The sequence below is a fragment of the Ovis aries genome, chromosome 19, assembly GCF_016772045.2.
Source record: "Ovis aries strain OAR_USU_Benz2616 breed Rambouillet chromosome 19, ARS-UI_Ramb_v3.0, whole genome shotgun sequence".
Taxonomy (NCBI): domain Eukaryota; kingdom Metazoa; phylum Chordata; class Mammalia; order Artiodactyla; family Bovidae; genus Ovis; species Ovis aries.
In genome coordinates, this window is record NC_056072.1 from 21,286,731 (window position 1) to 21,358,819 (window position 72,089).

Sequence of the window (72,089 nt, forward strand, 5' to 3'; positions counted from 1 at the left end):
AATAAATTAAATAAAATACTTTTATCCTTGTTTAATTCTTTTAAAATTCCATTTTAGATATGTTTTATGAGGTATTTGTATGAGTAGAGTAGCCTATATATAATTTATAAATAAATATATGTACATACATATATTGGGAGCATGCACTCAAAGTTTTCTGCTGATAAAGTAGGAGATGAAAAAAAGTTTGGAGAGTGCTGGTCTAAATAAATTCAAATGAGTTGGCCCTTCTATTTCCCTTATCAACCTTGGTTGAGGATGAGAAGATATAAACAGAACTGAGTTGTCTAGAAAAGTTGCCTTCATAATCCACACTGCTGATCAGAACAAATTCACTGATGGACAAATAATTTTTTTTCTTTAATTTCTCTTTTTTCAAAATAAAATTTTTACTTTTCAAGAGTAGTTTTAAGTCCACAGCAAAACTAAGAGAAAGGCACAGAGGTTCCCCAGATGCCCTCTGTCCCCACACTTGCATGATCTCCCGATTTATCAGCATCTCCCTGCTCCAGAGTGGCACACTTGTTCCAAAAGATGAACTGACACAGACACATAATCACCCAAATAGACTTTAGGTTCACTTTTCATGTCACACATTTTATGGGTTGGGACAAATGTACAATGATAGACGCCCATCATGATAGCTTCAGTATTCACTGCTCTAAAAACCTTCTGTGATATGATTTTCTCTTTTTACATCTTGGAAAAGTTTTTTCTTTTAATTTAAACTCAAACACATGCAACATTCCTCTATCTTAATCCTTTTTAAAAACAAAAAAAGCAAAAAATGTACTATCCTTGAAATTTCTTCATTGATTTTATTCAGAATAAGTACTATGCTCCAAATAAGATCAGTCAGTCAGTTCATTCGCTCAGTCGTGTCAGACTCTTTGCGACCCCGTGAACGCACCATGCCACACCTCCACGTCCATCACCAACTCCCGGAGTTTACCCAAACTCATGTCCACTGAGTTGGTGATACCACCCAACCATCTCATCCTCTGTCGTCCCCTTCTCCACCCACCCTCAATCTTTCCCAGCATCTTTTCAAATGAGTCAGCTCTTCACATCAGGTGGCCAAAGTATTGGAGTTTCAACTTCAACATCAGTCCTTCCAAAGAACACCCAGGACTGATCTCCTTTAGGATGGACTGGTTGGATCTCCTTGCAGTCCAAGGGACTCTCAAGAGTCTTCTCCAACACCACAGTTCAAAAGCATTGATTCTTCAGCACTCAGCTTTCTTTATAGTCCAACTCTCACATCCATACATGACTACTGGAAAAACCATAGCCTTGACTAGACAGACCTTTGTTGACAAAGTAATGTCTCTGCATTAATATGTTGTCTAGGTTGGTCATAACTTTCCTTCCAAGGAGCAAGGGTCTTTTAATTTCATGGCTGCAATCACCATCTGCAGTGATTTTGGAGCCCAAAAAATAAAGTCTGCCACTGTTTCCACTGTTTCCCATCTATTTCCCATGAAGTGATAGTACTGGATGCCATAATCTTAGTTTTCTGAATGTTGAGCTTTAAGCCAACTTTTTCACTCTCCTCTTTCACTTTCATCAAGAGGCTCTTTAGTTCTTTGCTTTCTGCCATAAGGGTGGTGTCATCTGCATATCTGAGGTTATTGATATTTCTCCCAGTAATCTTAATTCCAGCTTGTGCCTCATCCAGCCTGGCATTTCTCATGATGTACTCTGCATAGAAGTTAAATAAGCAGGGTGACAATATACGGCCTTGATGTACTCCTTTTCCTATTTGGAACCAGTCTGTTTTTCCATGTTGCTTCCTGACCTGCATATAGGTTTCTCAAGAGGCAGGTCAGGTGGTCTGTATTCCCATCTCTTTCAGAATTTTCCACAATTTATTGTGATCCACACAGCCGAAGGCTTTGGCATGACAATAAAGCAGAAATAAATGTTTCTCTGGAACTCTCTTGCTTTTTAATGATCTAGCAGATGTTGGCAATTTGATCTCTGGTTCCTCTGCCCTTTCTAAAACCAGCTTGAACATCTGGAAATTCACGGTTCATGTATTGCTGAAGCCTGGCTTGGAGAATTTTGAGCATTACTTTACTAGAGTGTGAGATGACTGTAGTCGTGTGGTAGTTTGAGCATTCTTTGGCATTGCCTTTCTTTGGGATTGGAATGAAAACTGACCTTTTCCAGTCCCATGGCCACTGCTGAGTTTTCCAAATTTGCTGGCATTTTGAGTGCAGCACTTTCACAGCATCATCTTTTAGGATCTGAAATAGCTCGACTGGAATTCCATCACCTCCACTAGCTTTATTCATAGGGGATGCTTTCTAAGGCCCACTTGACTTCACATTCCAGGATGCCTGGCTCTAAGTGAGTGATCACACCATCATGATTATCTGGGTCGTGAAGATCTTTTTTGTACAGTTCTCCTGTGTATTCTTGCTACCTCTTCTTAATATATTCTGCTTCTGTTAGGTCCATACCATTTCTGTCCTTTATTGAGCTCATCTTTGCATGAAATGTTCCCTTGGCATCTCTAATTTTCTTGAAGAGATCTCTAGTCTTTCCCATTGTAATGTTTTCTTCTGTTTCTTTGCATTGATCACTGATGAAGGCTTTCTTATCTCTCCTTGCTATTCTTTGGAACTCTGCATTCAGATGGGTATATCTTTCCTTTTATCCTTTTCCTTTTGCTTCTCTTCTATTCACAGCTATTTGTAAGCCCTCCTCAGACAGCCATTTTGCTTTTTTGCATTTCTTTTTCTTGGGGATGATCTTGATCCCTGTCTCCTATACAATGTCATGAACCTCTTTCCATAGTTCATCAGGCACTCTGTCTATCAGATCTAGTCCCTTGAATCTATTTTTCACTTTCACTGTATAGCCATAAGGGATTTGATTTAGGTAAAATCCTGAATGGTGTAGTGGTTTTCCCCACTTTCTTCAATTTAAGTGTGAATTCGGCAGTAAGTTCAGGATCTGAGCCACAGTCATCTCCCAGTCTTGTTTTTGCTGACTGTATAGAGCTTCTCCATCGTTGGCTGCAAAGCATATAATCAATCTGATTTTGGTGTTGACCATCTGGTGATGTCCATGTGTAGAGTCTTTTGTGTGGTTGGAAGAGGGTGTTTGCTATGACCAGTGCATTCTCTTGGCAAAACTCTCTTAGCCTTTGCCCTGCTTCATTCTGTACTCCAAGGCCAAATAAAGATGATTGGCATCAAACATTGATTTTAAAATATAGTCACTGTTTTTTTAGTCCTCTCTGCTTTTCTTTTCACCAATGTTCTGCAAAATTGGAAGTTGTTAATCATTGGAAATGGTATTGGCCTGGACTAGATCTGAGCCAAAATTAAATATAATGGAAATCATGCCGAAACTTAATGCTAAGATTAATGGAGAAGTTATTTTCAGCTGTCAATAAGAAACTAAATCAATTGTCTTCTGGACTCAACAAAAGCTAAAGCTTGTTGCTTTACACAGTAATTCAACATTTTCCAAATTCAAGTATCATCTTCATGATTTTTGTCAGCTATCGTCTGTTCCACTAATATTTTCATTCTCACTTTTTTGACTTTAATAAGTTTATTTGAAAAAGAAACTTGTGGAAAGTCCCTGGCGTTCCTAAGGTCCAGTGGTTAGTATACCACACTTTCACTGCTGAGGGCCCAGTTTCAATCCCTGGTTGGGGAACTAAGATCCCATGACCTGCAGGGTATGGACCATAAGAGAGAGAAAAAAAGAAAGAAACCTGTATGTTGACTCTAAATGGAAAACAAGTATAAGTTGTCATAAAATGAAAACCATAAAAAAAATTTTAAAGCAGTACAACTAAATTTTTAAAATATTTGTCCATGTACCTTTAACATGACCTGTGATAAATCAAAGATAAAATCATAAAGCTTTTAGTGGAAAATACAGTTAGGGATACCTTTAGGACTTGAGGATAGGCAAAGGTTTCTTAAGCCACAGAAAGTGAAATCACAAAAGAAAATTTGATAAAGTTGGATTCCCTTAGAATCTCAAACTTCTTATCAAAGACATAAGCAAGCTACAGATTAGGAGAAAATATTGGCAGAACATCTAACTGACAACAGATTTCCATCTAGGGTATGCAAAGGAACCCTACAATTCAGTAACAGAAAACAACTACATCAGTTTTTTTTTTTTAAGTAATACTTCATAAAAGAAGATATCAGTCAGTTCAGTTCAGTTGTTCACTTGTGTCCGACTCTTTGTGACCCCATGGACCACAGCACACCAGGCCTCCCTGTCCATCACCAACTCCCAGAGCTTACCCAAACTCATGTCTATTGAGTCAGTGATGCCATCCAACCATCTCATCCTCTGTTGTCCCCTTCTCCTTCTGCCTTCAGTCTTTCCCAGCATCAGGGTCTTTTCAGATGAGTCAGCTCTTCGCATCAGGTGGCCAAAGTATTGGAGTTTCAGCTTGACATCATTCCTTCCAATGAACACCCAGGACTGATCTCCTTCAGGATGGACTGGTTGGATCTCCTTGCAGTCCAAGGGACTCTCAAGAGTCTTCTCCAACACCACAGTTCAAAAGCATCAATTCTTCTGCATCCCTAATAAATACTTTGCTGCTCAAACTCCATCTCAATGTCTGCTCCAAGAGAACCTGACCAACAAGCAACAGATGTTTGTAGAATGAATGAATGATCAAAAAAAAAAAAGAATTTATAAATAGATTAGGCCTTCCTTGGTGGCTCAGCAATAAAGAATATGCCTGCAATGCAGGAGAGACGTGTATATTTATTTATTTATTATATATGTTTATTATTTATTTTATTATTATTTATTATAATGAATATTTATAAAGCTTTTTTGTGCCACTAGAAGTAAGAGCCCTTCATGCCTGCCATAAGCATGTATTCAGCATTTCCTGAGCACATTATCTAAATGCAAAATAACTATGCTCTAAGTCAAGTAAGGAAATTAAATATTCATATATTTATGATTGCATTTGTATGGCATTCAAGAACAGCAAAAACCTATGGATTAGAAATAAGAATAGTTGTCATTTTGGGCATAATTTTGACTGGGATAGGGCTCAGGGGAAAATTTTTTCATGCTGAAATTTTTTCTAAAATATCTTGATTTAGGCGATTGTTTTTGTTTAGTTGCTAAATGGTGTCCCATTCTACAACACCATGGACTGTAGCCCACCAGGCTCCTCTGTCCATGGGATTCTCCAGGCAAGAACACAGGAGTGGGGTGCCATTTCCTTCTCCAGGGGATCTTCCCGACCCAGGGGTTGAACCCATGTCTCCTACACTGGCAGGTGGATGCTTTGCCATGGAGCCATCAGGGAAGCCCAGTATCCTGGCCTGGAGAATTCCGTGGACTGTATGGGTCATAAAGAGTTGAACACGACTGAGTGACTTTCACTTCAGTTTACTTCTACTTGGTAGTAAGGTTCTGTTGAACCCTTGTTCTGCTACATGGCAGGAAATAAAACCTCAGCTCCTGGTTTTCTTAGTAATTTCAGGTTTAGGCTTAGTTCTGCTTCCCAGATGGGGAGGTGGGTTAGGTGGTACAGTGAGGAAGTGACCAGGCCGAGCGCATCCAGGGGATCTACCTTGTCTCACCAGCATTCCATCCTGAAGGGCCTGGTGATGTCATCCCTCATACTGGCATTCACTGCTCAACCCCCAGCTCCAGTATCCACCACACTGAAAGAGGCAGACATGTTTTAGCTTGGCAGGAGCTAAATGCTCTTCTCATTTAAAATAGACAATAGATTTTTTAAAAAATTTTAATTGGAGGCTACTTACTTTACAATATTGTGGTGGTTTTTGCCATACATTCACATGAATCAGCCATGGGTGTACATGTGTTCCCCATCCTGACCCTCCCTCCTACCTCCCTCCCCATCCCATCCCTCAGGGTCATCCCAGTGCACCAGCCCTGAGCACCCTGCCTCCTGCATCGAAACTGGACTGGTGATCTATAAAATAGACAATAGATATTTTAAAATAACTTTAGGGAAATGCTAGGTCCTGCAAAACTGCTAACCAAGTGTTCACCAATGTGGGACACTTGCCAGATCTAAGTCCTCAATTGCTATTTGACCATCTTCCTTCTGCCACTAATCTTCCTTTGGTTGCCCAAAGATTCTCTTCCTCCAAAACTAACTACCAAGAGAGTTGGAATACAATAAAATCAAAAGCTAGATTAGCACATCATAAAGGACTTCATTTCCCACATAACAGAATCAAAAGAAGGAGTGGGGCAAGGCAGAAGTGGGGAAATATGACAGAGGTTGACAATGACAATAGCAATAAAAGCTACGTTTATTATACACTAGCTGCTCTCTGGAGAATCCCCACGGACAGAGAAGCCTGGCAGCCTACAATCCATAGGATCGCAAAGAGCTGGACATGACTGAAGCGACTTAGCACAGCACTGTGCCAAGACTATTTTTAATCATGGGAAAGTTTTTTACTTTTGGTACTGTTTCATATAATTGTTTTTTCTTTAATGGGAAACAACAGCAAATGGGGAAGGAAATATTCTACTTCTCTTACTAGCAATCAACCCTGTGCTGCTCAGTTCAAAGCAGGACTTCCCCCTTGGTCATGAAGTTCTCATACATTAGCTCCACGAATCCTCGTAACAACTCAGGGAGGCAGCCCACCATCACCTCCATTTGAACCTCCGTTTGAAAGACGAGTGCATAGAGTTTTACGTGAGACATATACACGGCTCTTGTTGAAGCCACCATTGTTTGGGGTCTCCGCACTGCACTCAAATCTCCTACAGTCTGGGACAGTCATTGGCTGTCTTGTTTTTGCTGCCCAGGTCTCTCTCCTCCTCTACGGCCATCATTCTTATGATGCCACTGTTACTCAGTGTAGACACAAAAAGCCATACAATAGTCATGGGAAGGGTATGTACAGCTAGGAATTTAATTAATTGATTTTTTCTTTACAACACAGCAAAATTGAGGAGAAGGTACAAATTTCGCATATACCCACTGTCCCCATTCTTACAACCTCCCCCATGAACATCCCCCCAACCAGACTGTTACATTTGATGAACCTACATTAATTACGACATACCCAAAGTCCGTAGTTTATGTTAGGTTCACTGTGTGTGTTGTTCATTCTATAGGTTTGAACAAATGTATAGGGACACATGGGCTTCCCTAGTGGCTCAGTGGTAACAGATCTGCCTGCCAATGCAGGAGATGCAGTTTCGATCCCTGGGTGGGGAAGATTCCCTGGAGAAGGAAATGGTAACCCACTCCAGAATTCTTGCCTGGAAAATACCATGGACAGAGGAGACTGGTGGGATGCAGCCCATAGGGTCACAAAGAGTTGGACGTGACTTAGCAACTAAACAGCAACAACGTGGTAACACATACCCATTATTATAATATCATGCACAGTATAGTCACTGCCCTGAAAATCCTCTGTGTGCTTGCTTTTTCAACCATCTCTCTGCCCCTAACCCCTGCCCATCACCGATCTTTTTACTGTCTCCATAGATTTGCTCTTTCTAAAATGTCATATAGCTGGAATAACCAGCTGGTATTTTTAAACAGACTTTGAGCAACTACTTACAGAGGTGGCCAGGGTTCAAGGAAGTAACAGGGATGTCAAGGTACCCAGGGACTAGCAACTTGAGAAGCCATTACCACCTGCAGGCTTGAAGATGTTACCAGGACTTCCCTGGTGGTCCACTGGTTAAGAACCTGCCTGCCAGTGCAGGGGACATGGGTTCACTCCCGGGTCTGGAAGACCCCATATGCCACAGGGCAACTAAACCTGTTCACCACATCAACTGAAGCCCAGGCACACTCCAGAGCCTGTGCTCTGCAACAGGAGAAGCCATTGCAAAGAGAAGACCTCGCACGGCAACTAGAGTAGCACCTACTCACTGCAACTAGAGAAAGCCTGCATGTAGCAACAAAGACCCAACACAGTCACAAAAGAAAAATGATGTTACCAGATGGTTCAGAGTTAGCACCAGGCAGAGGGGCTGTTTGAGGGAGGTTGGAGTCACAAAGGGATACAGATGCAGCCCTAATCAGGCCAAGTCATGAAAAAGCAGGAGGAATAAATATCCAGACCTTTCTCCCTCTTCCACACTCAAATCTCCAGCTGGCGCCTCCTACTGGACAACTAGAAGTCAGGGGGCAAGAGGACTTGGGTGACAAACTTGGTTCATAGGGATCAGCTTTCCAGGGTTCAGAGCGGAGTCTAGAAATGTGGAGAAAAGATCTAGGGGCAAATGGAGAATTACCCACCCAATGAACATCCTGAATTCACTATCTGTTAAACCCAATGAACATCCTGAATTCACTATCTGTTAAGCTTTAAACAATCTGTTCACCACGAAAATTTTAATTCACTTTGTGAGTACAACTGGCAAAGAGGGAGCGCATTTCTATAAAGAAACCATGTCCATTTTTAGATATTTTCTAACATGTAGAGGCTTTATACTCAATTTTTATTTTTCAACTGGACAATTTTTACGTTGAAAGCACAAGCTGGTGAACCCGTTCTCTCCCTCAGTGAATCAAGAGCTAAGTGTGCCTTGGTTTGAAGACAAACTGCAGTCCTTCAGACTCTTCTGCCAGTTCTCATATCTTCTTCTAAATGAACCAAATGAAATTAGCAAAAAACAAGGATTGAGGAACTATACAACAAACGCCTTTTTTTTTTTTTTGCTTGCTTGCTTTTTTTCCTCTTTTTGACCAGAAGTGGCAACTGAGGAGTAAAAAGGGGGAAATTTTCTGTCACAGGACATATCTGTTATATTGTTGGACCACAGACTCTTAACCACGAAAAAAACCTTAAACATCATCTAGTCTTGTGTCTCCTCCCTTTTACTTGGGAGGCCCCTTGTTCACACACCTATGTGAAAAACCATTCTGTGAAAGAATTTTAATAATAGTTCATAGGGCCTATTACCATGCTTTGCACTTTGCCAGAATTATCTCATTTCATCCTGTCTAAAACCTTAAAAGTGAGGTTTGTTTTTTTCCCCTTATCTTCCAATTGGAAAAGGGAAATACCAAGGGTCAGAGAGATGGCCGAGGTCATGTTGCCAGCGGTTGCAGCAAGTGATATTCAAAGTCAGGGCTCCTGACTCCACGGCCTGTGTCTCTACTTTCAGGCAGAAGCAGAGTGTTTTAGTTAAAGCAGAGTGTGGATTTCATTGGCTCATTCTCCCCTTAACCCTGCCTTTACCCTTGGCTACCTGGAGCATTGTTTAAAAAACACCCATCCAAGCGTAACACTTGATAACTTAATCTGTTAGACTATCATTGACATCACTCTATGGAAAAACAGTCCTATGCTTCTCAAATACGACCTCACTCATTTTCTCTCCTCTGCAAAGTACTTAGATGTAATTCCCCTGTCATCAATATGCACATGCAATTTCATCTTTGGCTTCTTTTAACCTAAATATATTTTCTATAAAAATTCTCACATATAAATTCAGACATTGGACTAACCAAGTTTAACAGCTGTTTACCATTTTTATAGAATATTTCTTAACAGAACTTCCTATTCTATATTCCATGGAAGCCTGGTTCCTGGTGATATTAATAGGTATCTGCAATAAAAAGACCAGTTTTCATATTTATATTACATGTAAAATAAGACAGTGATGGACATGACAAGGCTTAGCAACCTGATTTAACCATAGAATCCTTTTGTATTCTACTGATCCCTTATGTATTGTCCCCTTTGGAGCAGATCCACTGCTCTACAGACCCAGCAGATAGAACCCCACTCTAAACCAGGTAAGCTTGGTCCTTTATCAGTGAGTGTGGGGCCCTTTCTTCAAAGATGAGGAAGCGAACATTCGAGTCACATGGTTGGCTGGCAACACCAGTTAGGATCATAGCTCAGGTCCCCTGATAACTTTTATAGAAATCCTTGTGATAAAATTGGCTGTTATATATGGGTACATATTCTGATATTTCCCAGATGATGAAGAGCATGTCAGCACAATGCCCATCCTTATGGTCACCTGGTAACCTGATGGCCCCAAGCTTCTTTAAAAGCAACTGAATGAGCTGCAGCGGATGGAGCAAATTTGCCTTCAAATCCTAAGGTGCTCTGCTAGGAAGCACCTGTAGGAGGCGCACCAGTGGCTCAGAACAGCATCCCTCTGCCAAGCAGGCATGCAAGCACCACCCAGTCAGCAGCCTGATTCTACCATAGTCTTCTGGTGTTCTAGGCCCTGAAGAAAACCGATGGCTTTGGGGGTTTCACAGTCAGAGGGTTACAAGTCAGGGTGACACAGAGCTTTGGCCAATGCTTGCTAAGTGCAAAGGGAATGTGTGGTGGGTGAAGGAATATGGTGGTTATAAATATCAGCTAAGATCACAGACCGGCCACAGAAACCAGGACTGTAATTAATAGTTGTGAGCCTTCTTCCTTTTTTGACATGAATATATGGGCTTATATACCAACCAGTTTTCCCCCTCTTTCGTTGCTTTAGCCTTTAACATGTGATGAATTAATAGTGAAAGTTAGTCACTCAATTGTGTCCAACTCTTTGGGACTCCATGGACTGGAGTCCCCCAGGCTCCTCTGTCTGCGGAATTCTCCAGGCAAGGAGAATACTGGAATGGGTGGCCTTCCCTTCTCCAGGGACTCTTCCTGACCCAGGGATTGAACCTGGGTCTCCTGCATTGCAGGCAGATTCTTTACCATCTGACTATAGGAGTTAATCTCATATTTCATTATTTAAATTACAGGATATCCAAGGGACATTGACTCACCTAGAAAAGAAACCACCCAAAAATGGACTGTGGAGGATTTGGCATCTTTCTAGATGCATGAGACAAATTGTATTATGTTTCTCATTGTTTAAGCTGCCGCCTATCGAAGAAACACTAGGTATGAGATGGGAAAGAGAGGAAAAAGAGTTTAATTCAGCAAGCATTCATATGAGCTTAGAAATAATACTGCCTTTGTCCATGCAACATGATTCAGCATCCATGAAAAGTAAGTGTGCCAATAAATTTCAAGGAAATTGATGCCTGCGCCCTGGAGGATTAATAACCAAGTGTCACCTGGTGGGGATGGGGGGTGGGGGACTCATATTTTTTCAGGCTTCTTAGAACTTACAAGCAGCAGAGACTTGTTGTTGATACCAGGAGATGGTGGGGGAGGTTCTGAGCAGAATGATTTCTGGTGCCAGGTGACTCATTTTTAAGCAACTTCCACATTTTGGCAGATGGTGATAATGCCAGCGCTTAACGATAGAGCTGAGCAAATCAGGACGGCATGTTTCCACACTTCTCAGATGCTTATTTCTAAACAGTATGTTAAAACCACGTCTCTGGGTACCTCTCTCTGCAGTGAGTCATGGAGCCTAAATGAGGCTGCTGCCTCTGGAGTCCATGCTGGCAATGGAGTCCTACAGTGGACCACACTGAACAGACTACAGAAAAGATCCAGACACTCATTTTTCAGATGCTGAAAACCTCAGGCCATAGAGAACATTTACTACAGACACTTTCTGTCTTGGCCATTTCTCACATGAATACTGCCCTATTGAAAGGACCTTTACCCTCATCAAATTCTCATGTATTTCAGACAAATAACATCATGTAACCATAGAACCTATGGGATAGAAGGAATTTATGGTCATTGAGATCAGGGCAGAAATAACTTTTTGCTGACTATTTTGTGCTCCCTGTCCCATGCTGCAGAGCTGATGCTGGAACATGTCTGCCCAGAGAGTCAACATATTTCCTAAGGCCTCTTCATTTGTGCAAAGATATGTGACTAGTGTTGGCCAATAGAAAGTGAGCAGAAGTAACATGTGTCATTTCCGGCCAAAGCAGTTAAGAACAGGCTATGTTATTTCTTCTCCTCTCCACTTCGTCCTGGATACAGAGGTGGTTAAGCCTTTAAGGGATGGCAAAGCCAGGAGATAAGACATGCCTGGGTCACTTAGAGACTGTCATACTGAGTGAAGTAAGGCTCAGACAGAGAAGAAGTATCACATATGTGGAATCTAAAAAGAAATGATACAAATGAACTTACTCACAAAACAGAAAGAGACTCGCAGACTTATAAAATGAACTTATGGTTTTTGGGGGGAAGGGATAGTTAGAGAGTTTGGGATGGTCATGTATACACTGCTGTATTTAAGATGGATAACCAAGAAGGACCTATTATGCAGCATATGGAACTCTGCTCAGTGCTATGCGGCAGTCTGGATGGGAGGAGGGGGTCTGGAGGAAAATGGATACATATACGTGTATGGCTGAGTCCTTTCACTGTTCACCTGAAACTACCACAACTTTGTTAATCGGCTATACCCCAATACAAAATAAAAAGTTAAAAAGAAAAAAAAAAAAAAAAACAGAGAGAGAGAGACAGGCTTGGGTCCCTGAATCAACACATAGATGAAAGCCACTAGAAACAATCTTCATCGGATTGTTACATAAGTAGCAAATACATTTTTACTGTGTTAAGCCACTGAAATTGGTGGTTTAATAACTACTGTAGTTAGCACTTCCCTAATCAACACAGAGACCATCTTCCTCTCTCCATTTAGTTTTAATTCTCTTTAAAACTCCTCTCAGGGATATTAGTAGGAATAACCAGGAGCAGTTGGTATGATGGCTGAGAATATGGACACTGGTGTCAGGCAGAGTAGGCCTTGAATTTAATTTTGTTAATATTTTTGTTGTTGTTCTCAGGTATGCAACAATGTTTATTCATTTTTCTACATACTTCATGGTTTCATTTATTTTAAAATCTAGAACAAGCAAAAATAGACTATGATCAAACCCAGAAATATATAGCTGCAAACCTACTTTTTTTAAAATTCCATTTTCAATACTAAACTAGCTACGTGTTCTTGGCCGAGCCAATTAATTTATCTGAGCCTTTGTTTCTTCATCTGTAAAATGGACATAACAGTAGTACTTAGGTCATAATGTTGTTGAGAGAAGTCAAGGACCTCATTCACATAGTTCAATTCAGTTCAGTTCAGTTGCTCAGCTGTGTCTGAATCTTTGCAACCCTATGGACTGCAACACGCCAGGCCTCCCTATCCATCACCAACTCCTGGATTTTGCTAAAACTTATGTCCACTGAGTCAGTGATGCCATTCAACAATCTCATCCTCTGTCATCCCCTTCTCCTTCAGCCTTCAATCTTTTCCAGCATCAGGGTCTTTTCAAATGAGTCAGTAATTCACATCAGGTAGCCAAAGTATTGGAATTTCAGCTTCAGTGTCACTCCTTCCAATGAATATTCAGGACTGATGTCCTTTAGGATGGACTGGTCGGATCTCCTTGCTGTCCAAGGGACTCTCAAGAGTCTTCTCCAACACCACAGTTCAAAAGCATCAATTCTTCGGTGCTCAGCTTTCTTTATAGTCCAACTCTCACATCCATACATGACTACTAGGAAAACCAAAGCTTTGACTAGACGGACCTTTGTTGGCAAAGTAACGTCTCTGCCTTTTAATATGCTGTCTAGGTTGGTCATAACTTTTCTTCCAAGGAGCAAGCATCTTTTAACTTCATGGCTGCATTCACTATCTGCAGTGATTTTGGAGCCCCCCAAAATAAAGTCTCTCGCTGTTTCCTCATCTATTTGCTATGAAGTAATGGGACCAGATGCCATGATCTTAGTTTTCTGAATGTTGAGTTTTAAGGCAAGCTTTTCACTCTCCTCTTTCACTTTCATCAAGAGGCTCTTTAGTTCTTTACTTTCTGCCATAATTGTGGTGTCACGTGCTGGTCTGAAGTTATTGATATTTCTCCTGGCAATCTTGATTTCAGCTTGTGCTTCATCCAGTCCAGCATCTCTCATGATGTACTCTGCATATAAGTTAAATAAGCAGGGTGACAGTATACAGCCTTGATGTACTCCTTTCCTGATGTGGAACCAGTCAGTTGTTCCATGTCCAGTTCTAACTGTTGCTTCTTGACCTGCATACAGATTTGACCTGCATACAAAAGGCACTAAGTATTTAAGAAATGAAGGATTTTGTTCTTACTGGCATTATACTGGTGATCATATAACACACTCTGGTGATAATACTAAATAGATTGATAGGCAGGTTTTTGTTGTATTGTCACTTTCCAGAGGGTCAGAGGAACGGAGGCATAGACGCAGCTTCCCTGTTTAGATGTCAGGACTTAGAAAACTGAGTAGGGTGGTTGGAATAGCAGCATAGGTCCTAGGAGACTGGGATACCAGGAACCCAGAAGGAATTAGCATCAAAATCTCTGGGCACAAACACATCTTACCAACACTCAGGGGCCCTCAGCAGAGATGAGATAGGAGCTATCATTTCCACAATGCACGGATGAGGTCACGTGAGACATTAGAGGATGGAGCGCTCCCAGGGTAGGTCCATCTCTGACGGAGCCTCAGGAAATGGAGCCCTCCCCCATGGTCTCTAAGACAATCCCAGAGATGCTCTCAGGTAACTCAGAGAAGCGAAGGCTTGGGAGGAATGCAGCTGGGAACTTGGGAGGGAGATGGAGCAGAGCAAGGGATGACAGGGCAGTTGAGAAGCCTGTGCTCCCCAGGAGAGTCAGCAGTTTCTTCCGTTGGTTCCTACACCTGCTCCACTGACTGCACTCGGGGCCAGGGGACCCTCTCCCATTGTCTTTCTAGCAGAAGCACAGCGTCCACACAGACTTCCTGCTGACCCCTCTGTCACTCTCTGCCCCAGGGCAGTCCTCCTTTGGCCTCAGGAGTCTGAAAGGAGACTCGCCCTTTCCTTCCTTTGCCCAGACTCTAAGGGCTGGAAAACAAATGCAGACGTTTGGCCCCAAACCACGCCAGAGAGAGATGAGAACAGCCTGATCCGTGCCAGTGCAGGATGCCTCCAGCCAAGCTACTGAAGAGCCTTCACGACACTGGATCCACCAGCTACTTCTGACGCCCTCTCTGAGAGAATCGGGGACAGAAAAGGAAAAGCAGAAACAGAGGCTCCTGTCTAGCACCCTGGTGTCTGTCCGAGTGACACCACTTTTTTGCCTGGCTGTCCTTTGGTCGTGCATTTGTATTGCTGCTGCAGTTTTCAAGTATTCTGGATCTGAACAGCTGAGGGAAGGGTTTCCACCATGGGAGGGAAAATCAAGAAAATTTCAAATATAAGGCATTTTCCAGATTCTTCTCTTTATGCCAAAATAAAGTATCAATATTCACCACGGCAAGCAAAAAAGGAGGGAGGGGGGAAGGGAGTTGGAAGGAGGGAAGGAAAGAGAAGGAGCTTTTCAGAGTAAAGAGTAAATCATCTTGTGCTTACCCCAAACTCTGGTTTTCAGCACTTTCCAGACTCATGACCTGGAAGAAAATGACTTCATGCATTAGTGCATAATTGACCTGTCCCCCAACTCAAACACACACCTGAAGGAACCCATTCCAGCTTTGGATGATGAGATTGAACGTTTTCTTTTATACTGAGACAAAATCCAGCTGCCTCTATTTCTCATCTTTGGCTCTCTTTCCTGTCTTGGGTCCATGTGGAGCACGTCTCATCTTTCACGTGTGAAAGTCCACAGTGAAAGTCTGTCCATGAGAGAGCAGAGGAGAGGGTAAACCTCATAAGGATTATTTCTCCATGGGCAGCTTTCTCCTTTGCAGCAATAACAGGCAATGTCTGTCATGGCTGGTGTTCTGTTTTGCGGGATGCTAAAGAACTCTAAATCCCGAATCTTCCTTCCAAACTCTAGTCTTGACCTAACACTTTACTGTTACCTCTTCTGCCTCAGGGTCCCCTAATGTGGAGCAGAGGCTACAGGCAACATGACTCAGGATAGGTAAGTCTGGTGATCAGAGCATGAGGTGTGATCCAGTTTGTCTTGGGAAGCAGAAAGAGAGCCCCCAAATGCTGAAGATGTTATATCCAGTCCACACAGGCCACAGCTACCCTTTTTCCATCATCATCAAGGCCTCATGGGTCAAACAGGAACAGGAAACCAGCCATACCTCCCTCCACCAATCCTGTCACAACACGTGACACTCAACCCAGCCTTCCCTAACCTCTTCACCTCTACTGAATTCTTCTTAGAGAAAACTTACTTTTCTCATTTTCTAGGCCTTCCACCCCAATCTTCCCAAGATGACAGATGTTGCTTGCCCACATGAAATCCTTTTACCTTTTCCTTGGTAAAAGCTTCTGAGTTTCCTCTCATGAGCTACCCTCCTTGTTCCAGATGGTTCACTGAACACTGACCACATTCGACTCCTCATCACAGAGATGAATGGAAGATTAAGACCTGAACCAGCAGAGTCATGGGGATTGGCCCAGGGATGAAAATGGAAAGAGGGTCTACACTGCGGATTTTGCTAGAACTACTGGAATGGATATGCTATGGTTGCTAAGCTAATAGGACCTAAACCTGTAGCAGCAGACAATCATTATTACCTGCTTTTAGAGGAAAGCCTGCCCAACATGAAGCCAATAATAGGGGGTAAGGGACCAAGAGGTGGAGACAGGCTTTGGCTTATGGCTGTTTGAGTTGAGTCTGTCTCTTGCATACAAAATTACTCAGAGTTCTTTTTTTTTTTTTTTTTGACACTGCTATCTTTTTCTCTTTCTTTTTTTAATTTTTAAATTATGAAAGCATGATAACACATTTACAGGAGAATTGGAAAATGCCGAACAAGGTTACATATAGTTCTACTATATATTATAGCTATTTTTTAAGTAGATAAATTAAGATTTTTAGTTGGAGTTTCAAAATCAAGCTCTCAAAAATTAATAGAATGACTATACAGAGAAGTAGAAGGCTATAGGAGACCTGAAAAGCAGTATGAACCAATTCAAGTGTATCCATAATAATGATGTATACAATTTTCACACAACAGTAGGATAAAAATTCTATTCAAATTCCCATAGATTATAAACTAGAAGACACTGAAACATACCCAGGGACATAAAACAAGATGCAAAAGTTTCATGGTCTAAAGGTATTGAAGTCATACAAAGTCCTGTTCTCTTATCACTATACGTTATGTTAGAAATTATGTTAGAAATCAATATCAAAATATATTTGAAAATAACCTATGTATTTTCAAGTGCTATGTGACATCTGCCAAGAGAGATCTTTGACTTAGCCACTGAAAGCCTCAATAAAGTTAAAAGACTGAAAAAACACTGAGGGTGATAACAGAAAAGAAAGCATTTAAATGAGAAATTAGTATCCAATGAGAAATTAGTATTAAAGATACTTTTAAAAATCCCATGTATCTGGAAATTGAATGTCCGCTTTTAAATGATGGGTGTTTCTAAGAAGCCATAACAATTAGAAAATATTAGATTAGAATAGAAGATTAGAAAATATTTGTAGCAGAATAAAAATGGAAAGAGAATTTACCAGAATTTGTTGCAAGCAGCTGAATCTGCTCAACGCACTTGAATACAATCTGAAGTCTTGAATAAGGTATGAAAATAAATACTGGACACTAGCATAAAATTTTGTGAAATTTGAAAATCTGTACTTTAGTTAATAATATTGTATCACATATTAATTTCCCCCTTTTTTTTAAAGCAACATAGTGTTTCTTTATATTCTCAGAATTGGATTAGAAGTTTCAAACCTCATTCAATTTTTAAAACTCATTAAGATAATAAATTTTCTAGACTTTTAGCAGTAATACTAGATGCCAAAATACATGGAACTATATCAAAGTTTTGAAAAATTACTCAGAATTCTGGGTAATAGTTGACCCCCATAATTCTCAAACTTTTTGGTCTCATGACATCTTTGCACTTCAAAGAGCTTTTGTTCGTGTGAATTATTTTTATAGATATTTACATATTAGAAATTAAAATTAAAAAATGTTGTAGTGTCACTTAACAAAACTAACAACAAATTCATTAGGTGTTAATACAAATAACATTTTTATGAAAAATAACTTTATTTTTCCAAAACAATATATTTAGTGAGAAGTATTCCTCTGTGTTATGTTTTTTCAATGCTCTTGCAATGTCTGGCTTAATAGAACATAGCTGAATTCTCATGTATGTTTCTTCATCATGACATTGCCATATGTTGCTTTGGTTCAAGTATATGAAGAAAACCTGGCCTCACAGAGATATGTATTGTTTAAAAAGACAGGGAGATTTTAGTAGACTTTTTAGAGAGTTGCGGGTTTTCTTTTTTGGCACTTTTCCCAAAACTTGACAAGTGGTAGTTTCTTAAAGATTTGTTACAATGTGGAATGTGAAACTATAAAAGGAACTTTACATATTCTATGCAATATATATTCATGAGAGAATGAGCGTGATAAAAGGGAAAGTAATATCTTAGATTTAAGAGGAAAATAGTTTTGACCTTGTAGACCTCCTGAAAGGTGGTCTTTATAAAGGGGAGGAAGGGGTCCCTGGACCACTCTTTGAGAACTATTGATCCACCCCAAACCTCATCAACTCTGTGTGTGTTTTTCTTTTCTTTTTTCTTACTGGAGTATAGTTGCTTTACAATGTTGTATCGGTTTCTGCTTTTACAGAAGTGAAACAGCTATATGTATACATCTATCTCCTCTTTTTTGAACTTCCTTCCCATTTAGGTCACACAGAGCACTGCGTAGAGTTCCCTGGGCTATATAGCTGAGTCTCATTATTCCTGTGCTATTTAATAGATTCTCATATCTATTTTGGAGAAGGCAATGGCAACCCACTCCAGTGTTCTTGCCTGGAGAAACCCAGGGCCAGAGGAGCCTGTTGGGCTGCCATCTGTGGGGTCGCACAGAGTCGGACACGACTGATGTGACTTAGCGGCAGCAGCAGCATATCTATTTCATACATAGTAGTGTATATAACTCAGTTTCAATTGCCCAATCAATCCCACCTTATTTTCCTGATTTAAACTTTTCTTTAAGATGGATTATGCCTCATGGATTGCAGGATCTCAGTTCCCTGTTCAATTCAGTTCAGTTGCTCAGTTGTGTCCGACCCTTTGCGACTCCATGGACTGCAACACACCAGGCTTCCCTGTCCATCACCAACTCTCAGAGTTTACTCAGACTCATGTCCACTGAGTCGATGATGCCATCCAACCATCTTATCGTCCCCTTCTTTTCCCGCCTTCAATCTTTCCCAGCATCAGGGTCTTTTCAAATGAGTCAGTTCTTCACATCAGGTGGCCAAAGTATTGGAGTTTCAGCTTCAGCATCAGTCCTTGCAAAGAATATTCAGGACTGATGTCCTTTAGGATGGACTGGTTGGATCTCCTTGCAGTCCAAGGGACTCTCAAGAGTCTTCTCCAACACCACAGTTCAAAAGCATTGATTCTTCAGCGTTCAGCTTTCTTTATAATTCAATTCTCACATCTATACATGACTGCTGGAAAAACCATACCTTTGACTAGATGGACCTTTGTTGGCAAAGTAATGTCTCTGCATTTGAATATGTTGTCTAGGTTGGTCATAACTTTTCTTCCAAGGAGCAATCGTCTTTTAATTTCATGGCTGCTGTCATCATCTGCAGTGATTTTGGAGCCCCCAAAAATAAAGTCTGACACTGTTTCCACTGTTTCCCCATCTATTTTCCATGAAGTGATGGGACCAGATGCCGTGATCTTAGTTTTCTGAATGTTGAGTTTTAAGCCAGCTTTTTCACTCTCCTCTTTCACTTTCATCAAGAGACCCTTTAGTTCTTCTTTGCTTTCTGCCATAAGGGTGGTGTTATCTGCATATCTGAGGTTATTGATATTTCTCCCGGCAATGTTGATTCCAGCTTGTGTTTCTTCCAGCCCAGCGTTTCTCATGATGTACTCTGCGGTACAAATTAAATAAGCAGGGTGACAATATACAGCCTAGACATATTCCTTTCCCAGTTTTTAACCAATCTGTTGTTCCATGGCCGTTCTAACTGTTGCTTCTTGACCTGCATACAGATTTCTCAAGAGGCACATAAGGTGGTCTGATGTTCCCATCTCTCGAAGAATTTTCCACAGTTTGTTGTGGTCCCCATAGTCAAAGGTTTTAGCATAGTCAATGAAACAGAAGTAGATATTTTTCTGGAACTCTCTTGCTTTTTCAATGATCCAGTGGATGTTGGCAATTTGATCCCTGGTTCCTCTGTCTTTTCTAAATCCAGCTTGAACATCTGGAAGTTTACGGTTCACGTACTGTTGAAGCCTGGCTTGGAGAATTTTGAACATTACTTTACTAGCGTGTGAGATGAGGGCAACTGTGCGGTAGTTTGAGCATTCTTTGGCATTGCCTTTCTTTGGGATTGGAATAAAAACTGACCTTTTCCAGTCCTGTGGCCACTGCTGAGGTTTCCAAACTTGCTGGCATACTGAGTGGAGCACTTTGAACAACATCCTCTTCTAGGATTTGAAATAGCTCAACTGGAGCTCCATCACCTCTACTAACTTTGTTCTTAGGGATGCTTCCTAAGGCCCAATTGACTTCACATTCTAGGATGTCTGTCTCTAGGTGAGTGATCACACCATCGTGATTATCTGGGTCATGAAGATCTTTTTTGTATAGTTCTTTTGTATATTCTGTGTATTCTTGCCACTTCTTCTTAATATCTTCTGCTTCTGTTAGGTCCATACCATTTTTGGCCTTTATTGTGCCCACCTTTGCATGAAAATTTCCCTTGGTATCTCTAATTTTCTTGAAGAGATCTCTAGTCTTTCCCATTCTGTTGTTTTCCTCTATTTCTTCGCATTGATCACTGACAAAGGCCTTCATATCTCTCCTTGCTATTCTTTGGAACTCTATATTCAAATAAGTATATCTTTCCTTTTCTCCTTTGCCTTTTGCTTCCCTTCTTTTCACAGCTATTTGTAAGGACTCCTCAGACAGCCCTTTGGCCTTTTTGCATTTCTTTTCCTTGGGAATGACCTTGATCCCTGCCTCCTGTACAGTGTCATGAACCTCTGTCCATAGTTCTTCAGGCACTCTGTCTATCAGATCTAGTCCCTTGAATCTATTTGTCACTTCCACTGTATAATCTTAAGGGATTTGATTTAGTTCATACCTGAGTGGCCTAGTGGTTTTCCCTACTTTCTTCAATTTAAGTCTGAATTTGGCAATAAGGAGTTCATGAGCTGAGCCACAGTCAGCTCCCAGTACTGTTTTTCTCCATCATTGGCTGCAAAGAATATAGTCAATCTGATTTCAGTATTGACCATCTGGTGATGTCCATGGTCAGTTCCCTGACGAGGGATTAAACCCAGGCCTTAACAGTGAGAGCACCAAGTCCTACCCACTGGAGCACCAGGGAAGTATCTAAACTAACTTGTGATCTGCAGAAGAGGGAACTGATTTGGCTCATTCAGTCACCCTTCAAGAAGAAAACTCACATGTACCCCATTGTTCATTGCAGCACTGTTTACAATAGCCAGGACATGGAAGTAACCTAGATGTACATCAACAGACAAATGGATAAGAAAGCTATGGTACATATACACGATGGAGTATTGCTCAGCCATTAAAAAGAATACATTTGAATCAGTTCTAATGAGGTGGGTGAAACTGGAGCCTATTATACAGAGTGAAGTAAGCCAGAAAGAAAAACACCAATACAGTATACTAACACATAGATATGGAATTTAGAAAGATGGTAATGATAACCCTGTATGTGAGACAGCAAAAGAGACACAGATGTACAGAACAGTCTTTTGGACTCTGTGAGAGAGGGAAAGAGTGGGATGATTTGGGATAATGGCATTGAAACATTTATAATATCATATATGAAACAGATCACCAGTCCTGGTTCGATGCATGATACAGGATGCTTGGGGCTGGTGCTCTGGGATGACCCAGATGGATGGTATGGGGAGGGAGGTGGGAAAGGGGTTCAGGATGGGAAACACGTGTACACCCGTGGCAGATTCATGTTGATGTATGGCAAAACCAATACAGTATTGTAAAATAATTAGCCTCCAATTAAAATAAATAAATTTATATTAAAAAAATAAATTTAAAAAAGAAGAAGAAAATTCACATTAGTTATTCAGCTAATAGTGCTGGGTCTCCTTGTGTTCTGGGCACCATGGTGGAGCTGGGAGTACAGTAGTGAGCAGCGGACTCTACCCTCAAGTTGCTGGCAGCCAAGTGCGGCTTACAGACATTCATTAATCCTAATATTAGTTTACAAACTGAGGTCCTTATGTGAAGGAAACAACAAAAAGTTCGGAAGTGGTAAGGGACTGGTTCCTTAAAGAAGCAACTTTTAGGCAATAACGGGATAAGGAGTCATTCTATGAAAGCATGTAGAGGAGGGAACGCCTCATGCTCTAGGCAGAGGCCATGGCATGTGAGATGTCTTAGCCAAGGAGAAGAGGCAGGAAGTCAGCCTCCCCAGAAAGCGAAGGTAGAGACCATGGTGTGGAACAGTCTGGAGAGGTAGATGGGAGTCATCTGTTAGACCCGATGCTTGCAAAGCGCCATCTCATTGGCTGCTGGCCCACCTACAAAAGACTGCCTTTGGGTCTGACACCTAGTCCAAGCAGCTGGATCCAGGTGCAAAGTCATGAGGTGGCCTACACATAAAGGACTCCTGGGAAGGGACTGGGAGTACTGCAAGCACTTCTGGAGGAGCTATGATCTCCTCTAAATACAAATTCTGGGGACTTCCCTGGTGGGCCAGTGGTTAAGAATCCTCGCTACTACTTCAGGGGGCATAGTGTCAATCCCTGGTAGAGAAACTAAGATCCCATATGCCAAAAGGCCAAAAATATAAATAAATAAATATAATATTTTTTCCCTTTTCTTTGCAGGAAAGCTATGACAAACATAGACAGTGTGTTAAAAAGTAAAGACGTCATTTTGTCGGCAAAGGTCCGTATAGTCTTTCCAATAGTCATGTACAGTTGTGAGAGCTGGACCATAAAGAAGAAAGCCTTGAATATCTGCACTTGGTGGTCATCTATGCTTGATTTTCAATAGGAACACTGTCACAGATGAGACTCCCAAGAGGCAGATTCTGGGATGAAGACCGGTAGCCGCATGACTATTAGGTCTTGGAGACAAGACTTGTGAAAGGGAAGGGACAGAAGCAGGGTTGGACAGAGGGAAAAGCTGACCCATGAAGTGGGCTTAGAGGTCTCAGTTAATCTCATGGGCAGCTCTGAAGCTGTGCTGGCCCTCCAGAATTGTCTTGATTTGCATCAAGAGGGTCAGCTTTAAACCCTCACACTTCCTAGTCACTGGATGTGCATTGCCTCCCCGTGACCTTGAAAGGAAGGGAGACCAGGCAAGGCAGTTTTCTTCAATTAATATGATCCCCAAAGCGGGATGACAACAGATGGCTGTCTTTCAGCATCATTCCCATCTCCTGGAGCATGAGGAGGATCTGAGTAGTGCATCCCAGCACACTCAACCCTCAACAAGAATCACAGTGGTGTTTGTAAGAACAGCAGTGGCTGGACTGAGTTCCAGTGCTGGCTTTTTATAAACAAAGCACACATAAAAACTTGCAGTTGATGAGCTGGGTGCACACTTCCTGTCAACACATGTAAAAACTTGTAGTTGATGAACTGGGCGCATACTTCCTGTCCCCTCAACCTTATTTCATAGCTGTTCTCCCTCACCCACCTAACTCCTTAACGCAGGTCTGATTAATGAATGATCTCATCTGTGTGCTCGACTAGAAGATCTGTTTCGTGAGCATAGAAACTGTATTGTTCATCTTTGTATATTCAGAGCCTAAACACAATAGGCCTAAAAATATTTGCTGGAAACAGTGAATGCTTAAGGACCAGGGAGAGAGCATACCCTGGTTTGCCAAGGCTGTTGTAACTACCTACCACAAACAGGGTGGCTTAAACTAGGGAAATATATTTTCTCACAGTTCTAAAGGCTACAAGTCTGTCAGCAGGGTTGGTTTCTCCTAAAACATCTCTTCTCGGTTTGCAGATGGCTGTCTTCTCCCTCTGTCTTCACGTGGTCTTTCCTCGGTGCACGTGTGTGTCCAAATTTCTTCATCTTAAAAGGACACCAGTCTTACTGGATGAAGGCCCACCCTAATGACCTCATTTTACCTTCATCACCTCTTTAAAAAGCCTGTCTCCAAATAGAGTCACATTCTGAATTGCTGGGGGTTAGGACTTCAGCAATTTTGACAAATTTGGAGGGAAATGATGCAACCCATAACAAACATAACAGCCCATAACAATGCGGAAACACAGAAAGGCTACACTGTGAGTTTCTTCTCAGAAGCATCACTGTATCACCCTAAAGAAGAGGTAACCTAAAACCAACCAGCATGCTTTTAGTCTCTACCACATACCAGGCATTATGCTGATGCTTCACATGCAACATCTTATTTCTCTTTGTCTGTTGAGGCAAGTGGCATTATGCCCATTTTACTGACAAGAAGACAGAGGCTCTGAGACCTTAATGAGTTACTCAAGGTCACCCAGTGACCAAGGGGAGAAGCTAGTAGTTGAATCCAGATCTCCTGACTCTAAGTCCACACAGGTAACCATTTCTAGAAAGTGTCACTTGTTTATCTTCACAGCTTCCTCACTCCATGACTTAAAATGCGAACATCCTGCCTCGACAGAGCCATAATTAGTTTAATTACATGGTATTCAGTGAAGTTCTCTCTAAGTCACCTGTAGCCCTCTCCAAGGAGAAGGGAACCATCTGGGGAAATAACAGAAACCCAGATGTTGCTCACATCCAGGGTAAAGAAGCCTGAACAAACACTTATTTTTGCTCTCAGCACTGTTACGTCCAATGCCATAGTCCCCTCCCTGAAACTTAAAACCAGAATCAGAACTTACTTCATTCTCTGTTTCATTAGCTTGGCATAAGTCCAGCTTAAGGTTAACCAGTTGAAGACTCTGAGAAAACTGCAACCAATTACCCTGAAAAATATGCTAAGCCTGAGCAGATTTATTCAACGTTGCTTAGTGGGTGGCTTCACAGGATGGAGGCCAAGATTTATCATCTGCTTGGCTTTGCCTCTGATTATTCATTGACTGGGATGACTCTTTTACCATAAGCTGATATAGTCTCCCATCTCAGAGAGAGGGTGAAAAAAATACAAAACACCACATTGACTGATTCATTCCAAACAGATTTTTTTAAGAGAGACAGACCTGTGGTGCTAATGAATATTCCCTGTTTTTCCTTTTGAATTCACAGCAGGAGATTAATGAAAAATTTAGCAATGGGTGTGCAGGTGGAATGTTCCACAGATTCCAGTGGGTGTATATCCAAACACACATTATAACTGCCTGTTATAAGCCATGCATCTTACTAGAAGTTCTCTCAAATAATTTCCTTTAACTTGCATAAGATCCCATGGATATGTGTTATCATCCCCCTTGCACAGGTGAAGAAATTAAGCCTTTAAAATTGTTATTCAAGAGACTTCTCTGGTGATCAGCTGGTTAACACTCTGTGTCCAATGCAGGGGTCATCAGTTTGATCCCTGGTCAGGGGACTAAGATCCCACATCCCTTGTGGTATAGCCAAAAAAATCCAAACAAAGAACTCTCCTTTTCAATGCAGCAGTCACTAACTACAGGTGGATATTCAAACTTATAAGAACTATAGTATGATATCCCTTATATGTGGAATCTTAAAAAAAATGATACAAATGAACTTACTTACAAAACAGAAAGAGACTCACAGACATAAAATGAGCTTGTGGTTTCTGGGGGTAAGGGATAGTTGGGGAGTCTGGGAAGGTCATGTACACACTGGTGTATTTAAAATGGATAACCAACAAGGACCTATTGTATAGCATATGGAACTCTGCTCGGTGTTATGTGCCAGCCTGGATGGGAAGGGGGTTTGGAGGAGAATGGATACATGTATATGGATGGCTGAGTCCATTCTCTGTTCACCTGAAACTACCACAGCATTGTTAATTGGCTATGCCCCAATACAAAATTGGTAAAGAATCTGCCTATGATGCAGAAGAACAGGGTTTGATCCCTGGGTTGGGAGGATCCTCTGGAGAAGGGAATGGCAGTCCAGTCCAGTATTCTTGCCTGGAGAATCCCATGAGCACAGAAGTCTGGCAGACTACAGTCCATGGGATCGCAAAGAGTTGGACATGACTGAACAACTAACACACAATACAAAATTAAAAGTTTCTAAAGTTTGAAAAAAATAAAGTCATTAGAATTTTAAAAGTCAGATTCTCAGTTCCACCAGCCACCTTTCAAGGGCTCAATTGTCAGGGGTGGCTAGTGGCACCACACTGAACAGAAGAGACAGAACATTTCCAGCAACACAGGAAGTTTTTTTGGACGTGCTACTCTAGACTCTAGGGGCAAGAGCCTTGCCATCTACTTAAGCAAAGGTGAGATTCCAAACCAGCTCTCTCTGCTCCAAACCCACTATGCCACCACACCCGTGGCATCTGTGGTCTCCTGCTTAGCTATGGAGGGCAGCAACCTTGACCTGATTTCTTCTGTACTCTCCTGCCAGCTTACACTAGAAACAACTTATTCTGGCCTGAAGGGTGTGTTGGAAAATGCCCAGAAATGACCAGCAGGTGGTGTACATGTCCCATGTGTCATAAGAGTGTGCCATCCTCAGAGGCATTTGCGTTAGCCAAATGCTTGTTCTGTGGCAAGACATGGGCTATAGATGAAATTGGAATTGTTCTCTCTCTTCCCCTTGATTTAATTTCTTTTTCTTATTACTCAGAAACTTTGTGATAAAGATGTTTAGAAAGTGGAAAATACAGCCACCTTCCAATGTCAGCTCCCTTGGCTTTAAATAATATCTAAATGTGGATACCCACCATCCCTGAATCTCTTAATGTGTTTATCCAACTGCCTACTTGGCACCTCAAGTGGGTGTCAAAAATGCATTTTGAAATGAAATTTGACCAAAAAGGAACTCTCACTTCCCTGACCCCTCTGTGTCCCAAACTTGCTCTTCTCTCATCTTCCCTATTTCTAGAAATAGTACCGCCATGCCCAAAGTTGCTCAAAGCTGTCCAAATCTTAGCCAGTGTGCAAAAGAGCACACACACACACACACACACACACACACATACACACACACTACATCATCTCATAAGCAAACCCTGGTGGCTCCACCTTAGGAGATCTTGAATCCATTTACTTCTCTCTGTGTTCACAACATCTTCCTCCACCAAGCTGTCATCCTCTCTTGCCCAAATAACTACACGGCTCCTAACTGGTCCCCATGCTTTGACCATTGTCCTTCTCCAAAGACATCATTCATTCAACAAAGAAGATATCCTTTAAAACCACATCGGAGCATGTCACCCCCTTTAGAATAAAATCCAAGCTCTTATCAGGAAGTTTAAGACCTTTCAAGGTCAGGCTCCTGCCTCCCAGGGCTTTTTTGGTTGGTCACTAGTCTCTCACACTTCCTGTGGCTCCTCAAGCACACCAAAGCTCTCTTTGACCTCAGGCCATTGCATGATTGCTCATCTCCTTTTAGGGGAGATGAGGGTCTCCAAGAAGCCTTTCCTGATTACTCTATCTAAAGTGGTCTCTTCTCGTGTCTAGACCATCACACTATTTTATCCTTCAGAATGCTGACCCTGATTGTAAATCAGGTGATGGTGTTTCCTTATTTGTTCATGCTAGAATATAAATTTTTGTTCTCCTCTGTAACTTGAACTCAAAGCTAGCAACTTCAAAGTTTCAATGTGTTTCAAAAGAGGCAAGATGGCGTTCATAAGAACTCATATACCAGAAGGCGTGAAAGAAAGTATTAGTCGCTCAGTTATGTCCAACTCTTTGCAACACCAAGGACTGTAGCCGGCCAGGCTCCTCTGTCCATGGAATTCTCCAGGCAAGAATACTGGAATGGGTTACCATTCCCTTCTCCAGGGGATCTTCCTGACCCAGGGATAGAAACAGCGTCTCCTGCATTGCAGGCGGATTCTTTACCATCTGAGCCAGTAGCTGAAGTCATATTTTCCATTAAAATCGTCCTCCTGTCTTCCTTCCTTCAGAACATCTCTGGCATTCCTGCACTGGAATTTCCTTCAGAGCCAGGCTAGCGAAAACATTTGACTGCAGCAGGGTTCTGTAACATCCGCAGGGCAGGCTTGAGCTCTGCGATCCTCGCTCAGCTATTGATCAGGCCACCGTGGGCCCCTCCCCCAAGCGAGCAACCGTTAGCAAAAGCAACTGCCAACCAGCGACCGTTAGCGGCCCCACTCAGTCATTGGTCAGCGCCACAGCGGGCCCCTCCCCCTTCCGTGTATAAAAGGAGCCCCGAATTAGGGCTGAGAGGGGATATTTTTTGGGGACCCTAGTCTGCCATCTTCTGGGTCTGCTAGCTTTCCAATTACAATCGTTATTCCTTGTTCAAATATCGTCTCCCAATTTCCTGACCTGTCGTGAGGTGACTGGAACAAGCTTGGGCTCAATAACAATTCTAAGTGGACTGTGATACAAAAAGCAGAGTGCATTTTAGAACCGTATTGTGATATCATCTCATTTTTCAAGCTGAAGAAACACATGAAACTTTCCGTTTCCCTGAGCCTACCTCCCTCACACACATCTTCTATGGAAACGTGGTTGTCCCTTGGTATCCATGGGGTATTGATTCCAGGACCTGGACACCGAGGTCCATGGATTCTCATGTCCCTTCTATAAAAGGAGACAGTTGGCTCCATATCCACGGACTCCTCACACACCGTTAGACTTGCTCTCTGGTTGGCTGAACGCCCGAATGTGCCTGGAGGATGTGGAGTTGTTGTTGCTTAGTTGCTCAGTCCTGACTCTTTGAGACCCCATGCCTACCAGGCTCCTCTGTCCATGGGATTTCACAGGCAAGAATACTGGAGTGGGTTGTCGTTTCCTTCTCCAGGGAATCTTCCCAGCTCAGGAATCAAACTTGCTTCTCCTGCATTGGCAGATGGATCTTTACCACTGAGGGACTAGGGAACCCGTATGTATTTTGAGTACGGAAGGAGACTCACTAAATTGTTATCAGTGTTTACTGTAAGGAGATAAGAACTTTCAAAATCTGCCATTACTCCTCTGAAAGTAGGATTCCCAAGGGAATGGATAGAGTGCAGAAGGACTAATTTTTAATTGAAATGCATCATCCTGGGCTGATCCACTAGTCACAGCCCCCAGTCCCCTCTTATTGGAGTGGGTGGTGGCATAGCATCTTTTAAATGTGTTCACTGACATCCAGAGGAGCAAGTTCCATTTTCTGGTCCAGTACACACTGGTATATTATTTAAATACAGTATGATAACGTGGATTGATCTAGTTCATATCACATGTTTGCCAAATTCGGTTCATCTTAATACTGACCATCTACTATTGTTGTGTACTAAGTGCTGGAGTGAAGAGGCAAAGATAGGTCAAACACAATCTCTGCCCCCAAATCTTACAGCCCGTGACCAAGAATATCATCCCCTAGCTTGATCACCCAGCTTGGCTATGACAATTTGGCCTGAAAAACCGTTGGCTCTTTTCAAATATCAAAATCGTCCTAAATAAGCAAAGCCCTAGAAACTTCTCAAGGTGGGGTGGGGGGCAGGGCATGGGCAGAGTGCAAATAAAATCCTGCCTTGTTTCTGAAGATACTTCCAAGAGAAGAATAGGAAAGTCTTCAGAGAAAAAATATCCAATAAAGTAAATCCTTGATTACTGAGGAAGCATGGACGGGACAATTATTTATTTTCTTTATAAATTCTTGTGCCAAAATTAGGAAATAGATCTCATTTTCTTAAAACTATAGTTCAAAATTCCATCATAACCCCTTTTTCTTAAAACAATGTTTTTGTAACATTATCCTTAGTTTCCTGAATTGCAACTCACAGCTGGTATAATCTACCTACAAACAATTTCTAAAAATCAACGTACTGTTTTGTCACATAAGGGAGATACAAAAAATATAGTTTACAGTATAATAAGTATTTTGTAACATGAAAATGCTCAGATGATTCAAGAATAGGTGAGTAATCAATGTTTGGACCTATTTTTAAGGATTACATCTGGATTTCAGAGGAATTAGACCACATTTGACTGAATGTTGTTGACCCTTTTGCTTTATATTGCTATTTCCAAATAAGGGCTAGAGAGGCATACACAGACTCTCCATGAATGAAATAGCTATAAATGAAAACTGATGTAACTATGTGGCCCTAGTGACTCAGATTCCGAACGTGATACTGCCGTTCACGTCATTTTCAAAATGGCTCTTGGTAAAGTGCTAGAGCCTTTCTTCCATTTATACAGAAGTAGCATTCCTAGGTGGAGAAAGAAATGGCAACCCACTCCAATGTTCTTGCCTAGAGAATCCCGTGGACAGAGGAGCCTGATGGTCTGCTGTCCATAGGGTCGCACAGAGTCGGACACAACTGAAGTGACTTAGCAGCAGCATTAGCAGCATTCCTAGGAAGCATGCTGCTAAGTCACTTCAGTCGTGTCCGACTCTATGCAGCCCCATAGACGGCAGCCACCAGGATCCCCCGTCCCTGGGATTCTCCAAGCAAGAACACTGGAGTGGGTTGCCATTTCCTTCTCCAATGCGTGAAAGTAAAAAGTGAAAGTGAAGTCTCTCAGTCGTGTCCAACTCTTTGCGACCCCATGGACTGCAGCCTTCCAGGCTCCTCCATCCATGGGATTGTCCAGGCAAGAGTACTAGAGTGGGGTGCCATTGCCTTCTCCTCCTAGGAAGCATGGTGCCTATTAAAACCCATGCTGGTGTTTGTGTTTGTATGAAAAAAAAAAAGAAAAAGTTAAGATCTGTGCTCAAATAATAAAAAAAATAAGTTCTTAAACTATATCATTGTTGGGACGTTTCAAATCTTGAGGGGACACAAGACAGCTCTTTGCCCTACAGTTCTGTCTCATACTGGTCCTCAAAGCCAGGAGGATGTGAGACTTCCTCATCTCCATCCCCACAGCACTGCAATCCTTGTGAAAACTAAAAGCACTGTCACCAGGAAACACCCTCTGAGGATGATGCCATCCGCTTTGAGAAACACTTCCTTGAAGTCACAACTCTTAGGAGAACTTCAGGCCTTCAGGTGATTCTTTGGGTTCCTACAGTGCCTACTGTGTCCCCTGTCACCCAGTTGGGAGTCAGTGTCAGCAGCAGGCCAGTGGAGGGAACTGGGCCAGCAGATGGCAGGGACCGAGAGAAGCCCTGCCTGTGAGAACAGGAAGGTGAGCTGCAGCCACAGGAAAGCATGGAGTGTGGAGGACCCACAAGACATCCATAAGACAGGGCCCCAGCTGTAGAAGAATCACAGTCTGAGGACACTTCCAAAACTTCAGAGAGAAAGAGGAATGGAAGGCGCTGGTTAGAAACCTGGGCCTTGGGATCAGACAGATTCAAATCCCAGCCTTGCTACCACTGCCAAGTGTCACTTTGGGCCAGTTGCTTAGCTCCTCTTTGACTCAGTCTTCTCATCTCTAAAATGGGCACCAATGGCAGTCCCTACGGCACGGGGCTCTTCTGGGGGTGAGATAGGATCAGAGCGACGAGGCTGAGCAAAGTGCCTGATGGCCTGCAAGCTGCTCCAGAGCAGGACTCTGTCTAGGTCTGCTCCCCTTTGTATCCAGAGAACTTGACCCAGAGAAACCACAGTTCAGCCCCGGTCCAGTGAACCAGCTCTGAACCAGCCGTGTGAAAGGTAACCATTCCCACTGTTCTGAAGGGACCAGTACTGGGGGCTGGGGTAGGAAGTGGGGACTTGGTTCTTTACTGGGAATCAGATCACAGGCAATGCAAGAGGAAGGCAGATCACCTGGGTAACACTACACCAGGGCTCCCAAAATCTCTGAGTGAGGACCGCTGTGGTCTCAGTGCTCAGGGGGCCACTGAGCTCCCAGGAAAATGGCGGGCAAACCTACCACAGGCAAAGGAGGGCAGCAGGGCCAGACAGCCACAGGGAGGAGGCCTGAGCCAGAGCCAGAGGAGCGCACTGGCCTGCAGACCCGCAACCCCATGACTGTTCCCCTCTGGGAACTGTACATGTCAGAGCTAAAAGGGGCCATGCAAAGTGAGAGGAAAGCAGGCCAGCCTTGTCTCCTCTCTGCTCCACCCCCACCACCCCGCCCCGCACCAGCTCCAGGCCACGTCACCCTTCCTTCTGTGTGCTGGACTCCAGCCATGCTGGTCATTTCCTCGTTTCTTGAAAATGCTAAGCTCCTCTACCCACATCCCCGCCAGACACTCTTTGCTTGACTGACTTCTGCTCACCCTCCATTTCTCAGTTCAAACATCACTTCCTGGGAGAGGCTTTCCCTGAACTCCCCGACAAGGTGCAATGGCCCTCTTCCTCACTCTTATCCTTACTGCCTCTAGCCTTTTCCTTCCTAGTATCTATTGCAATGACAATTTTGGTGGTAAAAAAAAATCTGCTCAATGTCTATCTCTCCAACTAGATTGGACACTCCTGAGAGCAAACACTCCATCAAGTCCATGACCCCAGATCCTGTGGTATGTAACCTGGCCCCGGTACATGGTTAGTGCTCAGTAGATATTAGGGGAAAGGAGAGAGGACCTTGAAACTCAGAGCAGGGTCACTGGGTTTCTCCTGAAAAATAATCAGATCCACAGACACACTCAACTACTGACATTCCCCAATTGAATATTCATTTGCAGCAATTTCTCACTCTATTTCTAAGCTTACCCCACAGCAAAAATGAATAGCATCCTCTCCCCCCAAACACAAGTGACTGTGGTAGCAAGTACTTGGATCTGTGTCCCCTCCTCCCTGCTGTCCGGCAAGATGCCATGAGTGATGTTAGGTGAACCATCCCTTTGATCTTGCTAGTGAGAAAATACGTTCAGGACTACATCCCAGGCAGAAATGAAAGTTGGAGGTATATTCCATATCCTGTGATAAATCATAATGGAAAAGAATATGAAAACAAATGTATTAATATATAATGTGTAACTGAGTCATTTTGTTGTACAACAGTAATTAACATTTCCTTCAATAAAAAAGAAAAAAAGCTGGAAAAACAGACTTTTTTCTTGTGCACTCCACCATCCTGCCACCTGCTGAAATCTGACGAGCAAGACACCTGAGCAGCTTTTCTGACCCGTGGTCAAGAAATCGTAGTTTGTTTCTAGAGGTCACTTCATTCTTCGCTCTTTGTTTTTCTTTCTGTATCATCACTCATGGGAAGCTCGGATCCTTTTAGGGGCTTACGGAGTTCAGGCAGAGAACAGCTGGCCCTAGAAGGCCAGCTCATTCTGAAGGAAGAAAAATGGCAATTTCCCAGCATTTCACTTCTAATAGTTCATTAGTGAAATGAAGTCGCTCAGTTGTGTCCAACTCTTTGCGACCCCATGGACTATAGCCCACCAGGGTCTTCCATCCATGGAATTTTCTAGGCAAGAGTACTGAAGTGAGTTGCCATTTCCTTCTCCAGGGGATCTTCCCAACCCAGGGATCAAACCCTGGTCTCCAGCATCGCAGGCAGAGGCTTTACTGTCTCCTCCCAAATCTCTGAATCCTCATTCTGAACCAACAAGTATGTTGTTAATTGCTTTACATAAATGATTCTATTTAATCCTCCCAGCCCCTCCAGGGAATGCTAATATCCTCTTCATTTTACAGATGAGGAAAACTGATGCCTAGAAATTTGAAGTGACCTTCAGACTCACCCAACCTGCAAGAGGTGGCTGTGGCATCAAACCTCCGTGTCTTTGCCCTCACAGCCTGAACTCTTAAGTGCTGCACTTTGTTGCAAGAATAATTGCAGCTTACAAGGTACTTTGATTGTTCAGTCAATTAATGAAGTAATAACACTAGTGAGAATAATCATAGCTAAGTGTTCAATGCAGGTTCCCTGCTATTGTTGTTGCTGTCATTATAATATGACTCATGATTTAGAAATAATGTTTTGAAGGGAGGTATAGGCCATCCCTCTGAAGATTCTTTCCTTTGTGTCCTCTGCCCGGGGTCTGGCCACAGAGGAGCTGTGTGTGTAGGACCTAAGCATTCATCAGCTGAGGTGGCCGTTGCCCAATTGCTCAGTTCCCCTTGGGTCAAGGGTGCAGCATCATATGGGCCCCAGACAAGCACCCAAATGGGATTGGAGATGCACCCGTGAAGGTGACAAACCCCGGCTTCTATTACCAGTTCCTAGAACTAGGCTGTTTCCCCACAAACAGTTCTGTTATGATTCATGCAAAGTGAGAGCTGAGCGACAAATTCAAGTCTTTCTTTCTTTAAATATGCCAAACTGAAGGGGCCTTGGGAAAATGGACGGGGCATTTTTACCAGCAGAAGACCCTTTAGAAAACTTGCAGCTATTTCCAAGAGGGGGAAATTTATACACACATATATCTCAAAAGCAGCTTGTGATGTCAAGCAGAATCCTCTTTCTCATGATTTTAAAAATATGGCAATGCTCTGTTATGAGAAGAGGTGGAAGGTCACTCAGAAGTGGGCGAAGCTGGAATCAGCAGCTCATATACCAAGGGAGGTGGTTCATGGATGGAAGGACCCCTGGGTGTGGGGCCGTTTGACCCTGGATTCAAATTCTGGCTCCACCATTCAACTAACTGTGCAACCTGGGGCAAGTTTTGTGTAACTTCTCCAAACCAATATGAGAGTCATATCCATATCTACCTGGTCAACTTTTCAAGGGGATTTTAAAATAAAATCCAGCTCTTCAGTGAGCAGAAGTAGGGTACAGTTGTTCAGAGCATCAAGGTTGCAACCCAGACCTGAGACAGAAGTCCAGCTTGGCCACTTCTTTGTGACTTTGAAACAGCCACTAAGCTTCCTTGAGCTTCTGTTTACTCATCCCTGGGGAAGCCACCCACCTCAGAGGGTTTGGAGTAGGAATTATGTGTGTTGATACAAGATGTGTGCTTACCTCAGCGCCTGGGGCTTAGGAGAGTGTCCGTCAAGGGTGGTGGTGGTGGTTTATTCACTCAGTTGTATCTGACTCTTTGTGAGCCCGTGGACTGTAGCCTGCCAGGATCCTTTGTCCTTGGGATTTAGAAAGCAAGAATACTGGGGTAGGTTGCCATTTCCTTCTCCAGGGGATCTTCCCGACCCAGGGATCAAACCCGGGTCTCCCACACTGCAGGAAGATCCTTTACTGACTGAGCTGCCAGGGAAGCCCCCGTGAAGGGTAGTGCTGTCTATCAGCCATAGGCAGGACTAGAGCCTGGACTTCTTTATGATCTGGCCAGAAGTGTGAAGTCAAGTGTCCAGGCTGAAGTTGGGCAGCAAGCAATTCAGCGTGGGCTGTGGGGTCCCTGGCCTGTTCTTTCTGTGCTAAGAGCTGCCTGCCCTGCTTTTCCACTCATCCAGCTGGATTCTTAAGTTTGGGCCCTTGGAACATTCACCACTTAGTCACAGCTAAGGCTGAGGGCAGAGCTGAATTTTAAATTGATGTCATTTTTTTTTTTTTTTAATGGCCAGGAAGCTAATACAAATTTTGCTGAGGAGAGAGACATAAAACATTTTGCCTCAATCCTGGAATAATGGAGAGTTGCTTCAAAGATAACTTGGCCACATTCCTCTTCTAAATTTAGCCCTGGATAAAGTTGCAGATTAACACACCTGCTCTTTTTTCCTTGCCATGAAGTAAGCACTGTCCCTGGTTTAAAAAGGGATCTTGGGTTGACATCTTTAGTAAGAGTTCACCAGTAGCCAGTTTGATCATGGATATCCTCTTTGTACCGGGGCTCATCTTTGATTAACTGAAAGCAGGGATTCACTTCATCCTCCTCTGCTTTCCTCAAAGGACTTAAAAAAAAAAAAAATTAATTTGACCTTCTGCTCTGTAATCGTACTTGGTGGATAAATGGCCAGGCCAAGGGGAATAAGTAGGACTTTGGAGTCAGATAAACCCATGTGTCTCTAATGCTGCATTTCTTATCTGTGAGATGGGGTGAGAAAATCTGCGATATAAATTTAGTGGGAAGATTCAGTGAGATCAGACACAGAAGGGTTTGCCCTCTCACCTCTCGCTTCCTGGAGCCTGTGGCAGCAGACACTGTTAGTTTTCTATCCAGGGGTAATTCCATACCCCTTTTGTCTTAGAAACAGGATCCCAGCTGAATCTATTCCTGTTTGAGTGGCCGTGTCCTTTATTTTGGGGAGTAGGAGTACTGGCTTCCCCAGGCAGCCCTAGGAAATAAATCTTGTTTCATTTAAGCCAGCCCTGGCGGTCTCAGGCCTCCTGCCAAAGTGGGTGGTTTAAACAAGAACATATGATACACCTTTGGCCAAAGAGATAGGGAAAATCTGCCGGGGAGTCTCTGGAGAGGTTTGAGCTGTTTTGAAAAAAAGGAGACGAGACAGATGCATTCCCTTTTCTGCCTCTGGGTGCTGTCATCTGTGTGCTATAGCTGAGAGAAGGCAGCCATCTTTGGACCATGAAGAGAGCAAGCCTGTGACGTTAGGGCAGCAGACTGAGAATGACAGGGCAGAGACCAGAGGAGTCTGGGTGCTGGGTGATGGCACTGGCCAGCGGATGAACCAAGCCAGGGACTCTCTGGTATGAGGGCCCTTTGCCATATGAGATAACAAGTCTCTCGCTTCGGAACTGTAATCAAGCAGGACCCTGTGGGGCCTTCCTCAGGACAGGTTTCCTCTGTATCCTCTGCTTTAGCTCCTGTCTGAAGTTCCCAGATAGTGTTATTTGATGCAAATTTCTGGAGTTGTTTTGCAGATGTGAACCACCCCTCCCTCTCCCCACCAATGGAAAAACTAATCTCTGACCTGAGCACATAGCCCCAGGTCTCTTGGAGTTTCAGTTCAGTTCAGTTCAGTTCATTTCAGTCGCTCAGTCGTGTCTGACTCTTTGCGACCCCATGAATCGCAGCACACCAGGCCTCCCTGTCCATCACCATCTCCCGGAGTTCACTCAGACTCATGTCCATCGAGTTAGTGATGCCATCCAGCCATCTCATCCTCTGTCGTCCCCGTCTCCTCCTGCCCCCAATCCCTCCCAGCATCAGAGTCTTTTCCAGTGACTCAACTCTTCTCATGAGGTGGCCAAAGTACTGGAGTTTCAGCTTTAGCATCATTCCTTCCAAAGAAATCTCAGGGATGATCTTCAAAATGGACTGGTTGGATCTCCTTGCAGTCCAAGGGACTCTCAAGCATCTTCTCCAACACGACAGTTGAAAAGCATCAATTCTTCGGTGCTCAGCTTTCTTCACAGTCCAACTCTCACATCCATACATGACCACAGGAAAGACTATAGCCTTGACTAGACGGACCTTTGCTGGCAAAGTAATGTCTCTGCTTTTGAATATGCTATCTAGGTTGGTCATAACTTTCCTTCCAAGGAGTAAGCGTCTTTTGATTTCATGGCCACAATCATCATCTGCAGTGATTTAGGAGCCAAAAAAATAAAGTCTGACACTGTTTCCACTGTTTCCCCATCTATTTCCTATGAAGTGATGGGACCAGATGCTATGATCTTCGTTTTCTGAATGTTGAGCTATAAAGCCAACTTTTTCACTCTCCTCTTTCACTTTCATCAAGAGGCTTTTCAGTTCCTCTTCACTTTCTGCCATAAGGGAGGTGTCATCTGCGTATCTGAGGTTATTGATATTTCTCCCAGCAATCTTGATTCCAGCTTGTGCTTCTTCCAGCCCAGCGTTTCTCATGATGTACTCTGCAAATAAGTTAAATAAGCCAAAGAATGCTCAAACTACCACACAATTGTACTCATCTCACATGCTAGTAAAGTAATGCTCAAAATTCTCCAAGCCAGGCTCCAGCAATACATGAACCCTGAACTTCCAGATGTTCAAGCTGGTTTTAGAAAAGGCAGAGGATCGAATCAGAGATCAAATTGCCAGTATCCGCTGGATCATTGAAAAAGCAAGAGAGTTCCAGAAAAAAACATCTATTTCTGCTTTATTGGCTATGCCAAAGCCTTTGACTGTGTGGATCACAATAAACTGTGGAAAATTCTGAAAGAGATGGGAATACAGACCACCTGACCTGCCTCTTGAGAAACCTATATGCAGGTCAGGAAGCAACAGTTAGAACTGGACATGAAACAGACTGGTTCCAAATAGGAAAAGGAGTACGTCAAGTGTGTATATTTAACTCCTAGAGTTTAGGGACTGATAATATTAACCTCTGTGATACCACCCTGCTGCCTCACCATCAGCCAGTCTGAGAACTGTACAACTGATTCTGCACTCTGCAGACCACTCCCACCCTCCAAAACGGCCCTTTAAAAATGCTTTGCCAAAACCCTTCAGGAAGCTCAGGGTTTTTCAAGGCATAAGCCTACTCGTCCCTAGTCGCCTCACAATAAACCTTTCTCTGCTTCAAAATCCAAATAAATAAATCTCCCCCTAGTTTTAGCTACTTCTGGCAGGTGTCTTGTTACACACAGTCAAAAGTATGCCCATGTGGACCCCCTGATAACTCAAGGTGGTTATCAAGGCTGTTTGCAATTGTTTGTATTCTCTCTCTCTCTGGGCACATGATAAAGTCACATTTCTCTACCTCCTTTGACATAGGGAGTAAATATTTTGCTTGCTTCATCCAATGATATGTGAGCGGAAGTACTGTGTGTCATTTCCAAGTAAAGGTTTGTATGTGCCAGGATGATTCTCCACATCCTCTTTCTCTGCCTGAGCCATCAAGGAAATAGAGCCTCCATCAGCTTGAAATCCCCAGTGACTATGATAAACAGTGTACATGTGACATGAGTAAGAAATAAACTTGGTTGTGTTAAACCAGTGAGATTGGGTTGGGTGTTGGTTACTGCAGCACAACCTAGCCTTTCCTAATTTAAGCGCATCCAATTGATGCATTTAGATAATAGGACAGGAACTCTGGCTGGGGGAGGTATAAGGGATTTCCTAATGGATGTGATATTCCCAGGTGGTGCTAGTAGTAAAGAATCCACCTGCCAATGCAGGAGGCATAAGAGATGCGAGTTCCTTCCCTGGGTAGGAAGATCCCCCGGAGGCGGGGATGGCAAACCACTCCAGTATTCTTGCCTGGGGAAACCCATGGACAGAGGAGCTGGCAGGCTATGGCCTACAGGGTCACAGTCAGACATTACTGAAGTGATTCAGCATGCATGTGATGTGAAAAATCTGCTTCCTTTTTAGATAACTCACTCTAAGGCCAGACTACTGTAAAGAATTCTTATCCCCTGCCCACATTGCCTTTAAGATTCACGCTCCATTCATCAGTAGAACTAGACAGAGAAGCCACACTAGAGATTCAGTGAAAGAAAAGACCAGACTTTCAATGGAAGGAAGGGACTAAAGAGACTGAATGAACCCAGGGAGCCTGGAAGAGGCAGAGGGGTAAAGAGAAGCTCAGGTGACAGGAACGGAAGTCACACTGCCCTCCTGGAGTGTTGAGACTCAGGTCTTGCACCTGCTCAAGTAGCTGGAAGTGGATTGGCTAGAGGAGAGAGGTTGTTCCTGGGTTCCTCTGTCCTGATTTAGAACTAGGCCCTCAAATCTGGAGTAAAACAAGTCTTCTAGTTATGAGGTATGTAGTTTGGGTAAGAGGAGATCCACGTACTTATGAGTGGTGTGTTAATTTCCTAGGGCTGGTGGCTGAAAGACAAAAAACCCAGCATTTTCATTTCTCTGAGTCCTGGAGGTTGGAAGTCCAAGATCAACCTGTCCAGCAGGGTTGGCTTCTTCTGAGGCCTCTCTGCTTGGCTTGCAGGCAGCCACTTTCTCTCTTCAGGGCTTTGGTCTGCCCTCTGTGTGTGAGTCTGGGTGCTAATCCCCTCTTCTTCTAAGGACATCAGTCATTTTGCATTGGGCCCCACCCAAATGACCTCATTTTACCTTACTCACCTCTTTCAAGGTCACTGTCCAAATGCTGACACATTCTAAGGTACTGGGGTTTGGGACTTCACCTTATGAATTTGGGAAGTGGGGGCAGGGAAGGTGGGACACAATTTAGCCCATAAGAGATGGTAACATCCTTCCTGTTCACAATGGGGGTGGCAGTGCCAAGAGTACACAGGTAAAGTGCCTGGCTTTCAGTTGTTCCAGTGAAAGGTAATTATTCATTCTGTCGGGTTGTTTGACCTTTTGCAGGTTCATAAATTCTCCAAGGTTAAGCACTATGTTCTTGTGCTTCTTTGTACCCTGCACAGCCCAAAGCTGCATCATATACACAGCAGTCAGAGATTATCATGGTGGTTAAGAGCATGGGATTCAAAGCCAAATACACTCGAGCTCAAATTCTGGCTCTGCCATTTAGTGGCTGGGTAGCCTTGGGCAAGTCACTGAAATATTCTTTGACTGTGTCCTCCTCAGTTTATTAGGTTTGTTGCACCTACCTGTGGGCTTCCCTGGTGGCTCAGAGGTTAAAGCGTCTGCCTCCAATGTGGGAGACCCGGGTTCGATCCCTGGGTCGGGAAGATCCCCTGGAGAAGGAAATGGCAACTCACTCCAGTATTCTTGCCTGGAGAATCCCATGGACTGAGGAGCCTGGTGGGCTGCAGTCCACGGTGTCACAAAGAGTCGGACATGACTGAGTGACTTTACTTACGCACCTACTTGTATTCATCTCCCAGGGCTGCTGCAACAGATTACCACAAGTGAGGGGTTTAAAACAACACAAATGATATTACCTTATAGTGGTAAAGGTCAGATGTCCAAAATCAGTCTCGCTGGGCTAAAATCTGGGTGTCTGCAGGGCTGTGCTCCCTCTGGGGGTTTGTGGAGAGAATCCATTTCTTGTCTAGAGGCTACCTGCATTCCTTGGTTTATGACCCTGTTATGTCTTTCAGTCCAGCGATTGTGTCACTCCAATCTTTGCTTCTGTTATCACATCTTCTCCTCTGATTCTGACTCTTCCATCTCACTCATTGACGTATAAAGGCCTTTGTGATTACTGTGGGATAACTCAAGATAAATTCTGAAGATCAGCTGATTAGCAATCTTAATTCCACTTGCAACCTGAATACGTCTTCACTGTGTAACCTAACATATACAGAGGTTCCAGGGAGTAGGAAGTGGACAGCATTGGGAGGCCATTATTTTGCCTACCTCTAAGAATTATTGTGAAAGCCAAATGAAGTAATCTACGGAAAGGGTTTGGTACAGTGGGTAATCAATAAACAATATTCAGGACTTCTCTGGAGGTCCAGTGGTTAAGACTCTGTGCTTCCACTGCGGGGTACACGGGTTCGATCCCTGGTCAGGAAACTGAGATACCATAATGACGTACAATGCAGTCAAAACAAGCAAATAAAATCTTGGCCCACTTAACATATACCTGTATAACTCAGAAGGAAAAAAAACAAAAATAGAAAAATAAAATACTTTAAAAGATAAACAATGTTCTTTGTTTCCTAAAAACTCATTCTATAAAACTCTTCACTGAAGATCAATATTTTGGAAACTACGGGCCTGTGCAAATGAAAGTTACTTTGAAATTCTGGCAGAATTTGTTTAGGTGTAGAGGTGTCCAGGATCATAGCATCTTTGAGCAGAAAGAGATGCTATAAGTCATCAAAGCCAGTTCTCTAATTTTACCAAAAAGTTAACTGGGGCCTGAAAATTATAACTGGCAGAACGAGAAGTCACAGCTAGACTTACTGTATGATGCACAAATTTAATGTCTTATCACTAGGCAATATTTCAATAGTCATCTTCTGCTTCTTTTCTCTTCATAATCCAGGAAGACTGAAACCTGGATGGCAGTTTAGATCTGTCAGCAAAATTGTAATTTCTTGCATTTATGTAGCATTATTCTCCCAGTGAAGTCAAAGAATTTTATATAGAACCTTCCTCTATGAAGGGCTTCCCTGGTGGATCAGACAGTAAAGAATCTGTCCACAATGCAGGAGACCCAGGTTCAATCCCCGGGTTGGGAAGGTCCCCTGGAGAAGGAAATGGCTATCCACTTCAGTATTCTTTCCTGGAGAATCCCATTGACAGAGGATCCTGGTGGGCTACAGTCCATGGGGTTGCAAAGAGTCAGACCTGACTGAATGACTAATACTTTCCTCTATGAATAAGGGACCTGGCTGTTCATGAATAATGACTATTTGTTGTTTTTGGTCTGATTAGACGTTTTTGCTTTGGGTTCCATTCTTCATTCTATTCCATGATAAACGCACTCAGTTCATTGCCTTCAACCTCCTCCCAAGGGTGCCCCCATGACCAGACCTAACCAGTCAGAAGCTTGCTTGGGATTCTTGCCAGAGCCATTGGGAAAAGATCTCTTTCTTTCAGATTGCAAGCTTGGGGCCATTGGCAGTCATCGCATTTACCATGTATAAAGAGAGCATGATGAAATCATCTGGGCCCCTCAAAAACCCAAAAGACTCTTATTTATGAGTTAAAACAAATCTTATTTTTCTTAAACCAGTTTCACTTGAATATCTGCACCTTGGTTCTAAACGAGTCCTCACCAATACAACTGGTAACAATATAAAACCTTATCATTTTCTTTGAATCATTAATAGAAATGGCTTATAAATTTGAGAGTTTCAGTTCTTAGTCAGTGATTTATGAAACAATACCAAAAGAATTGAGGGAAAACCATTTATTTTTAAAACTTGAAGTGTTATAATCCTTGGTAAATCCAAGAACTATATTTTTTTCTCTAATTTTCATTATGAGAAATTTCAAATATACACAAAAATATAATTGTATCATGAAAACTCATGTTCCCCACACTCAGTGAGCCTCAGCATCTGGCCAATCTTGTCGCATCTATGTCCTACATTTTTTCCCCACCTTGTTGAAGTATTTGAAGAGTAAGGAACTGTATTTTGATGTGAATAAAGTCTCTGAAACTGTATAACCTGGGCATATAAATGTCCACTCAATTATTCTAAAAATATTTACTATGCACTTACATTTTGCACAGGGTCACCATAAAGGCCCATTTCCTTTCTTGTTTGTAATTTATGTTCACTGTGGCAATTTAGAATATACAGGAAGGCAGAAAGTAAACTAAAATCATTTATAATTCAATCACCTAGAGAGAGTTATTATTACTATTTTGATGTATACAAATCCAGACTCTTTTCTCTGCACATAAAATAATAATAGCTATTATTTATTGAGAGCCTCATCCATGCTAAGAAATAGGCTCAATACTTTATGTGGGTTATTATTTCTTTTATCCTCACAATAATTCAATTCAATATCCTGATTTTATAGTTTGGGAAACTGAGACACAGCAAAGTTAGGAAACTTGTACAAGATTACCCAGCTGATAAATGGTGGGGCTAGAATTGAATGAAAGTAGTCTTTTTTATTATTTGAATACAAAAAAATTGGATCATACTTTTTTTGTATCTTGCTTTCTTTGCTCAAAGATATATCTTGAAGATCTTTCCACATAATAAAACTATCACTTCATTTTAAAGCACTGCAGTGCATTCTAAGACATGAGTGAACTCCGAGTCATTCGACCAAATGCTCACAAAGACATTTAGGCTGGTTTTCATTTTCCCACAGCCATGGTGCCCTTAGGCCAGAACTGGCTAGGCCCTTTCTGTGAACACCATGCCACTCGCCTGTCTCAACACCAGGAGTTGTCACTTCTAGGCACTCTGAATGGCAGGCCCTTTCCTGAAAGACGTATCTTTCCCCATGGCTACATCTTTACTTTAAGTTTCTCATTATTCAAATTCCAGAAATTCTCAATCCTCAAATGTCACCTGACCCTTTTCCTGATTCCTTGCTGGGTGGCTTGCCACTTAGGGCACCAACAATGTATGAGAGAGGCCATATCACTGCTACGCCTGGCACATTCGTTACCTGTGTTTCTAAGACACAAAGCATTTATTTTCTATTTTTGGCCTTGTCATGTGACTTATGGGATTTTAGTTTCCAGGCCAGGGATCAAACCCCGGCCCTTTGAAGTGAAGCATGGAGTCCTAACCGCTGGACTGCCAGGGAATTTCCATTTCTTATTTATCTTGGAAACCCCAGTACCCAGCCCTGTGCCTAGTACCTGGCTCAGCAATTGTAAGCTGAATTAAAGAAAATTGAAGTATTAATAACAACAGCAATAGTGATAGCTACTTTCTGTTCAGCATCTGCTCTATTCCAGGCACTGCGGCTAACTGCCTTATGTATATGTTAGCTAAGACACATCTGTGTAAGACAGTACTATTACTGTCTCCTTTTCTGGATGAGGAAACTGGACCTCTGAGAGGTCAATTAACTCACCTAAGGTTGGCCAACTGATAGAGAAAAGAACTAGGATTTGAGTTTAGTCTGGCTAGAAAACCCAAGCCCTGGTCACATTGTAGTCTTTTCACAACACTATGAGCTGTATCCATTCTTCGAACAAATATTTACTGAGTACCAGTTGAGTTAGTCCTGGATATAAAGCAACACACACACAAGCATCAGACTCACCTGGTGGGCATGTTGAAAATGCTGATTTCCTGGCTCTGGAAATTCTGATTCAACCTGTCTGGAGTTGGGCCCAGAATCTGCATTTTCATACGACCCCAGGCAGGGCTGACATTCCGCCAGTAGGCACTGATGTGGCCCCACTGGTTGTTAAAACACTGATGTATTTCTAAACTAGTTGGTCAACAGACATTGCCCCCAAAGGACCTGAGTGTAGGTGACCAACTGTCCTAGGTTTTCATGGGAATGTCCTAGTTTCAACAAGGAAAATGCCACATCCTGGGAAAAGCAGGAGGGTCATCAACCACATCGATGGAGTAGAGTGTCCCCTGCCACCCCAGTTACCCTGATCTTTCCCAAATCGGCATGAGTCAGTGGGTCCAAGATGCCTGACATAGGATGGGCCTCTCTGATCATAACTACTCTCAGTTCTGACCTGTAGAGGTCCTCACCTTTTCTATGGTTAAACATTTTGAACATCACCTCTGGCTCCAGTGTGGGCCTCTGATGCAGGTGGCCCACAGGCCATTCTTTGAGAAACACTAGCCCAGGGGTCTGACACCACATGAAGCATTGGGAAGATTTTCAAAACATAATACGAGAAACATTTATGGGCTAGGAGAATTTTATGCAAATGAACTTGTTTAATCCTCAAGATAATACTAATGGGGATGCTATCACTACCCCCATTTCACAGATGAGGAAACTTAGGCCCAAAGAGGTTGAACAACTTGTCCATGATTGCATAGCTAGTGAGGGGGTAGGGGGTGGGATTTGAACTTAGCTTAGCTCCAGAGTCTGTGCACCTGGGAAGCCAAGACAAATGTTTCCATGCAGCAGACCCCGACTATTTGTAAAGGCCAAAGCCTCAGAAGACCCCATTCCTCTGCACAGAACCGGCCCCACTGTCTTGCTCTGAGCCCCCAGGGTCCAGAGTTGAACCACTGCCACACTATGCAAAGGGGTCGGGCCTGAAGGCGACACGAAGTCCTTCCTTCCACTAATTGTCCTCCCAGAAGCCATTTTCAGTTCTCACAGCAGCTCTCCTCACATGGCAGCAAACTCTGAATACCGACCACAATTTAGGAGTGAGGGCTTGGAGCATATGTCAAAGCAGAGAGAGAAACCAAGCGACAGCCTTTCTTCCGGGAAGGAGTGTGAGGTTTTTTTTTTACAGGCAGAGCTGCTTTCTCAGTGAACTTCTCCTCTTCATTTCTGAGTCCACCTGTTACCAGGGCAGATGGCCCCAGCTAGCCTTTTCTCTCATAGGCTTCAAATAAACTGCAGCACCCTGTGAGGTGTAAGTGAATTCCACCCACTGACACGAGCTCCCTCTCTGCCCAGGTGCGCTGGAAGTCTTGGAATTTGACACCTACACAATCTGACATTTACGACTTGGAAGAGGAGGCCTGGAGTGGGTGATCTGACTTCCAATGAGCCTTTCAGTAAATCTTGAGTGGGCTCTTACCATGTACCAAGCATCATGCTAGGTTTGCAGATACACATGGACGAGGCAGCAGTGGCAGCCACCCCTCCATGGAGCCTGCAGTCCAGGGACCAGCCAGAGGAGGATCATTCATTGCCATTGAGAGAGGTGCCCTCAGTGTAAGTGTTCAGGAGTTAAGTGTAAGCAAGCAAATAGCGATGATCATACTAAGTGAAGTAAGTCAGGAAGAGAAAGACAAATACCATATGATATCACTTGTGAAAGTGAAAGTCGCTCAGTTGTGTCTGACTCTTTGCGACCCCATAGACTATGCAGTCCATGGAATTCTCCAGGCCAGAATACTGGAGTGGATAGCCCTTTCCTTCTCCAGGGGATCTTCCCAACGCATGGATCGAACCCAGGTCTCTCGCGTCGCAGGCAGATTCTTACCTGCTGAGCCACAAGGGAAGCGCCTAAGAATACTGGAGAGGATAGCCAACCCTTCTCTAGTGGATCTTCCCGACCCAGGAATAGAACCAGGGTCTCCTGCATTGCAGGCAGATTCTTTACTAACTTCAAGGGAAGCCCTGTTATCACTTGTATGTGGAATCTAAAATATGACACAAACGAACCTATCTATGAAACAGAAACAGAATCACAGGCATAGAGAACAGACCTGTGGTTGCCAAGGGGTGGGGGATGAGAGAGGGGTGGAGTTGGAGATTGGGGTTAGCAGGTGTGGGTTTTTATATGTGGATTGGATAAGGAGCAAGGCCTTACTGTATGGCACAGAGAACCATATTCAGTATGCTATGATAAAGCATAATGGAAAATTATTAAAAAATAATGTATATAAACATGAATAACTGAATCACTCTGCTATTTAGCAGTAAATAAACTGTGGTGTTGGAGAAGACTCTTGAGAGTCCCTTGGACTACAAGGAGATCCAACCAGTCCATCCTAAAGGACATCAGTCCTGGGTGTTCATTGGAAGGGCTGATGTTAAAGCTGAAACTCCAATATTTTGGCCACCTGATGCGAAGAGCTGACTCATTTGGAAAGACCTTGATGCTGGGAAAGATTGACGGCAGGCGGAGAAGGGAATGACAGAGGATGAGATGGTTGGATGGCATCACCAACTCGATGCACCTGGGTTTGGGTGGACTCTGGGAGTTGGTGTGGACAGGGAGGCCTGGCATGCTGCAGTTCATGGGGTCGCAAAGAGGCGGACACGACTGAGTGACTGAACTGACTGAACTGAAGCCCAACATTGTAAAGCAACTATCCTTCAATTTAAAAAATTTTTAAATACATTAAAAAAAAATAAAGAGGGATTTCCCTAGTGGTCCAGTGGTTAAAACTCTGTGCTCCTAATGCAGGGGGCACAGGTTCTATCTTTGGTCTGGGAACTAAGATCCCACATTCCTTCCAGTGTGACCAGAAAGAAAGAAAGAAAAGAAGTATAAGCAGTAAGCTGGGTGTTTATCAGAGGACTGTGATCTACTGGCAAGCAGGGAGGCCTCTATCCAAGAGGTGATGTGTGAAACCTGCAACCAGAAGAAAAAAACCGGTGCTGCTTCAGAATGCAGGCAGGGAAGAGATATTACAAGCACAGGGGATGCATTTACAACAACAACACAAAAAAAAACCCGTCAGACCTGTAAGAAACTGTCAGAGTCATGAGGGCGCAGAGGTGCAGAGCTGCTCCAGGGGGAGGCAGACACGCCGGAGCTTGTCGGCCTTAGTGAAAGATTCGGGTGTTCTCTGGAGAACAGGGAAGCATTTTAAGCAGCAGAATGACACAGTTGGAACTGCCTTTTGAAAGGATTCTTCCAGCTCCAGCTAATCAGGAGCAGAGTCAGAGTTGGGCCTCGATTTCAGGTCGCTTGTCTTTTTTTTTCTTTGTCTGTTTCTTCTTCGTCAGTCTCAGCACGTGAGCCCTGCTCTCAGCATTTGTGTTTAAGGAATCCTGTTCCATGTGTGTCCAAACCCAGTTACCCAATCCTCATCTTCCGCATCATTTGAGGTGAAAAAGAGCTCAAAATGCAGGCCCACGAGATGGCCTGAGCCAGTCCCCAGCTCTTACTTCTGGCTTCTTACTTCTTACTTTCTCTTCTGAAAGCTGATAAACATCTCTGGGCATCAGTTTTTCATCAGCAAAACGATAATAAAAGTCTACCTCAAGACGAATGGAGAGAGTGGCATGGAAGCATAAACAGTACCATATGTAAAACAGATAACCAATGGAAATTTGCTGTATGACTCAGGGAACTCAAACTGGGGCTCTGCAACAACCTAGAGGGGTGGGAAGGAGTGGGAGGTGGGAGGGAGGTTCAAGAGGAAGGGAACCTATGGCTGATTCATGTTGATGTATGGCAGAAACCAACACAATATTGTAAAGCAGTTATCCTTCTATTAAAAATAAGTAAATGGCAAGAACTAATACATAAAAAAGTCCATCTCAGATCAAGGTTGTCACAGATTTAAAAGATAATGTATGTAATGCATTATATTGCCTGCAATGCATTGTGTATGACCTATGACCTAAAACCAATACCCAGTAAATAGGAACTCTTTTCATTGGAATTCCCCTCTCCAAGGGGTTGCCAAAGAGTTTTGCTGAAGTCTTCCATACATGGTTTTTTGTGGGGTTTTTTTTTTTTTTTTTCGGTACACATTTTCTCAAGGTTTTCCAAGATGGAAGGAGCCACTGCTTTCTGTACTTTCAGTCTGGTAAGGCTGGTCCTTGCCCTGGCTATAGAAAGGGCCAGGTGACCCAGGCCTGGCCAATCCTAGCTCTCCATCCCCGTCAAGGGGTGGGCTATTGATTTTAAGGGATGATTCATAATCCTTGCCTGAGATCAATACAAAGATGCTGTGAGCAAGGCGTTTTCTCTCTCTCCCATGGCTCACGCTACTGCCAGCCATGCTCACGGAGGAGGCTGGCACTCAGGAAGCAATGAGACCTGAGAGTCAGATGAACTTGCCAGCATTTGGGCAGCAAAGAGTGGCAGGTCCCGGTCCCTGAGGCCATGGTTGTCCACAGTTGCCTTTATTTTTTACAATTCTGCGAAATACCTCCACTGCCCTGCAACAAATTTCTCTAGTCACTCATTCCCCAACTCGCTTTAGCCAAGTTGAGAGGAGTTTTGACACTTGCAACCAAGAGTTCTGACAAATTATATAGCTGTCAGTGTTACAGGCAGTTCTGAATCAACATCTTAAGAGCCCTGAAATTCAAAGAGGCCTCAAAGGTCATCCAAGACAGTGGCTTTAAAAAAAGGCAACAATAAGAAATTTTGAAGAAGCCAAAGCATTCTTTTCACATCTTCAGAAACCCAAACATATAACACAGACAAAAGAGGAAGTGCCCTTGTTGCTGTGAAAGTGTGGGAGACCTTCCACCCTGCCCACCCCCTCCTGATTCTATCTACCTCCCCGGCATCCATCCCAAAGTCAGTGTCTGGTCCAGCTTCCTACATCAGAAATCACCTTGATCACATCTCTGATACTTGATCATCGAGCCTCAGACACATTTACAACAGGCAGCTGATGGAGACATGAGGCAGTCCACTTCCTTTTGCAGACTCTTCTGATACCAACATAGTTCCTCATCAGCCTCATGGTAACACCCACACCCACCCACGAGTCCGAGTCCCCAGGGGTGAAACAGAGCTAAATAAATACACCTTTCTGATGGGCAGCCCTTCCTGAAGACAATTTTCCTGTCCCACTTAACTTCCCTTCTAAAGCATCCTCAGTTTCTTCCTCCTGGGACCTCATGTCCAGCTGATGAGATGCCTAAAATAGGCAGACTTCTGTACAAGGTGTGATTTAAGCTGGGACAGAAAGACAGAAGGCTTACAGTTAAAGAAGGTATTTATTTTATTCTTTAAAAAAAATGAGGAGAAGAAAAGGAAAGAAAAACAAACACACAGAGGTTTCTGACAGCCCCATTACTTCCCATTGGTACCATTTTTCCCCAGGTCAGGGCATTGTGCTTGGGCCTATACACACCCCTTCTTCTTTCCCCTTTGGCCCTTACAACCTACACATGAATTTAGGGATAATTTGTACCCCCATTTAAAAGATGAAGACCAGAGGAATTAAAATAACTGGCTCAAACTCAAGAGCTAATATTTGGTAGGACTGGGATTTGAACTCAGCTCTCAACTTGACTCTAAAGTTGGGCCTTTTAGGTATATTTCTAGTAGGATACATAGCCCTCTTTGCTACTGACCAGCAAGTTCTGGAAGATGATATGATGTAGCACTGGAAGGAATACATCAGTGTATTTTTTTTTTCTTTTCTTTTTTTCTTTGGCCATGCAACAGGTGGGATCTGTTTCCTGATCAGGGGTGGAACCTGCACCCTCTGTGTGGAAGGGTGGAGTCTTAACCACTGGACCACCAGGCAAATCCTGATGTAGATAATTTTTTGCAGACTTTATATCACTGTGGTCAGGACACATGGCAGACACTTCTTTGGAGGCAAGCCTTAGAGAAACCTCTTTTTAAGTATAACACTCTCATTGTGAGTTGGAGATGATTTAATCTGTTTTTTAGAGCAAGCCACCAAGGAGGACGTGGGTCTCTGGGGCTGGGATGATGAAGCATAACTGTCTGTGTGACCAAATTGATGACAGTTAACCCAGCTTCCCTTTTCTCTTGCCCATCGAGTCCCTTTAAGCTCTTTCCCATTTTGGGTCACTGCGGACTCAAGGGAGAGGGTCCGGGGAGCAAAGAGGTGCAGGAATGGGCTTGGTCCGCCCTGGAGCGTGTGGTGTCACCACAAAGGGCACTTGGCCTCCGTTTCCTGCTTCTAGCTTCGGTGTCGGTGCTCCACAGCTGCACCTGATGCCTTCTTAAACTGTGCCAGCTGTGAGCTTAGCAGTGGTAACATCCCTGACAACTTTCATGGAGCAATTGCTAGACACAGGCACACAGAGCATCTCCTTCAACACCCACAGCGTGCCTACCAAGCAGCCACTACAGTGATCTCAGTTTTACAGATGTGGTCACTGGGGTCTGAGGGGTAACATACTGAGGTTTATTTGTAAATGGCACGGTTGATATTTGAACTCTGGCAATCTGACCTAGAGCCAGCTGTCCTAATATATTAAGTGATAAAGGCAGATCTGAAAACAGTATAGGATACTATTTAGCAATGAAAAGGAACCAAGTTATGTGGATGAATCTTGTGATAATAATGTGAGTAAACTAAATCAGATAAAAGTATATATGCTGTATGATTTCATTGATGTGATACCTAGAGTTGATTAAATTCTAGAAAATACAAACTGACAGTAACAGAAAGCAGGTCAGCGGTCGTGAGTGGCAGGAGGGAGGGATTATAAGGGCATGAGGACCCGGGAGGATGATAGAATTCAGTCTCTTGATTCTGGTGATGGTTTTCTAGGTGTATATGAATGTGAAAAACTCATCAAGCTATATACTTTAAATGTGTGTAGTCTATTGTGCATCAGTTATATCTTAATAAAGCCTAAAAGCAGGATTGGGCATGATTCTGGTCTGGTTTCTAAGGAAAACATTTTAAACACACACACACATATACACGTAATCAGATACATGGGGCTTCCCTCGTGGCTCAGACAGTAAATTGCTCTCCTGCGGGAGAGCTGGGTTTGATTACTTCGTCAGGAAGATCCTCTGGAAAAGGGAATGGCTACTCACTTAAGTATTCTTGCTTTGAGAATCCATGGACAGAGGAGCCTGGCAGGCTACAGTCTGTGGGGTCGCAAAGAGTCAGACATGATTGAGCAACTAACACTTTAGCAAACAGATATATGCATGACAACGTGACTCACAAGGTCCTGTGTGATCTGATCCATGACCTTCTGCCCAGCATCATTTCTCACCACCCACCCTTTATCCTCCCGGTTGGGCACAGAGTGTCACTACTCTCGTTTCCTCCCTGGCCTCATGCCGTCTCTCACCCCTTGGCTTTCTCACTTGCTGTGTTTCCTCCACCTGGAGGAAAGCTGTCTCGCCCTTCACCTTCTCTTCTGGTCTGACTCCTCTTGATTCTTTTGGCTAAGACGTCCCCTCCTTCCTCAAACCAAGGGGTTTCCCGTTGGCACCCGGTATTGTAATTGTTTAATACGTTTTCTCTACTCTTACCTTGTAAATTTCATGAAGGCAAGAGGCCCTATGTCTTCTACAGCTGATGGTAGTCCTAATCTGGAGTCCCAAGTCTGGCACGTGGTAGGTATTCACTAGATATGAGTTTGAATGAAGGACCAAAATGATATTTTAAAAGCTACTGAACAAGCACTACTTCTATACTAATACTTTATTAAGGAAAAAACTCCACACATAGTTAATATTTTCCAATATACAGGCAACAATAATGTTAAGAGTGATTATTAAAATAGCATGTCACATAAGCGGTTAAGGATATAATATTTACAGCCATTCTGACCTGGTTCTACCAGTTGCCAGCTAAGTAACCTAGGGCAGGTTATGTTATCTCTCTGAACCTCCGTTTTCTTCTTCCTATAATGGAGGTGATGGTATTGGGTCATTGTTATGAAGTGTCAATCAGATAAAGCATGGGGTGTGCTCAGTATGGAACCAGCGCACAGCAGGTGTGTCACTATTATTATCAGCTTTATTATTATTATTGGACTGGCATTGTCATTCAGATTGGTTGAGTATCAACTATCAGCCAAAACCTCACATTTATCTGGTTCTCCTCTTCTTGCCAAGCATCACTCATATAATAAGTACCTTAGCGGCTCTTTGCAGGAACCATGCGGGAAGTGAAACGGATATTATTATTACCCGTTTTAAAAGGAAGCTGAGGTCCAGAGAAGCTAAATGATCTCACCCAAATTGCAGAGAAGGCGAACAGTGGCACCAGGGGTCAAACCTGAAACGGTTCAGCACCCTACAAAGGGTACTTGTTAGGGTCTTGCCTGCTCCTTGGACATGAAAGTGACTGAAGGCTCCTGCCAGGTGGAACCCAGCCTCCTCTCAGGTTCCCATCCCTGGCACCCCCAGTCAAATCTCCTGCACCTAACAGAGGTACGATCCTCCCCTCTCCCCTCACCCCTGCATGTGCACACACCCACACACACAACTGCACCCTTTTTCTCTCCCTCACACTTTCTGCTCCTCTATTTCCCAAGATGCCCCTCCCTCTGAGCTGATCCTTTCCCACAAAAATACTGAAATATCATTTGATTAAGCAAAGTACTTGACCCTCCACCACCTCCACCCTGCTCAATAGGACCTAGAGACCGGTGCTCAGATAAAGACCCCCCTAACCTGTCTCTCGCCTCATTTATCTCAGAGCTGGGAAGATTTGCTGTGTTTGCCCAGCACAAAAATGGGTTCAGTGGTGTGCTTAATTTTATTTTCTTCCTTAAATTCAAATAAAAAATAAATTTCACTAAAACCCTGGTTTCTGGGTTCTCTCAGAAAAAAAAAAAAATGGGGAAGATAGGGCAACAAAGGCTCCTGGGTCAAACACAGCAGCAAGAAGCCCAAGTAGAGACACGGCTGCCCGGTAGCCAGCTCAGACTGTTACTCTGCGCCAGAATCCACCAGGCTCCCAAGTTTGCGTGACTTGTCTGCCCTCTGGAAGGATTTGAGGTTGTAATCCCTGCTCTGGCCATGTAACCCAACTGGCAGAGGTTTTACGTCAGTCTTCTTTCTTCCCTTCTCTAAGTGGAAAGACCCAGTTTTAGAGATTCATTTTCCACTGATGTAAATTATACAACCACCCCAAATTAGATAGCAGAAGCAGTTACATGCAGTTTGGTTTTCAACATATTTTCCACCCCAATGCAAAAATGTTATATGGCATATTTAGAATCTTTCCCCATCTCACAGTAAAGGTCTTTTCTCATGACAACTGAAATTCCCATTATTCGACTACCTACCATGTGCTTAAAGATTTGGAGGTGATTCTAGCTGATTCCAGAACTGGAACTGAAGAAGCCTAACTTTCAGCAATGTAGCTCCTGGTGTCATCGGATTTAATGCTCATTAGTTGAATTGCTCTTTAGTTTATTGTTTGAAGTTCAATGCATACTTTCAAAGGCAGTTAAGTTCCTCTTAAACTCTTTCTGCCTCCCCCACTTTGCAAATTAGATGACCCTCACTTTCTTCCAAGGGCCCCCGAGCACCAAGCAAACAGCGGGTGGTCCTCACTGTGTAAACTTTCTCTCTCACTGCGCAGGGACCAGCCACCTGATCTGTTTTCACTTAAGGAGTCCCCAACAAGCACCATCTGAAAGAACAGAGCAAACCCTAGTGAAGTGTGGCTCAAAGTGTGGTCCCTGGGCCAGTAGCATCAGCTAGCATCACACATGTGGGAGCTTGTTAGAAATGCATACTCTGGACCTCAGCCTAGACCTATGGAATCCCAATCTGCATTTGAATAAAATCTCCAGTTGACTCACTGATAAATATTGGGTTGGCCAAAAAAATTTTTTTGGTTGTTCCATAAGGTGGAATATTTTGGCCAACCCAATAAAACCAGGCAAAAAGGACTTGGTTCTTTAGTGAAAAGGACCTTGAAGAGAGAGTGATATGAGAGTGACTGGGAATAGACTACAAAGATCAGTTCTCAAATCTTTTGGTATCAGGATTCACCTACACTCTTAAAGAGTGCTGAGTTTTTTTGTTTTGTTTTGTTTTATGTGGGTTATGTGCATGTGTGCTCAGATACTAAGGCATGTCCGACTCTTCGCGACACCACGGACTGTAGCCTGCTAGGCTCCACTGTCCATGGGATTTCCCAGGCAAGAATACTGGAGTGGGTTGCCATTTCCTCCTCCAGGAGATCTTCTCAACCCAGGGATGGAGCCCACGTCTCTTGCATTGCAGGTGGATTCTCTACCATTGAGCCACCAGGGAAGTCTTAATGTGGGTTATATCTGTTAGTATTTGCCATATTAGAAACTAAAACTAAAACTATTTTTAAATATTGTAATTGATTTTAAAACAGTAGACATTACCTATTAACATGTATTTTATTAAAGTAGCTATATTTCCTAAAACCAAATGAATTAATGAGTGGCATAGTTTCACATGTTTGCTGATCTCTTTAAATATTTGCCTTAAGAGAAGATGTCTGGATTTCATATCTGCTTCTACATTCAGTCTTTTGCAACATCACATGTCATGTGGACTTTGGAAAACTCCACCGCATATATGGGAAAGAAATAGTGAAAAAGACAAATACCCCCCACCTATTAACATAGTTTTGACTTTGCCTATCGCCAGCCCCGCCCCACCCCCAACACACACAGAGGGTCCGACGCAGACCACACTTAGAACTGGAGATGCAAAGTAATCTAGCAGTGGAGAAAGGTCTCCCAGTGGGGTGGCGTTTAAAAGGGTGCTCTGAATGAAAGAATCCTTATGGGAAGACTTCTCACTTTCAACAGCATAGAAATCGTGCAGTGAGATCTCTATGCTGGTCTATCTCTATTCTGGTCCTGACCTGGTCCTAGAGTAGCTGCAAAAGTAATGACAGTTCCCTTATCCTCTCTGAGCCTCAGTTTCCTGGTCTGTTGTATGAGGAGGGTGATCTCATACAACTGTATGGGATCTGAGGGACTGTATGTTACAGTCCCCACCCCACCCTCCAAGCATCTAGGAGGTCCCAGCGGGAACATTAGAGCATGGCTCAGGCGGTAAAGCGTCTGCCTACAGTGCAGGAGACCTGGGTTCGATCCCTGCGTCAGGAAGATCCTCTGGAGAAGGAAATGGCAACTCACTCCAGTACTCTTGCCTGGAAAATCCCATGGACGGAGGAGCGTAGTAGGCTATAGTCCATGGGGTCGCAAAGAGTCGGACACGACTGAGCGACTTCACTTCACTCATTTGCCCAGCAGAGGGCGATGGAGACCATCCCTGGCTGGATCACCTCCACCCCGGAGGCCCTTCACTGCCTTCACCACCCAGACAGAAGGTTCCCTCGTGATCCGGGCGGTTTCCTTGGCACCAGCTGGCACCAGGTATCTCGGGCAACCTGGGCTGTCCCCGGGGGATGACTGCGAGCCGCTAGAGCCCTTCACATTGCTCCAAACGTGGCCAGGTTGGGATGCTCGGATTCTCCCTAGAAGTATGTCTGGGAAGAGCAGAGGGAAAGAGCTGGTTTGGGCAAAGACACATTCCCCACCCCACCCCCACCCCCCTACTGGGCTGGTCGATGAGGAACCACCCAGGAGCTGTTGACTCCTCGCTGGGAAAACCGGGCGGGGTGGCCGGAAGGGAACAAGACGGAGCACCGCGCCAGCTCTCCCCCGGGGCTGCCTGCCTGCAGGCGCGGGGCGCGTTTGCATCAGCGCTGCCAGGACCCGGGCAGGGGCCGCCCGCGATGTCAGCCGCCTTCCCAGAAGAATTCCACCGCCTGTGGCCAGGGGCCAGGCCTCTGTGGGGGCGGGGGCTTTTGGTTTCAGAGGATGACACCACTCTCTCGCTGCGTCTCCTCGCCCGCACTTTGTTGTCATGGAGATGACGGCATCCTGGTAGCCTTGGCAAGGCCAACCCGACCTCGAGAAGTGACCCGGAGCTCGGCCCACTCAGGAAACCACTGGCTCGAGGATGCCCGCCCTAGGACATGGGGCTGCGCGTCCCGGATTCTCCCCTGGGGGTGCCCTGTTGGGCCACCTTCCTAATTCCACAGGATTATCAAGATCTCAAAGCACTCTCGCCAAGGGTCTTAGAAACAACCCTAAAAAAAAAAAAAAAAAAAAAATCGAAGCCCAAAGAAGAGCCCTAAAACAGCACATACCAGACAGACCTTAGAATGAATCCTCTAAGATTTTGCTTTTTCCTTACCTTTCTTTCCAGAGAGCATTTTCTTATGATTCTCTTCAAAAGATTCTCTGGCTACAGCTTCACTTTGAGTGAAGCAATGTTTGTTTTAATTCGCTTTGGCAAGCTTGTGCCACTTAGAATGTGCCAGGCAGAGAGAATAGGGGGTGATTCTCCAAATAGTACTAGCCAGCATGCCTTTAACGCTTTCAACCACGCAGAGAAGTAAACTCACTTAACCTTCCCTACAAGCATAGGAGGTAGGTCTTGTCCAGTTCTAGAAAAGGGAACTCAGATTATCCAATGAATCGGAGGCCAGCTTGGAAGCCAAATCAGATCTGAATCCTAAACCAAGGATCTTAACCATTACCAAGCAGCCTCTCAAAGCATCAGTTAAAATGGTGGCTGTGACCTTTAATCTCTGGAATTAATGCATTTTTACTGCACTGAGACCATGCATTTAATTTTTGTGTGTAAATATATAACAACTGGGAAGGTCAGGACAAAAATAAACCTAAAGAATGAATAAGAATTCTATAATCATAATATAAATGCAGTTGCTACTGCTGCTAAGTCGCTTCAGGCGTGTCCGACTCTGTGCAACCCAATAGACGGCAGCCCACCAGGCTCCTCCGTCCCTGGGATTCTCCAGGCAAGAACACTGGAGTGGGTTGCCATTTCCTTCTCCAATAAATGCAGCTAACACTGGCTGAATACCCATTATGCCAGGAACTCTCTACAGTCATTACCACATTTGATAGAACTCTTTAAAGTCAGTTCTGTTACTTGGGTCCCCACTTTGCAGACAAGGAAACTGAGTCACAAAGGAACAAAGTGACTTGTCCTTGTACATCTGGTAGATTAATATTAATTAACAGAATCGTGTGCTGATCTAAGGTAGGCATTCGGTAAAATCACACTCTGCTTAGGAGAGAATGGAGGACAGAAAACACAAACACCTCAAGGAAACCTCATTCATTCAGACCATTTCCATCTAAGATATATTAAATTTGAAAGCAGGCCAGGGTAGGGGTCCTTTTATTCCCCTGGGGGGGAAAAGCATTGCTAAGCAAGTAATATAAACATGCTGAGAATATTTCTGTGGGACATTTTAGAATTTAGAATGCACTTTGTACCCAGGATCTAACTTCATCTTTACCACACTCCTGAGAAGTAGTCAGAACCAGTCACTTTAGTCCCAGGTTACAGGTGAACTGCAAGAGGCTTTGCAGAGAAAACTTTTTAACTGTTAAAGAAAACAAGTAATCTTTAAGGTTGCAAAAGTAAACCACCCACAAGAGATAAAACGTGGAAGCAATCCAAATGTCCATTAACAAATAGATGGATAGATAAGATGTAGTGTATACATACAATGGACTTATTTAATCTTAAATAGGAATGAATGTTTGACAGGCTGTAGCATGGGTGAACCCTGAGGACATTATGCTAAGTGATATAAACCAATCACAAAGGACAAATTGTGTGTGATTCCACTTAAATGATGTATGGTAGACAAACTAATAGAGATACAAAGATATAGAGGTTATCAGGGGCTGAGTGGAGGAAGAAAAAGGGAGTTACTATTTCATGGGTACAGAGCTTTTGTTTGAAAGAGTGAACAAGCTCTAGAAATGGATGATGATGATAATGGTACATCACTGTGAATATACTTACTGCCCTTGAACTGTATGCTTAAAAATGATAAAAATGGTCAACTTTGTATGTTTTATCACAATGAAAAAATGTTTAAAAAGAGGAAACTGCCTTAGCACTCCCCATTCTTATGTGACCTTTTCTTTTCAGAAGGGAATTCTCACGTGCTTATTAAAGCAGAAGTGGCTTAAACCCAGACCCGTGTCTTAGCTTCACAGGGACTGCTGCCACCGCTTGAAAGTAAGAAAACATCACACCTTTAAAAATAGCTCACAATCGTGCGTTTTTGCTAACTACAGGAGCCCGGTATTCCCCTCAGGTATTCCACATGAGCAAGATCTGTCCGGGAGGGGGCTGAAGCGGCAGTGAGTCACTGGTTTGGCAGGTGAGGTCATCGTGGGGTGACCGTCTGCGTCAGGCGGGCTCCTCACCTCCCACTTCTCCCATCTTCTCCCCTCAGGGGCGGCCAGGTCACCAGCCAGCTTAGCTGGAAGTCGAGCTGCTCCAGTGTGATGTGCACCGGGAGACATTCCTCTTTATGACTCAGTGATTCAACTCCCCGGCAGATGGGCTCATAAAGCCTCCGGTAACCAAAGCCAGCTCTGAGGTCAAGACCCCAGACTGCCAAGTCACACTCTATAAGTAAAAGAGGCCAGACGTACATCCTTGGGAAGGGAGAGGAAAGAGCTTATTTTCTGTTTGGTGGAATGCTAACTATCTAAGAAATGTTGGAATGGTTCTACTTATCTTGATTATCCTGATTAAGACAACTTAGGAAAGTGGTGCAGGGAAAGGGACAGTAAATATTTGCTGAATGATTCTTACTTTGGAGGAGTTCAACTGCAAAGACAATCCCAAACTACAAGTAGAAAAATAGATATTCTTTTAATACTTACTTTCCACCAACCTTGATTTTCTCACAGGGGGACCCAGAATGGGGGCTTGATATATTTTCCTGCCAGTGACAGAGGTTTCATGCAGACAACTATGGTATTAACACAAAAAATCATAATATTTAGGCAGGTAACTAGGTTAAGAGGTGGTAATAAGAAGGGACTTTCTTGGACATATTTGTACACTCATCTAGCAACCATTAGCAGAGGTGCCATGTATGTATTTAAGGTGAAAGAGAGTGAGAAAGAGAAAGTTTTTGATTTATTTATTTTGCCTTTTTTCTCTTTCGTCTGTGTGCTGTTGAGTCAATCCAGGATGGTTGAAGGCACATGGGTGTTAGCATCAGACAAGCCCCGTATTAGTCAGTCAGAGACTCTTGGTTGAACTAGGTTCAAATCAGCTGGAAGGGGAGAAATTCAGGGGGTGACTCTGGCACAGCTGTATCCCAGAGCCCAGATGGTAATGTTAGGGATCTGTTATTCCATCTCTCTCAGCTCTGCCTTCATGGGCCTGTGAGGTACCCAAGAATCTTCCCAGGAGCTCTGGGCTTATATTTGCCTAGTATATCTTCTCTCCCATCATAAATGTCTCACAGGCTGAGAACCTTACAGTCTGAGAAAGAGGTGGAAGCTGTTTCCATAATCAAAGGGAACGGTTGCTGGGCAGGCAAAAACAATAGGTGTGCACTCCCTATGTGTAAATGCCTGCCTGTGGGAGAGAGGGGTTGCAGTGCAGGTGCTGCTTTCCTGGGCTTGCCCGTGAGTCAGCCCTGGGTGGCGAAATGTGTGTGCTCTGGACTCAGCGGACCGGAGTCGAAACTGGCTCTTCACTCGCTGTGTGGTCTCCAGCAACTCACTTTGCAGTAATCATGCTAATAACTACCATGTTTTAAAGGTGAGACATATGCTAGGCATTCGGTCTATTAGCTCAGCGACTCCGCAGAGGAGTTAACATTGCCCCATCTTACAGATGAGGAAGCTGAGGGCCGGAGGCAAGACGTGGTCTACCTGTTGTCACTAAGCTGGTAGTGGGCACTACAACCAAGGGCACTCTGATTCCACATGGTCTTTCTGGGCTTGAGATGGAGGAAGAGAAGGAGGTGGAAGAAAAAGAGGAGTCAGAATAATAAAATGCCAACAACATTTTACATATGCAGTGAATCTAGTTCTCTGCAGCCGTCCCCCACCGCCTCTATCTTTTCCTTACTTCCTTTCTCTTTTTCTTTTTTTTGATCCTGTATTAGGGTCCTGGATTTCCCCCGCCACAAACACATTTTTCCTTCCTTCTTTGACTCTCTCCCTTCCTTCCATCCATTTTTCTTGTTAATTTTAAAGTCTTCACCTGGTCCAGGGTGGCATTTCTGCATCACCAGGGGGGGCAGGATAGACACTGGGGCCTTCTTCATTTTTGCAGCACTCACCAGCCTACCTGTGTCCCCACCCCTAGCAGAACCCACACCCATCAACGCCAGTGTAGCACCGGGGCCTGGCCAAGATCAGGTTCTAATTTCACTCAGGACGCAGAAATCAAGGCAAATGGGATTCTTTCAATCCCCCACCTCAAGCCCGCGTGCTCACATGCTCACTGATCTCTGCTTGAAAGCCCTACTGATTTGTTTAAGCTGAATCTCCCCTCTGGCCAAGGTGGCACAGGTGCAGGGCATCTTCTCTCCCCAGGACCCTTGCCTGACCTCCCCGTCACCCCCTCCTGCTTGCCTGGGGAGCCTGCTCAGAGGCTTGATGAAAGAGAAAGGAAGTGAGCACCAGGCAAGACAGCCTTAGGGTTTTGCGATAAGCTGCTTTAATTTGGACTTGTCGTAACTAGAAATCAGGAGGAGTTGACACTCAGAACAGGGAGCTGGGCTCTACTCTGATCCTAGGCTGGGGAGGGGGTGGGGCTGCCCCCCACGCCCCACCCTCCTGGGCAGACTCAGGGGTGAGATCTGGAAGACTGCTTTCTTGAGGAAGGGGGCTTGGAAAACACTGAACCTTTAGCTTCTTAATGACCAGGTCCTGTAATGTTCTGACCTCAGAGATAGGAAGTCTGCATAGGCGACCGAGCTGAGAGGGTTTTGTCCCCCTCTTTGCAAGCCCCACACTCCCTCCTGAAGGCTCACTGAATGTGTTTGAGAGCGTGTGAGTCATTCTGCATGCCCCCGTGTGTGCTGTTTGAGGGCCTCACCCCCTGCCCGAGCCCCTCTGGCCACTCCCTGGGGGTCCCGCCCTGAGGTGGGCCCCGCAGTAGGACTGAGGGCCTCTGTTTAGGTGCAGCATTCTGGCAGCACTAGCTCACCTAGAAGGGAGGCTCTGAAGAGCAGAGGGGTGACGTGGGCAGCAAAGGGGCAAGCGTGGCAAAGCTCCTGCTCACTGAGTACCAGCCTGACCCCTAGAGACAGAGTACTCATCAACCCCCGTTTTGTAGATTGGGAAACTGGAAGTCCGGGAAGGAACCCGCTCCCTTAGTGGTTTCATTTCACGGGCTTCAGTCACCCTGACAGGACCAGGCACCTGGGCACCCTGAGTTCCTCACTCTGGGCTTCTCACCCTTGAATGTGCTTACGCGTCACCTGGGGGAGCTTGTTAAGATGCAGATTCTGATCCAGCATCTGAGAGCTTCATTTCTAACCTGCTCGCAGGTTTAGGGCCACGTGAAGAGTGAGGCCTCAGTTTCAGGCAGTCTTTCCGCGGAGCTCCCAGCAGGGTGAGCTTCAACTCACAGCTCCAGCGGCATGGAGAGGAGGCCAGCTTGAGATATGCTGTGAGTATAAAATAGCCACCCGGTTTTGCAGACGTAGAGTAAAATGATGTGCAACATCTCTTGAATAACAAGAGATCTCTTCATTGCATGTCAAAATGATACAATGCTAGCTATCCTGGGTAAAAGGAAAGCTATTTTAAAATTTATTTCACCTGCACCTCTTTACTTTTTTAGTATGAGTACTAGAAAATTTTACATTATGCACAGGGATTGTGTTATATTTTCACCAAAGAGCTCCTCTCTAGATCTCTCAACCAGGCAGGGGTGATTTTGCCTGCCTTCTCAGCAAATGCTCCCTCCCCAGGGAATATTTGGCAATGTCTGGAGATAGGTTTGGTTGTCATACCTGGAGGGTGGAAGGGATGGGGAGGCAGGGGTGGCTGCTAGCATCCGATGAGCAGAGGCCAGGGATGTTGCTGAATATCCCGCAGTGCACAGTTCAGCCCCTTACAACCAAGACTTGTCCAGCCCCAAATGTCCATAGTGCCAAGACTGGGAAATCTGGTTTTGAGTCCTCCCTGGTATCTCCGAAATGATTTATTTTATGACTTATGCATCGCTTTTTCCCCCTCTACCAGTGTATGAGTCTCATGAAATTAGGGACGTTGCCTGCCTGAGTCTCTGGGACCAGCGCCTGGCATGAGGTACGAATGGTATCCTGTAATCCTCGTTCATATTAATACAGTGTATTAATAACACAGCGTCTCTCTAAGCACCTGAGCCAAACAAGTGGTTTGAATTCATCCATGGAAGTGAACACAGGCCCACAAGCCAGGGATGGGCCTCAGAGGGCAGTGAGACCACTCTGCCCTGAAATCACGCTAGGAAGTGCACATTCTAAATGTCTCGGCTGGTTGGCACTGTTACTTGACTGTGTGCATAGTCATCAATCGGTCGGTGGCAGGTACTAACCCTGGGAGCAGAGGTAGGAATTGTCTGTGCAAGGCTGCCGCCCCACCCTGACAGGCCTTTCACAGCACAGGCTGCTTTGGTTTCCAGTGACTTTATTTACTACCCAGTGGTTTCAAAGGCCTGACTCAGGCCATCTGATTGGTTGCCTTTTCTTAGTTGCCGAGGCTGTGGAAGCCCAGACCCAGGATTTTTGAGGAAGAGTCATCTCCCAGCTGTCTCCCTTCGCAAGAGGCTGGTGGGTGGGGAGGGTGAGGCAAAAAAAAGCAACTCGGGTCCACCCAGGGCGTGCAAGGGAACAGAATCGGGACAGATTAATTTCTCTTGTTCAGATAACTCTTTAATCTTTGATGTAAAGTCTTGCAAGCTGGTTCTGGGCCTTCTCCCTTTCTCACTTGTCACTCCCTAGGGTGGGGCCCAGTCCTGGTAGAAGCCTGGAGTCCAGGCTTGGCCCCAGAGGTAGGCTGTGTGATCCTGGGGAAGTGAGGCCAGTGTCCTGGGCCTCTCTTTTCTCCCCTCTAAGAGGGCAGAGGGGAGAGAGGAGAGAGGAGTGTGAGTCGTGTGGTCTTTAGATCTTTTGATGCTTCCCCATAGTCTGCAAGAAAAAGCCCCAGCTCCTAAGCATAGCCTGGCTTTACTGTCACCTTCCTGCCTCTTGACCTGCAGTCCAATTTCTTGCCTCATGTGGTGGGAAATAACATCCCAAGCTTCGGCCTAGGTGACCTGCCTTTGGCTTTGTTAGTGCTCCTTGCTATTTCTTGTTTTCTGGTCTCGGCACATGTCGTCCTGCCCTTCTGTGGAGTGTTCTAGTGTAGAGCTTAAAAGCATGCTTGGTGGATCCCATGGCACAGGCTGTGTGCCCTTGGAGAAGTTTGTCACCCTCTCTGTGCCTCTTTCTCCTCTTGGCCAGTGACGATAACACTGGCACCTGATTTCTAAGGTCATTGTGCCCGTTAAATGAGCTAATGCTTGTTAACAACACTGCCCCAGACCTAGAAAGCAACAAAGAAAACAGTTCCTGCTGCCATTTGTATCATGTCTAGAACCCGTTCTCACTCATGTCTCTGGAATCAGCTCATTTGTCACCCTCTTCAGGGAGCCTTCCTTGATTGCCCACCTGTCAGCTGAGGCAGCTGCCCGTCCTAGGTGTTGTGACTCACCCTGACCTCAGCAGTGCCACCACCCTATCACCTGGGTGGTAACTCCTATTTGTTTGGCTTGCTCCCCTCCACACACTGTTACTTCCTCGCATTGAGAGGTTGGAAACAGATCACCTGCTGCTCTGAAACACAGGTGTGCATGAGCTGGTATAGAGGGGACTCTGGAAACATTGTCACACGATGCTAAACTCTGAAAAGAGGGATGATTCTCTAAAAAATTACATCTAGGAGCATCTAAGAAAGCTTTAAAAAAATAAAAACGATTTTCTCAGAAAAACCTGGATTGCCTTTGGACAGTCAGAAGCGCTGCTGACGCAGTCACCGGCATTGCCTCCACCTGCAGGAGTGCCATTTTCAGGCAGGCACCTGCAGGCCTGACCCACCCTGATCAGCTCACACACTCTGCCCCAGAAATAAGGTGGTGATACAGGCCTGTCGTCTAAATTAGGAAACTTTGGGGAGTGAACGGGGGTGCTATTTTTAACCACAAATGAGGTAGACAGCCCAGGGGCAATAAGCGGCACACACCCCTTCACTGTAAGGGAGGGGTCCTGGCACCTTCGCCTCTCACATCACACATTTCCTGCCATAGAAATGCCCAATAAGTGACGGTACACACAAGTAGCATTTCTGGAGGGGTTGTTTCACATGTTCACTCACGCAGGCCTCCTAAGAACCATCTGAGGTGGGGACGCTGAGGCAGGATGTATTAGTAGCCTGTCTCCCCCACACAGGTGGGAAGGGGAACCCAGGCAGTCTGAGTCTAGAAGCCTACGTGTTGGCTAAATCAACAGTCTCCTCTCAAGAGTCGTCCCAGCTCCGAAAATCTGTGGTTCTTTTCTATTCTTTTTAATTATCTTGATGGATTTGTTTGGCTGTGACAGATTCAGTTGCAGATCTTTGGTCTTGGCTGTGGCAGGCGGCATCTTTAGTGGTCTCATGTGGGATCCCCGACCAGGGATCAAACCTGGGCCCCCAGCATTGGGAATGCTTATTTAAAAAAATCGGCGGTTCTTTTCCTTTCCTTTCCCCTCCCTTTGTCTTCTCCTTCCTCTCCCAAGTCTCTCCCTCCTCTTCTCTTGTTCTTCTTTCTCTGACTAGTGTTTCCTTCTCTCTCTCTCCCTTCTGACTCCCACCCACCCCTCACTGCCTGTCGCACTACCTCTTGCTGGTTCTCCATCTTTGTGTATCTCCATGGCTTGCTTTTGAACTGTCTCTGTCTTTTTCTCAGGCTTGCTAGACTCTCTCATTGTGGACAGAGGTACAGAGGCACCCACCATGAGATCAGAATCCAGCGGTTGGGCCGCCCCCTTCACACCCCAGCTGCAGCCTCTGTTGTGGTACAGACAACCGGCTGGACCATTTGATGGTTTTCAGTGGACATGCCTGTAATAGGGAAGCTGGGCTGGGCTCACCCTTCCATTACAGGAGATGGACAATAGGGAAGGTTAATGGTACATCTTTGTGTTTGGCCAGAGGATGGTAACGAGCACAGTGGTCACGATAAGTCATGCCTCTAATTGGGTGATGATCACCCCACATGAAATGAGTGTCTTCTGAATGGAGAAGGCAGTCTGGGAATATTGTTTTGAAGGCAAGGAAGAGGGCAACTGTTTCTTAAGAGGATGGGAGAGAGTGATGTTCCTCTCAAGCAAAGTGGGTGAACTGTGGGAAAAGCACAGCAGAAGGGGAGGGAGAGGAGAAGGGAAACTGAACAGGGGCCTTGGCAGCCCCAGGAGGATGTGCTGAGAAAGGGACCAAGAAGCCAAGGGGTGACAGATTTTTCAAAATTCCCAGTGAGACTTCAGCAGCGTCAGGCTTAGGCAGCCACCTGGTTGGCTGTGCTCAAAGGATTGTGCCTTTATTGAGGAGAGCAGGAGGGGGCGACCTGGAGAGAATTGCAGATGCCAGGCTCAAATCCCAGCCTGGGCCGCACCCTCTTTTCACCTTGGTTTCCAAGTGGGTGTTCGGCCACTGGAGGGGAAGTGTTCAGACAGAGTTGGCTGGTGGCGGTGAGTCAGGGCCCCACCCAGGGCCTGGGCAGCCCCAGGGGGGGCCTCTCGCCTACAGGCCTGGCAGCAGCTGCTGGGTGTTATCAGGAGCAACGGGGCAGCAGGAGCCTGACAGGCCATTCAGATTCCCTCCAGATGACCTGTGGCCATGGAGTCTAGCTCCAGAGCCCTGTGGTTCTGCTGGCTCCATTTGATCTGAGCATCTGCTAAGTGTTTGCAATTTCAAGGTCAACAGTGCAAGGGAGAAAGCCTTGTAGGGTGATCGGCCTAGCTGGAAAGGACTGTCACCTAACAGTTTATTACCCAGCTCCCTTCAGTTGTAAGCCCTGAGAGGGCGGGAGTCCTGTTGTGGACCCCACTGCATCTGCAGCACTTGACACGAAGTCTGGGATCCAGTAGATGCTCCATAATGGAATGAATCAGCTGTGCCTTCAGATCTCCCAGCTGCCCCTGACTGACTGTGTGACCCTGCCCAAGTCCCTTAACCTGTCTGAGCTGCCCTTCCATCAGTACAATGGGAGAAAGCCAGTAAAAGTATAAACTCCGGACACCATCGCCCTCCTGCCATGAACTAGGATAGCTGTCTGAGGGTGGAGGTGGGGGGCATCCAGTCTGTAGCTGTCACTCAAATATGGGGGGAAGTGCACACGGAGGAGATGCTTTCATGTTCGGAAAGTCTGCAGCTTCTGTGGCGGGTAGTTCCAGGTGCGTCGTACAGATGTTACTTTTTAGGAAGACGGTGTGGTTATGTGGTTAAGGGTGCTTGTTCTGGAGGCGCCATACCTGGGTTCAAATCCTGCCTCCACCCCTTACTTCCTGTGTGGTTCTGGGCAAGTTACTTGGCCTCTCTGAGCCTGTTTTTCTGTGTGTAAAATAGAGTGATATCATGAGGTTCCAAGGAGACCCATCCCAGGCTGACCCTGGCACAGAGGAAACCCTCAATGTATGTAAACTGTGATCACTAGTTTCCATCCCTCAACCCCTTGAAGCAGACAGGACTCTCCCCAGGGTGCAAAAGAGGAAACCAGAGCCGGCCAGGTGGGGAGGCGCGCCTGTCGGCAGAACCCTAACTAGATACCCCCCTGCTCCCGAGGCCCACCACAGTTGCCAGAAATAAGGTGAAGTATGGCCACCCCTGCCTCCACCCGCTGCCCCGGGGGAGAAGTGAAACACGAACCCACCAGGGTAAGAAAGAGGAGAAGGAACCAGCTGAGGTGAGGACTGGCCAGTGGCCCCGAATCCTGTCAGAAGGACAGTCTGGGGCAAGGTCAGGTCCAGGTCGGTGAGAGGGTGGAGGCAGTGGGAGGATTGTGTGACAAGAGGGGTCTGGTGGCTGAGCTGGCCGTCAGCGAGGGGTGAAGTGCTGGTCCCAAGAATGCGGAAGGAAGCCCTTTTATCAGCATTCACAAGAACAGAGAGGGAAGTTGTTTGCATCTGGCCAGATACCTCAGCTGTGACCTCCTGTCTTTAAAGAGAGGGTCCCTGCAAGCTCCGCTTTCAAAACTCTCTTGGGAGAAAACTCATGGCCCCGATTCTTAGAAATTGCCCTCATCCCAACGCAATAAACAACTTAGCAGCTTTCTGACCAGCACCCAGGGCTTGACCTTCCGCCTGGTAGACCTTCAGCCTCTGAGAGTTGGCATGCCTATGCTTTCACTTTACCCATTTTACAGACAAGAAAACTAAGGTTTAAACCTGGCCTCAGGTCCTAGCACTGCCATTACTATCTTTTGGGTCCCAGTGGCTCACAGCCGGACCTGGTTTCCCATTCGTAAAAGGCAGAGGTGTTTAGGCCTTATCTTCCTTTCTGTCCTTCCATCCCTCCTGAGCAAAGGGTGTGGAATTCTAAGGAGAAAAGTCACCTAACCAAGTGGTGTGGATTAGCCAACAACCCAGCCCTGAGGTCAGCCTCTGGAAGCAATTTAAGATGGCCCAGGGATCTGAGACTCCACACCCCCACAAGCAAGCAGAAGTATTCCCTCCCACACGAGGCTGCCTCCCTTCCTGAGCAATTCTGCTCTGATTTCGTGGGTGAAGCAGCTGTGCTTTCTGCAGTGCTCCAATGCCAAGCTCATAGCACGTCTTAGACCAGGCAGGATCCTCCGTCAGGGATTACTGTCCCAGCCTGTAATAAGTACCTTCCATGGGCCAGGCTGCACTCAACAGTAACCACCTCTCCCCCCATGCAACAGCCCTCAACGAGGCAAACAGTTCTTATACCCATACTACACCCATGGAAAGCTGGGGCTCAGAGAGTCACCTTGTCCAGGGTCATTCAAAAGCAGAGATCCCAACCCACTCTAAATGACTCCTCTGGATAGAGCTGCTCCATTTAAATCAACACCCGAGTAAATGGATTAAGTGTCATTTTCTTTCTTTTTTAATTAAAAACATTTTTCCCCTGTAATGAATATGGATTGCTTGGCGTTTTGAAAGGGAGTAGCCAATGGAAGCATTTACAGATAATTTGCTGTGTCATCTAGAATTTGATTTAAACTAATCCAGTTTGGGGAGGGCTATAAATAAAATTGTCTATGAACTGATCGTTCTAGAAGCTGAGTTGAGGTTCTCTAGACTTTCTCTCCCATTGTGAACGTGTCTGAAAATGTCCGTGATCAGGTAAAAATCTAGTTTAAATTTAATGCTTGCAAAGTAGTGAATTCAGGATAAATGAACTGGCCTGGGACAGGCTGTGTGCTCAGAGGCACGGGGGCACGTTGCCTGCCCCACAGCTGAAAGCATTTTAAGGTCACTTGGAGAAGGCATTCATTACAGCCTCCTGGGTCTGCTCTCCCTGGACCACAAGGTCCCTGTTTGCATCCAAGAGAACAGTCTGCCCCCAAATGGGCAGCCAAGTGAAGATGGCATGTCGGGGTTCCCGCAGCCACACTGCGGTTTTATGATGAAATCTGGCACTGAATATGGTTCACGTTCAGCCAGTCAGGAGATTTGAGGAATCTTTTATAAATGTTACCAGCAAAGGCACAGTGGCTGCCTGTGTCCGGGGCCACCCAGAAAATTGGAAAAGATGAGACCTCTGACATTCACTTGATGGCCACATGTTTGGAAGTAGCCCCTCTCCGCATGTCCCTGGGGGCCCAGTGCTCCCACCTTTGTCCAGTGTGCCCTGGGAGCTCCACTTTCCTACTAGATTCCCCCCGAAACAAGGAGACCTTCTCTGTTGACACCCTTTTCTGTTTGTAACTGTTCCTTTCTCAGACAAGTGGCACCAGCTCTCCATTGGCCTTCATTATATTGAGCAAATGTCACTTATTTATTCAATAGTGATTTATTGAACACCAACTGTATGTACTGGGGTTACAGCATAGAGCAAACAGATAGCGTGACGGGCATGTGCTGCCTATAACACCCATGGTACCCATGCTCCAAGAGCTTCTAGTTTCGCAGGGGGAAAAAGGCAGTCATTTGCTGTTAATACTACTAATCATTTAATTGCAATTCTGACAAGTGTTGTGGAGAAGCTTTGGGGCTTTGAGGGCAGATGAGAAAGAACATGATTTGATGAAGTGGGAGCACTCAGGATTCAAAGAAGGCTGTTTGGAGAGAATCATGTCTAAACTGAGATCTAGAGATTGGAGGTATTTGAGGTCCAAACAGGGAAAGGGAATTATTCCAGACAGAGGGAACAGTGTGTTCAAAGGCCAGGCAGGCATGACTTGTTGAAGGAAATGGAGGGACAGTGTTCTGTCTGTGGAGTATGTGAGTATGAGGGGGAAGGAGATGGTGGTAGATTATGAAGGGTAAGTCAAGGATGATGAAGAACTCATAAGAATGTGTCTCTGAGCAGGGGAGGTGATGTTGTCCTTTTGAACCTAAAATGATCACTCTGGTTACTGTGGGGCGCTGAGTAGATCAGAGCAGGGGAAATGCAAAAGCTGCAGGCCTGGGCTAGCTCATGTGTCACATTTGTGAGAATTAGGAGAAAATATCCACCCCCACCCCCACAAGAAAGACACAGGTCTACAGATACATGCTTACAGAATGGAACCTGGTCTGAATTTTGGTGCCCACTAACTCTGAGTCAGAACCCTTGTGCAGTGAACCACTTGTACACATGTATACAATGGCCATGGATAGACTCTGAGAACAGAGAAATCAGAAGACGGTAGAACATTTGCTGACAAATCTGCCTCGTCCTCTTCAAGCACCTGGAATTCTGAGTTCTTGAGCTCAGAATTCATGTTTGTAACCCCAGTGCACGTAGGAGATGCTCCAAATGTTTGCTAAATGAATTCTTCTTTGGCTTTCTTTTTTTTTTTTTTTTCCTTTAGACTTTCTGTCGTCTTGTTCTCTTCTTCTAAATTCATAGTGGCTTCCTGTTCACACACACCTGCTGGGTGTTAGGAGGCACTGTTAGGCACTTGACCTTTTTAGTCCTTTAAACATCTTATCCTCTGTCCATTTGACAGAGACCAGGCCAGGGTCACATGGCTAGGGAAGGTGAACAGGGGTATTTCTAAGTCCTTGACAGGCTCGTTGTGCTGTGTATGCATCTATCAAGTCTTGGGGGCAGGTGGGAACAGGGCGTGGTGGCATGCCTTCTGATAAGGAGTCTACGGTTGAATCTCTAAACCTTGAATCTTAGAATGTCAGAGTTGAAAGGGAGCCCTTGGGGCCTCGTGTTACAGATGGGCCCCTGATCCCCCAGAGAAGGGCTGGAAATTGTTCAAATGTCATTGAGTTAAGTCAGAGCCAGAGCAGAACTAGGAACCAGGTCCCTTAACAGGTTTGGAAGAAAAAGATAGATATCAGAAGCGGAGATTAGAAGAGAGAGACCAAGGGAGTGATCACTCTCTAGGGATGGTATCTGACTGCGATGGGTATCAGTGAGGCGGCCCAGGGTTAGCTCAGGACAACAGAGTCGTAGGTGACTGTGTGAAAGGGAAGAGCAGGCGGAGGAAACGGAACTTCTTCAAGGACTTAAGCAGGTCTCTAAACTGGAATTCATTTGGATCCAGCCTGGCCATAGACTTTCTTTTAAAGTTTTTTTCTTTGAATTTTTTCTAAATTGAAGAATAATTGCTTTAATGTTGTGTTTGTTTCTGCTGTACGGCAATGTGAATCAGCCGTAAGTATACATATATCCAGTATTCTTGCCTAGAGAATCCCAGGGACAGAGGAGCCTGGTGGGCTGCCGTCTATGGGGTCGCACAGAGTCAGACACGACTGAAGGGACTTAGCAGCAGCATACATATATCTCCTCCCTCTACAGCCTCCCTCCCACCCCCCACATCCCACCCCTCTAGGTCATCACAGAGGACCGAGCTGAAATGTTTTATTGTAGTATATAGTTGCTTTATGATGTTGTGCACAGCAAAGTGAATCATTTATGCGGGGGGGGGGGGGGTAGTAGGAATTGGGTGACTGGGGTTGACATATATACACTACTAAACACAAAACAGATAACTAGTGAGAACCTACTGGCCATAGACTTTTCAGACGCGAAGTCGACTTTCTTGTTCCAGGCCGATGGCCAGGACAGTGTTCACTGTCACCAAGCCGCTGTGAATGGCCACCAGGCAAGGTCAGAGAGAAGGCCTGGTTCCTCTCCCTGGGGCTTTCGGCCCAGGTGCCCTCTGAGGGCCCCACTCCAGTTCCCAGTTGGTGCCGGCTTGGGTTTTTCCTGCCTCTGGGTCTGCCTCGCAGCGCCTCTTAGGTCACGTTGCTTCAGGTCCCACTAAGCATTGCTCTGAGCTGGAAAATCCCTTGGAGCCCGCCTGGCAGCCCATGATCGTAGCAGCAGGAAACTGGTAGCCAGGCTCCCAGGGTATGAGGTTTCTTCTTGGTGGGTGTTTGGGAGGGTGGGGCAGTGTCGGGGTGAAGTGGCAAGGAATGGTCAGGAGAGAGCAGCGGAATTCCAAAAGAAGGAACCCCTCAGACGGTTTCCGGCCAGTTTTCTTTTCTGAAGTGGCCTTTGCTTCCAGCCCCAGGTCTGTTTCCCTGCATTGGGTCTTCATGGAGCCTCTTGGGGAACATCTCAGGATTCAGAGTCCAGCCCCTCAGTTCAGGGACTGCAACTTCTGTGGTTGAGTAGTAGTAGCAATGGTAAGAATGTAAGTAAGAGTTGTCATTAATCAAGTCTTTTGTAGATGGCAAATTCTGTATGCAGTAGAGGACCCAGCACACAGTAAGCCCTCAATTGATCGCAACTTTATTTTTTGTTTTTACAATTTTTATTTCATGTTGGAGTATAGCTGGCAACCCTCTCCAGTATTCTTGCCTGGAGAATCCACACAGACAAAGGAGCCTGGCAGGCTATAGCCCA

General features: G+C 44.7%; 2 long non-coding RNA genes across 2 annotated transcripts; one reads left to right on the forward strand and one right to left on the reverse strand.

The window, feature by feature from the left end:
- Positions 1-798: 798 nt before the first annotated feature.
- On the reverse strand, positions 799-37,608 carry LOC121817217 (uncharacterized). The gene is made up of 4 exons (XR_006057021.2): positions 34,730-37,608; positions 15,256-15,293; positions 5,582-5,675; positions 799-4,621 (listed from the first exon to the last, which is right to left on the reverse strand). It is a non-coding gene; the product is annotated as an uncharacterized LOC121817217 (long non-coding RNA).
- Positions 37,609-55,545: 17,937 nt separating this feature from the next.
- Positions 55,546-58,519, forward strand: LOC132658175 (uncharacterized). The gene is made up of 3 exons (XR_009597405.1): positions 55,546-55,616; positions 58,222-58,311; positions 58,391-58,519. It is a non-coding gene; the product is annotated as an uncharacterized LOC132658175 (long non-coding RNA).
- The last annotated feature ends 13,570 nt before the right edge of the window (positions 58,520-72,089 follow it).